This window comes from Sinocyclocheilus grahami, unplaced genomic scaffold (genome assembly GCF_001515645.1).
Source record: "Sinocyclocheilus grahami isolate Dianchi unplaced genomic scaffold, SAMN03320097.WGS_v1.1 scaffold628.1, whole genome shotgun sequence".
Classification (NCBI taxonomy): Eukaryota; Metazoa; Chordata; class Actinopteri; order Cypriniformes; family Cyprinidae; genus Sinocyclocheilus; species Sinocyclocheilus grahami.
This window is the reverse complement of record NW_015505807.1, coordinates 218,716-290,804: the sequence shown is the minus strand read 5'-3', so window position 1 is coordinate 290,804 and position 72,089 is coordinate 218,716. Positions and strand designations below refer to the sequence as shown.

The window sequence follows — 72,089 nt, the reverse complement described above, 5'->3', positions numbered from 1 at the left end:
ACAGACAAGCCTTATCAGGTGACAAGGGCCAAAGAGAGGCCAGATGTGCTTCCTGACACAATTCCTCCTGCGTTGACGCTTCATCCATCATTATTCAGGAATGGCAGTGCTGGTCAAGACACCATGTCGTTCAACCAGATGCGACTGAAGCCTTGTATTGTCATTTAATGTTTGTGATAGTTTCCAAAAAGAACATTACAAACATTAGATGACAATACAAGGCTATTTAATCTTTTTTAGGATACATTTCAACAATGGAAAAGTGTGAAAACCATTTCCAGCACTGAGTTAATCCTTGACTGATCTTGCACATCTGGTTAACTGGAAAAGATCAACCAAAGTTTTACACCTTTTCCTCAAAGCCAAAGTGTTGGTACCACATGCTAATGCTGAATTTGAGTTGGTAAAACGGAAATTAGAAATCCATGTTAGAGATGCATCAGAATTAAAATTCTGGTCGAAACAGATAAGCGGATAATTATTTTCATAATATGGCCGAAAACTGATAAAAGTTCAATTGATCAAATTTACTGATAAAATTTAAATTCTGAACTACTTTGTCTAAAATAATAAATTGTTAGAGATGCATCAGAATTAAAATTCTGGTCGAAACAGATAAGCGGATAATTATTTTCATAATATGGCCGAAAACTGATTAAAAGTTCAATTGATCAAATTTACTGATAAAATTTAAATTCTGAACTACTTTGTCTAAAATAATAAAAACTAAACTTTGTTCTATCAGTTTTAAATGCATGATTTTAGGCATCACAAAATGATATCCATTTTTCGTACTGTACGGTATAAAAAATAGATATTCATTTTGAGACTTTTATTAGTGCTTTAATTTTAAAGATGAACTTGTGGCCATTAGATGTCAACTGAAGTAATCTGAATGTAAAAATATGGAAATGAGCACAAACAATTAAAAATACATAAATCAATTAAATTTATTGATATAGATCTGATACATTGTTGGAATGTATTTAATTGGAACAAAGTCTGCAGTTTCCAATGAATCAAAACTGTTTGCATCAGTCAAACTCATCATTTCAATGCTCTAACTTTTCAATCTTTGGAAGTTTTCAAATTGCACATTTTATGAAAGTTCTGATATCTCTCATTAGTCCTCTGTGACAACAACCAAAATGACATTACAGCCTAAATAGAAAATTTCAGTTTAATGTGCAATTTTATTATAACTATTGTCACCTGGTGCATATTCTTTGCTTTTGAATATTAATTATATGAAAGTATTTTGCTGTCCTCAACAATACATGGATGCGTTTTAATCACTGTCACAGAAATAAATAATTTCCAATTAACAGCTCAGAGCAGAATCTCAGAATAGTCACAATATTTCTGACATGACATGAACACAGCACAAAACAACTGATGATTACGTCAATACTGAGAGTTATGGGCCCTGCCATGACTAGTTGTTAAATGTATAGAGGATTTACAAATGACAACCAGGGTAAGATACAAATCCCACCAAAAAGAGCAAACAATTGTACGACTGAGCAGATCAACCTGTAATCAATTTCAATAAAAGCGTTCGTAACTCAGAGCGAAGAAACAGTGCTTTCCCCTCTTCAGAGTCACAAAGCCACCTTGAATGAGTGAGTGACAAATGAACAATGATGGTCTTTAATGTTCTCAGGAAAGACCCCTGTCCTCGCCCCCTCCCCACTTCCTTGCAGAGCGCTCAACTGTATCCATCATGCTCCTCTTCCTGACCCCATGCAGGCAGCCTCTGCTGCATCAGGACTGCTGTGTGTGTGTGGTGGGTAACAGCAGTGTCATGCTGATAAAGCTGAGTGAGTTGCCCACGGTGATAGGGTTGACGATTTAAATCCTCTTGCTTCTTTTTTGTTGTTGTGACTTAACAAAGGCAGGTTCAAACTATTGTCTAGTGCTGACACAGACACAAACCCCTTACAAATCAACTGTGCTGGGAACAGTCAGACCGCTCTCAAATCAGACCTGAAACGACTACTCTAGGTGTGTTTTGTGATGAGATTCGAGTTACTGTAATCGATCATAAAGACACTGGTCAAAAGTTTCAGACAAAACACTAAATTTAAAACAGTTATTGTCAGCTGTAACGCAACAATATGTAATCTCCTTTATAAGTATTTACTGAACATTTGCATCAACCAAGCTTGTTTGAGCAGTCATTCACCATATTTGCTACTCAATGTATGTGCATTGATAAAGTTTATATATGAATAAAAGCCTAAAGTAAATATTTTCATCATATAAAGTGACCACTACTACTGCGAGTGCCGCAAGCCATTATAACTCAATTATCCAATAAAACTCAACTATCTGGCAGCAGCAGGTCTTCTAATGTCTAAATGTTCTAAAGTATTCTAATGTGGCATACATATAGTTTATCTGAGGAGAAGCGGCCATCAAGACCGTAGCATATTTTCCTCATCGGTAAATATTTGTCCTCTTTCTTATCATGAGCGGCAGGGCCACGAGTCTGGATGCTTCCGGAGGTCAGACGAGGTCCAGCCAAAACACAGCAGCTCCAAGAGTCCATTGGATTTGTAGTTACTGTATTCAACTCTCAGAGATAAAAAAATAGGATAAACACATAAATTTAACAACAACAACAAAAAAAATCACAAAATTCATAATTAAAGGTAACCCTTACCAAATCACACATTGTAAAGGATGCTAGAGTTTTCTGGGTGTTTGACAGGTGTTGCTATGTATGAGGTAGCTGTTTTTGAGTGGTTGTTAGAATGTATTGTGCATTTTTCAGCAACTGTTCATCTTTCTGTGGCTTGAATGAAGTCTGTTTGCTTCATATAGAGAGCTATAATAATCAGCCATGAGTTCACCGAGGTCCGGACCTTTTTTTTCATATTCAAAAATAAAGTTCTAAACTATCATTTAAAACTCCTTTTATGAGTGTCTGCATTTATACTTCAATTTAGACGGTTTGCCTAGATTGTTCAGTGTCCGTGGTGTGAAGATGATGAGGCTATAGCGACATGCTTATCTTATTTCCAAAACAAAAGATTTCAACTCATTTTGATTTATATGATTTTTGGAGGCCTGATTTTGTTTGTTGCCGTAGCAACACTGCATTGCCGGCACTTAAACTGACAATAATCAAAAAAGCCCATAGAGAGCACAGGCACGTTATTGCTGACAGGACGGCACATTTGCTAAGACAAACGCAATGATCATCATGATATTATCTGTAAGAAACAGTATCAATGCTATCAAAAACAGCAGCATAAATAAATAAAATGCAATAAATAAAAAGGGATTTTAAAGAGAAGATCATCTGTGTTTACTGTTCGTGGGAGTCTAAGGAAAGCTGTGGCACTGAACTCATTGGTAAGACTGAGCTCTGTTTCGTCCAGAATCCGTTTATGCAAGCAGCAGAGACAGTAGTCTTCAGAGATCAGGCAAGGATTCAGAGCCAGTGGTCTTTTCTCTTTTTCTCTCAGCTAGAATGTGGAGTCCAGCACTGGGTCATGGTCACCGTGACTTTGGCCAGCCCGCCCCGTTAGCTCTCACTCCCCACCCCTCACCCCATCTCCCCGGAGCCGCTATTGGTGACCTTGGGCTTAACCGGCTTTGTGCAGAGCACAGAAGAGTTTGAAGAATGCTAAAACATTTGGACAGAGTTCTAGGTCGAAACAAAACAGCTTGTGGAAAGAGAAACAGCTACAGAGTGTGATCTTTATGAGGTTCATCACCTTAGTGAAGGAATCTCTTGAAGCATTTCCAAGTCTGTCCAATTCATTCAGTACCTCCAAAGAATGTAAAAAAATGTTAAAAAAAAAAATATATATCTTCTGTAAATCATGGTTAAAATGTATGATAGTCATCTCTTTTTTTTTTTTTTGCTCAAAAATAAATAAATTAATTAATTGATTGAACAGGTCACCTTCTAATTTTATCGTTTTGATGCTTGAAAACCCCCTTTGGTATTTTATAATAAATTTTACCCCCTTTGGTAAAAATAATAAATACAAAAATTGTCTTTGTGCACGTGTTTGATAATAGAGGATATATAAATGCAGAGAGCAGGGTGGCTGATACAGCTACTTAGGATTATAGTAAATTTGTGCTTTTTAAGTCATAAAAATACTAACAAAATAATAATAATAACATAAAAAGCATTAAATCATGTTAGCAGCTGGTTTCCAGAAAGGGTACAGCTCGTGAAAAACACACTCTGTACTCTATTAAGACAAGTAAATCAAGTTACTCCTGCCTGCAATTTTTCATTAAAGTGAACAGCACGTACTTGAGCAGACAAGCCAAGATAAAGGGCAAGTCAGGTTACAGCTACAGGGAGAGAAGAATTACATACTTCCATAACACACAGGGTCATTTAACAAATTGAATAATAATATAACAAATATACATTTTTATAACAAATATGGGTTAAAGATGAGACGTCCCTTTTTGGTGTCTGCATCAAATTCAGTTTACAAAAGTGATTTTATATACACAGAAAGCATATTAAATGTCAATTGTCTACTATTGTTTCAAATAACTTTTGTGACAATAAAATATGGGTGAAGTAAAGTTCCATTGTCATTCAGTGTAACAGATATATTAATGTAAATATGAAACAACATACTTATTCTGATCTGTACTTATTAAAATATATAAAAGAAAAAGTGATCATACTAAATTGTATTATATTATAAATGATTAAAAACTTCTTGCTGACAAATGAATTCATTTTGGGGGGCTTACATCGAGTCTTTTAATGCCATCTAATGATTCTTGCTCTAGATTTTTTTGGTATATAAACTATTGTTCCACTGAACATTATTTTAGTGAGTGTCTTCTGTAAATCATGGTTAAAATGTATGATAGTCATCTTTTTTTTTTTGCTCAAAAATAAATAAATTAATTAATTGATTAAACAGGTCACCTTCTAATTTTATCGTTTTGATGCTTGAAAACCCCCTTTGGTATTTTACCCACATATAAAAATGTGATTTCTAGACCTGGAAGATCACATAAAATTAATACAACTTTATAACGTCATAGGCACTTTTATAAAAAATATACTTTTTTATAACAAATATACAAAGTGTGGTAACTAGACTTGGAAATGTAATGTGAATTAATAAAACCGGTAATGCTTTATTTTAGGGACCAATTCTCACCATTAACTTTTTGCTTATAAGCATGCATATTACTAGCATATTGGCTGTTTGTAAAGCACATATTAATGTCTTATTCTGCATGACCATATTCTACATCTCTTAATCCTACAACATACCTACACTTAACAACTACCTTACTAAATATTAATAAGCAGCAAATTAGGAGTTTATTGAGGCAAAAGTCATAGTTAGGTAATAGTGAGAACTGGTCCCCAAACTAAAGTGTGACCATAAAAAACTTATAACTCTACAGGCATTTTTACATTGAATATACATTTTTTCTAGTTGTGCAAACTCTAATATCTTATCAGGCAGAAATTGTGCATAAAAAACAAAAAAATAAAAATCCTTATTCAGTAAATCAGGTTCAACTGGAGACATCATGGGGCCTTTCAGTTATTGTTGTGGACAACAGAGTGGTGGAACTATGACGTAAAACCCAATAGGATTTTTCCATTGGCTTTTGGATTATCACCAAAAATAAACTCTGTGTTCAACCATAGTTCATGATACTTGTCCATCAAGATAATCTTATAAAATAGTATAATATGAATTTGGAAGCCTAAATATAAGTGAGAATCACTATAAGTCTGGGCATGTAGAGCGTTGCAGCGTATATGCTGATCTACTAATCAGCGTTGTCAGGGCTAGCATGAGGGACAAAGTCTAGAATTAATAATAATACAAATCTCAATAGCATCATAGTTATTTTCTCAACAGTATATTTTTTCAAGGTTGTTTTCTTTATAGGCTATATTTTCTCCTGATTTTTTTTAAATGTAGTTTTCTCTGTTTTTCAACTGGTTAAAGGTACAAAAGGTACCATCCCAGTGACAGCTTTTGTACCTTTTTTTCTGAGAGTGTACATTTCGAAATAAGGTGCATTAAAAGTGAATAAATCCTTGATTGATATGAATATTTTAATTAAAAACGTGTCTCCACATAGTATTCAATAAAAATCTAGTGCCTATAATCAATTAAATAACAAGAGAGTGAGCAAGGTTTTGGATATGGTAAGATAAAATTGATTTTTTTAATTGATTTATCCACAATCTTTCTGCTTTCTAACAGCTTCATGTGGCTGTAAACATTTAATTTTTGCGTTGCTTTAAGCACTATGCATCACCGGGACCATGTAAATGTGGTGTTTACATTGAATAATTGAAATATGAGTTTACCTTATGGCACGATCCCAGAATCTCTGCTGGGTTACATCCGTAGGAAAGTGATCAAACGTGCATCTTCCATCCGAAGACTTGTGGTTGCATTTCGGGGCAAAGCAAAAAACCATTGTCGAACAACAATATAAAACAGGGAAATTGGTTATTCTAAAATTAATTGTCCTAGAAATGACAAAATACCACAATTGGAAAAAAACGATAAATTGCTATTAAAACTATTCTGCGAGATGACATTTAATGTCTCCGCCAACGCCTGTAGTCCCATTTAGCAACTTGTTAGCAACCGTCTTTTTCATGAAACGCAACAGCTTAAAAAAAACACGAGTGGGGTGAAACTGGTGTGTTTTATAACATAGAATAAAACATGAAAGTATCTTGAGCTTGTGTTAACCACTGACCTTAGTTTAGGGGATTTAACCAAAATCCCATTCAAAAAACCCATTGACTTTGGGACGATGGAACCAGAAGTGCTTACAAAGTGACGTCATAGGTCCAACACTCTTTGGGGGGCTTTGGAGTCAAAAGGATTGAGAACCACTGCACTAACTGAAATGAGCAATAGTAACACAGATGCATATTTAATCATTTATCTAAAAGTTCCTGGCTCAAATGCTGAGCTCAACGTTGCTAATGAAGTGTTGAAGTGCAGCTATGTGGGACAGCGCTCACACACAGCCTCCTCGTCCTTCATTGTGACATGTCTTCCTTCAAGCCAAGCTGCCGGCAACCCCTAGGATTTGTTTCCAGACATGTTTCCTAGCAAATGACTGTGCAGATAAGCTGTGTGCGAGCATAAGCCTTTTGAAGGAGAGGTGGAGGAAGAGGTCCAGGACCCATCTGCTCCAGATAAGGGCCGTCCTGCTCGTCAGCGCCCAGGATAACCACGACAGGACGAGGAGACGCACATCCATCTGTGCCAAGTCCAAGCACACTATCACATCAACACAATCCTCTGTGCTCTTCCTTCCCTTTAAACTGTACAAACTCAGTATAATCACTAAAACAACTGGGGCTGGGATTCAAGCCTGAAATCGAATGTCTTCATAAACGCTGGAGCATAAAGTTTGCATATTCACAGACTGGTACTCAACATCACCGTCACAGCCACTATAGACATATATGTATATATACTGTATATATTAATATTAAATATTAATACTGGGAACCTTGTCCTGTAAATATCATTTAATATTTAATTATTTGTTATTTAAAAGGTTAGATTTAAACATAAAACTTTACATTTAGGTTTATACTTACATTTAGTTTTTTTTTTACATAATTTTTACTATAGTTTTAGTATATAGGTACTTAACATGGCATTTCAAACACGTGTCCAGCTAGTAAAACTATTTTAATGAAAATCTTTTCAATTCAAAGTTGAGACTACATGGCATTTGCGTTATTTAACATAAATAAATATCCAGGAAAAATAGTTATTAAAAAAGTGAAAAACTACAGATTTTACTAGATACTTTTCCTGAAACATATGAACATATGAAACATATTTTCCAAAAATAAAAAAATTCTCAATGTTGAATAAAAAAAGTCATAGGGATATTATATGTCCGTTATCTACATATTGTTGTTGCTGTTATTTAGTTTTTTTTTTACTATTAAAAGTTACATTTTTAGAATGAAGCATAAGATTTAGTAAAACAGTTTCTGTCCAAGGCTGCACATAATTTATTTTACTGTTGGTTCTGCTTTATCTCTTACAGTAAAATCTGCCATGTGGGAAAAAAACAGGGTGACAAAATGTAAAAAAAACAGCCTTCAGGTCCAAACAAAGATATATTAGCTGATGTGAAGGGCTTTGGAGGGGAGCAGCCCACCTCCCGAGAAATGATCAATGCACATGAAAGCAAGAGGTCAGCAACCTTTAACATCTCCATTCAGAGGGGGGAGGGGACGTCATCTTTTGTAAAATTAGCTACATTGATCCAATTGTGTGATATTGTCGAATCCAAGCCCAAACTGTGCGGCAGACACTTCTTTGAAATTTGTCTTAATGACACCAAAACTCTTCCGTTTGGATGCACATATACATATAAAAGATTAATAATCAAAGACTATCTTGATGTTTTTTTTTCTTCACTATCAGTGTGGTATTAATACGACTAATGAGAAAGAACATCATGACACTTTGGCTCTTTTAAAGTCAGTCAACATCCCAGCTCTCATTGCTTCTGTCATTTTTACGCACGGCAGGGAAGGACAATGCAAAGAAGAGTTCCATGCATTCTTGCCCTGTTGTTAAAGAAGGGGACAGGTTAAAGCAGAAGACAGCCAGGTCTCCGCTGAAACAGGACTGGGGTCACCGCAGATTCCCAGAGCCGTCAGGTGGGAGGAGGAGCATTGAATTCTCAGGTTAACTTCAGACTTCAAGACTGATTCTTAATTTAAAATAGAGCATGCAGTTTTGAGCAGAGGATGCTTCTCAGTCTCAGACTGAACACTGAGCTAGTTTATGACAGACAAAAAAAAAAAAAAAAGGTTTAAGACAAAATGTAATTACATCAGAAAAGTTTTGTGATTTATTGTCACAAAGTACTTTCAAAGCAATTAAAATAATAGCTTCAATTATGGCCTCTATCCTGCCCTTAATTAATATTTATAATTAGGCAATAAAACTAATAAATTCAGAACAGAATCGCGTGACAGACACAGTGATGATGCAGCACACAAGCAGCGGTTAAGAGGTCAATGGTAAACAAAATTCTTTGGTTAGCCACATTCTTCAAAATATCTTCTCTTGAGTTCTGTAGAAGAAAGAAAGTCATACAGGTTTGGAACGACATGAGGATGAGTAAATGATGACGGAACGTTCATATTTGTTTGAACTGTCCCTTTAATTCTGACTTGGAGCTTCGTACAGAAAAATCCTGATTTTGACTGGTCATTGCAGCATTCTGCAGTCAAATATTTTGTATAATGACATGTAATAATTGGGATGACGTGCAATCTGGGTCATACATATCGGGGTCCATAAAATCACCCTAAAAACTGGACATGGATTAGCCCTCACTTAACTTCCTTTTACTTTCATAATACATTTACACATCTAGTCATTTTTGCCTTGGCAAGTGGTGGGTTGTGTGTGAGGCTGAGGTGAATACTTTTTATAGAAACTGAATCATTCAGACTGAACAGTGTGTCCTGAAAGGTTTATATAAACACACAATTACTCAAATGGACTTCCAAACATTCTGCCTGCCAAGAATCACCACACACTGCACCACAGTAATGACATTTATAACCTCTCACTTTCACCAGAAATCTATTAGCAAGCTCTTGGTTACCAATAAACAGAATATCTGCAGCAGCTGACAGAATCATAATGAAAAACGGCATTTAATAAAAGCAGTTCAGAGAACCAATGGAGTATCTCAAATACTTTTATTAACTAACAGCCTAATTGCACTGATCAATTCCTTTATCCTGCTCACAGCTGAATGCTGAAGCTCCTCCTCTGACCTTCACCTGGTAACCATGGCTACAGGAAGAGGAAGCAACATTTATTTGTACTCCTTGAGATCTGCTATCTTTGACAATTATCTCGAGGCAAGATTTTATGTCCAACATTTATATTTCAAGACAAATGCAAAACTGGTCCCTGATCTGCTCAATCCAGCTCTACTAGCAAACTTTAAGAAGCCACTGGCCACTGTAGGGCTCAATGTAGTTATTATCATCTTGGATGAAATCCACGGAAACAGGCTGCTTAAGAAAGACCAAGATGTTTGTCTAGAGAAAGACCTGCTGCCTGAGTCGTGGTCAATCTATTCCAAGAGTATCAAATAATTTTAACAGCTAGATGAGCATCTTTTTATTTTGCCATCTGCACACGTCACTAGTGGCCAAAGGAGCCATCTGCATTTCTGCAACACAGCACATACACAGAGGACAACAACAGAATAAGGTCTTAAAGTGACCTCTTTTAAGTGCATTAATTACTAAAATACACTATACTGTTCAAAATGTTGGGGGCAAGATTTTTTTTATGTCTCTGAAAGTGTCTTATGCTCACCAAGGCTGCATGTATTTGATAAAAAATGCTGCAAGAAATATAATGAAAATGTATTCATTTAAAATAACTGTGAATGTATGTAAGTGTAATTTATTCCTGTGATCAAATCTGAATTTTCAGCATCATTACTCCAGTCTTCAGCGTCACATGATCCTTCAGAAATCATTATAATATGCTGATTTGCTGCTCAAGAAACATTTCCTAATATTATCAGAGTTGAAAACAGCTTAATATTTTTGTGGAAACCATGACACATTTATTTGATAGAGAAATCTTTTGTAATATTATAAATGTTTTTACTGTCACTGTTTTACTGTCAATTTATTGCATCATTGCTTATTGAAAGTACTAATAAAAAAAACGTTTGCCCCAAACTTTTGAACGGTAGTTTATATTGGAAAACATATGGGTATTGATAGACCGATATACAGTATTTGGCCTACAGTATTTGGGTTGCATTTCAGTATGGACTAAATAACTGCTTATTATATTTCAGTAACCGCTTTCAACAGAAATAAAAAAAATGCATAAACACCAAGCATTCAGCATCAACTGATTAACTGATCGAAAAGTGATACTTTAAATCAACACCAAGAAGAAATGAGAGAAACAGCATGTATAATTTTAATGGTCATTTAAGCAACTTAATTGTATGCTGATTTGGCTCTTCTTTGCTCAGTGATTGATCTTTGTGTTACACAGATCAATACTGGATTCTGAAAGCCGGCCCCTCTTGACTTTATTGATATCCAATGCAGTTTATATGAGATTTTCTTCCAAACCCCTTCTGTTATGACAGAAAGAAGTTTAGCACACACATGGCCATGTCAAAACACATTAGAGGAATGACACATGACCAAGGAAGGAAGAGAGGAAGGAAGGAAGGAAGAGAAAGAAAGGAGGATCACCAAAGAGGAGGACTTGCAAAACAGTTACCATGGTAACAGGACAGCTAAAAATAAGAAATCAATCAACAATGAAGTGTCTAAGACACATTGAGCTGTGTTATGTGTAGGAGATGTCAAGCAGCTTTCAGCAGAACCTTTGTGTCCTCCCTGCAGGTTTCTGGTCCACAGAGACAAAGGGTTTCATGTATAACAGTGGACAAGAGCTTAAGAGTGAATGACTCACTGGCAACCAACAAACAGCAAAAGAAAATCAATAGAGTGAATTTTCATTTCATGTTATTGATCATACGGTGAACAAATGATCCATTCATAGGTGTTTCATTTTTTAAAACATTGTTTTGACCTCATAAATTTTAATCAAAATGTCATAACTTGATCCTCTGGTGAAATGTCAAGCTTTCTGGTGACATAAGCAGGTCTTCTCCAACGATTTAATACACTTAATCCCTGCTTTAACCAACTGCAAACTCACATTCAGATCTGTCTCCGTCCAATCAACAATGGTAGCTAGAACCAAGTCTCCGCGCTACATTTTTGAAATAATCTGTTTCACTCAGGTGTCCGTTCCAAACCGTTTCATTGTGTTTTCAAACTATTTGAATCTATTTGGCTACAGTCCCATTTAAATTCCTTTCATAGTGAATGCATAGGCTATATACTGATATTGAGTGTCGTCAAAGGGTCTACAAATATCACAACTTGTTTTTCTAGCTAAATCGCTCAGCAATAGTTGGTAGTCCAACCCTTCAGATAGCAGCATCGGATCAGAACCTTGACTTCTGGAAAGTAGCGCTATTTTTGTAACACCAAAAAAGGGATGCCAGCAAGTCAAAACCTCTTTCAGAAGCAGAAAGAGATGTCTCCTTGCACGCTACGTGAAGACTGGCTGATGGCGGCAATGTAACAGAAGCTATTCTTATCTCCTTCAGATTAACTTCCAATTGTTTTGGGCAAACAAAGGCAGCATCTTAGGAAACCCCCCCCCTAAAGGTCCAGATGGTCACCGTCCAAGACCCCTGACCGAAAGGCTCCGCCAGGGGACACAACTGCACATGCCTCCAGCACCGAAATGCCACCCAGCAAACCTCGTCTTTTCAGCCAATCAAACAAGGATTCACACTTTTTCATAAGCTCTAAGCTCGTGCTGATAAAGTGGCAGCTTAGCCAGTTGGTCTGGCTTACTAATCACCCCAGAGTGGTAAATTAGAAGCAGGAGGAACTAGATTGAATTACCACTAAAGCCTGATTACATTGAGAGTGTATAACTTAATACCTGACCAATGCCATCTTGATTAAAACCTGACCTCACTTGAGCCTCAGTTCCTCACATGGTGTTTGTCTTTAACTGACCGAAACACCACAGAGAGGTCTGCTCAAATTACTGTAGCTTGCATGCTGGGGATTGTAAATGACTATTCTTTATAAAGCTGCTTGGAAATGAATTACACGAATTTGAAACAAATTGACCACTTTAACAGGTACAACCTGTGTCTTTTAAAATGATTTGACTGAATGTGGCCTAAGTATAAAACCTATAAAGCAATCTCGCTTAAAGTGAACATTTGCTTTCTTAATTGGTCTAGTCATCATGCTCGAACCTGTATGACTTTTTTCTTCTTCAGAACACAGAAGAAGAAAGAAGAAACCATACAGGTTTGGAATGACACGAGGTTGGCTGAAGGACAACTTTGCAGATTTTCAACCAGTTTTCTATTGTTACATTCTCCATGTTACCTGTACTATTTATTTGCCAGAAATAAAAAAGTCTGTCATATGATGCAAACAAATGAAACTGTATCATGGTTTCCACAAAAATATTTTTCCTGAAAGATCACGTGACACTGAAGATTGAAGCAATGATGGTGAAAATTCAGCTTTGCATCACAGAAATGAATTACTAAATTTAGCTATTTTGAATTGTAATAATATTTCACAATATGACTGTTTTTACTGTATTTTTTATCAAATAAATGCACCCTTGGTGAACATAAGAGACTTCTTTCAAAAACGTAATTATTCAAAACTTTTGACCAGAATATATTTACACTTATGTATGTATGTTTCTATATGTGTACATATATATTTTCCCCATACATTTGTCACGATAAGACCAGTAAATATACATTAAGAAAAAAAGGTCAATTTTTATATCATGCCGACTTTCACACACATTTCTGGTCTGATTAATATATAATTCAGTTCATGATTATCTACTAACAGCTAACTAGAGACAGTAACAGAAAGCCAAAAAAAAAGACTAGAAGTCAAATTCAAAACTGGATCCAATCCACTCAAATGATCCTGAATCTACTGATAAAGGATTTAATAGAAAGACCATCATCAGTGTTGTGTTGCAAAACCTCCCATTTTTTTCTGAAGTGTACTTTCAGCCTCATTACCAAATGCATGTTTGGGAGTCCAGCTTTCTCATTAGGCTCCGAAGTGTCTGTGACCTCTTAAGGCCACAGAGCAGAAATGTTCAGGGGGTGGGGAAGAATGAGGCCATGAGAACACAGGAATGTGACCAAAACATTGCCTTTAAACCTTCAGGTCGTGGGACCTAGAAGGACATCAGATGAATGTCCAGTTTAGATGGGAATGTGATCAAGATAGACTGGTTTATAGATGCTGCACCAGGAATGCAACCTAGGATTCCCTGAGGATCACTGAATGAATATATAATTCAGTTCATGATTATCTACTAACAGCTAACTAGAGACAGTAACAGAAAGCCAAAAAAAAGACTAGAAGTCAAATTCAAAACTGGATCCAATCCACTCAAATGATCCTGAATCTACTGATAAAGGATTTAATAGAAAGACCATCATCAGTGTTGTGTTGCAAAACCTTAAACGAAAGTAGCTGACATTTTATGAAATGCTGACTAGTCACAACAGCTAAAATACACCCCAAGAAGGGGGTTGTCATAGCAATGCAGTATAAGAAAAGTTTTGGGCTCCTCGAAGAACCTTTCTTCTTCTTCTTAAAAGTTTTTTTTTTCCTTACTGTGAAAAATATTTTAAAGGGGTCATATGATGCTTTTTTAAAGATCATTATTTTGTGTATTTGGTGTAACAGAATATGTTGAAATGCTTTAATGTTCAAAAAACACATTCTTTTTCAAATACTGTACATTATTGTAGGTCCTCTATGCCCCGTCTCTCTCAAACGCTTCATTTTCTACAAAGTCCCTCCTTCCGAAAAGCGCAGTCTGATCTGATTGGCCAGCTGACCCAGTGCATTGTGATTGGCCGAACACCGCAAGCACTCGTCGGAAATGTAACGCCCCTTACCATAATCGCCAGCTTCATCTTTCAAAATAAATGTAAAGACAGAGCCCGAAAGGGGAACAGAGTCGCGTGACAGACACAGTGATGAAGCTGGTATGTGTTAAGCCACGGTTAAGACAGCTGACTCCACTGTGATGTGACACCCCCCCCCTCCCACACACACACACAATGCGAAGAACTCCGCATTTGAACAGTCAACAGCAAATACTTAAACTAATAACAAAACAGTAGCTGATTCAGAAGCGCCAGATTGTCATAGCAAAGTCAGAATTACCTCTTCTCCTAGGTTCACGAAACGGTCGTCCATAAAATGCGTTGCTGTTCTGTTGTAAGTGATCTTAAAGATTCCTAAATGCATCTACTTCCGGAAGGCCAAATAAAGCGTCTCCCTGACATGCTGCTTCAACACTAACTGCAGTTACTGACACCCCGCCTTCTTTCTTTGCGTGATCATTTGGGCGGCATTATGCTAATATTCCCACATAGTGAGGTAGATATGTGGGGGCGTGTTAGAACGAGCCGTTTTAGGGGGGCGTGGCAGAGTCTTAACTTTGATAAAGAATATCTCTTTGGTTTTGAGACTTTAGTCTTTGCAACTTCAGGGATCTTATCTATGCACAATCAGCTTGTAACACTCCAAAGAGAAAGCAAAACTTGAAATCGCATCATATGACCCCTTTAAATATCTGAAGAACCGTTTTCCACTATAAAGACCCTGGATGTTAAAGGTTCTTCATGGAACCACTGATGCTAGCAAAGAAAACTTTTCAAGTTAGGCAGTCATAAAGTATGAAGTTTGACCTTAAAAAAGTCAGCTCTCTGTCAAAGTCTTCAGTTTACACTCTTTCAATGGTTTTAAAAAATAGGAAAAGTAATAAAATATAAATACTGTATATAAAATAAAAATCTAAATATATTCTTTAAACTTAAAACGATTTATATTTATATTAATAATAATTTTTCCCTAATTGAAAAGTCACCCATATATTAATGACAGCAGTGAACCACAACAAGCAGAGCCTCGGCACATATAAACGTATAGCTTACATATCAAATGTTCAGCAAATTCAAGTTTAGACTTGTTTATTTTCTACAACAACTTTATGACCCCCAGTGTGATTTAATTTGACACAAGACCCCTAAACACATGATCGTTTTATAAACTATGCGTTTCACCTTACGATTATTTCATTGAGAAAGCATACCATTTTAACAACATTAAAAGCTTTTGAGTAAAGTTTGCTTTAGGCTATATTAATCTTTATTCCATAAGCATCTGTAAATAGGTGTTTTGATGCTGATACAGTTAAAGCACATGATGTGCTGTCAAGCTTCAGTTCATTGCTAGTAAAGTAAATATATTGCGTAATTTAAGTTAGCCAAACTCAGATAGTAAAGTCAAGCGGTCTATAGACAGCAGTAAAAATGAATTGTTTGACCAAACTCAATTTGTTTGGCATCAAAGTAGGTATTACGCACGAGAAAATTAAATGCAACAGTTGTTGAATATGTGATAACTTACCGAATTCTGTGAGCAGGAAAGCGGTTCGTCCAGATGTGTGACCTCGTCTTTCTCTTCAGCAGATTTCACTTCTTTTTTCTCTCGCGCACTGACTGTGTGCCGCTGCCTGGAGCTCGAGATGACTTACTGACTGTATGTTCTATTTGAAAACATCCAGCTCCGATTATAAGGGTTATTATTCCAAGGATGGGCAACCGATATTCTCAATAACTGACACGTTTTAAAATCACAATAAACTTGAGAAATATTCAAACATTCTCAAAAAAAATTCAATTATTCTCTAACAAATGTTATTCTTAATTGTGCATTAAAGTACAATAAATAATAGTGCAACATTCATACATTTAGCTAATATCCAGTGTTGGGTATAATTAGTTACTGTAATTTAATTACTTTTCCCTTGCAAAAGTAAAGTAAGGGATTATTCTTATTTGTTCTGTAATTACAGTTACTTCTTATGTAATTGAAGGTATAGACTGTAGAACTTGTATACACAATCCAATAGTGGATTTAACATAAAAATGAACACTTTAGTGTCCAATTCTCACTTTTAACTAGTTGGTAATTAGCATGAATATTACTGGGATATTGGCTGTTTATTATTACTTTTTAAAAAAAGCACATATTAATGTCTTATTCTGCAAGACCTTATTCTAAATCCTTAATCTTACCAATACTTAAACTTAACAACTACTTCACTAAGTATTAATAAGCAGTATATTGAGGCAAATGTCATAGTTAATAGTTAGTTAATAGTAAGAATTGGACTCTAATCTAAAGTGTGACCAATAAAAATATTATTTATTTGAAAGAATTAAAAGAACCGTTTCATGTCTATCCTTGTATCATTAATGTTAAGGCTGATATAGGGTTTAGAAAGTAATTAGTAATAAGTAATGCTTTTGAGTAACTTACCCAACATTGGCTAATATCCAACGACTCCCGATTCCCATCTTGCTATAACACAATGTTTTAGTATGTGCACAGCACCAACACAGTACCACACAGTGAGATTTGTGAACTATACACTCTAAAAAACGCTGGGTTAAATACAACCCAGTGCTGGGTAAAATAGGGGCAACCCCAGCAAGTGGGTTGTTTTGACCCAGTGGTTGGGTTAAATGTTTAACACAACCTTCTGGGTAGTAGCCCAACCGCTGGGTCAAACCAACCCACTTGCTGGGTTTGTCCCTATTTTACCCAGCACTGGGTTGTATTTAACCCAGCATTTTTTAGAGTGTAGGCTTTACTTTTAGGAATGTGAAAAATAAATGTGATGCATTAAACAAAACAACAACAAAAAAATCATGAGAGTAGACAAATTCTCGTGGCTTTGCATTTTATTTCTCTACTAACAAACTGTAAATGTCTTTTATTTTGGATGGGGCTCTTTTTATAGCTTCTTCTAATTGCCTTTATAATTAAATGTTCATAAACCCTTAACCGAGACATAGGGTAAAAAACACTTTTTTATGTGAGTCTTGAATCATGTAAACAAGAGATACAAACATCTAATCATCGTGATATATGTGAACGTAATGATGCTAAAAACAAAAATAGCTTAATTTCTTAGGAGCCACTTGATAAAAGAAGGTAGGATCATTAATGCAGACGGTAATGTACCGCCCCCTGCTGGAGATTTAAATTATGGTTTATTAAATGTTTTCTTTCAAGTGACCGCAGAAATGCACGAACTACAGAAAGGTATTAGCCATTATTTATATGGTTTTAATATCTGCTCAGTAAATAAATATTTTTAAATTTACGGTTCATCCAGAAAATACATAATTAGTAATACACAAGTGTACCATGTATTTCAATATATATATTGATTTTTTTTTTTTTTTTACTTTTCGAACTGACATTATATACAACATAAAAGACTTTATAAGATAGTTTTTTCTCCTGTAACGTACGAAGAATCTCTCATCTACATTGTTAGATGACACAGTTTCACTGATGATCCGATATCAAACCCAAATCCAGGATAGAGAGGCTCAGTAAATTTGGTCTGGATTCTGTGGATGAGGGTCATTGTGTCAGAGACGCTGTAGAAGAACAAAGTTCCTGCACTGTGCTCCACATACACTCCTATTCTAGAGGATCTGGAGGACACAGGGAGTTCAGTCTTTATGTGATTTAGCATTAATAAAATCCTGAATTCCCTGCTGGAGCTTTCTTTGTGTTTCTCCCAAAAGACTCTGTAGGAAAACGAAAAGGCTGTAAAAAGAGAAAATTGTAATACTCATCAACTTTCACAACAGTGATGTTGGATAACGCATTAGTATTTGTTTAACATTACCATTACCATTTAGCATTAGCACATCAGTGTCTAATTTCAGGTCATACCTGTTTCTCTGTCCTTTCTGCTTCAGCAGTTAGAGTGTCGTGGTTTTTATGTTCGTCCATTAAACACGGATAACAAATGAATTGCTGGTCAGTACGACAGTATAGATTTCCAGCTGTTTGTTGTGTTTTGGGCAGATCATCTCATGGAGTCGTCTGGTGGGATCCATCAGATTGTTTAAAGGGATTCTCATGTTGTTCAAGATGACTTTGACAATAAGAGTTCAGACACTCCACACAGGACTTGACGGCTTTGTATTTCTTTCCAATACAGACGTCACACTCCACATCTCCAGGTTCGGCGTAACCGTGAGCAGGACGAGTAGTTTTTATATTGGTTGTCTTCAGTTTCTCCACCATCTCAGCAATTATGACATTCTTGCATAAAGCAGGTCTTGAAGTGAAGGTGTGTCTGCACTGAGGGCATTTGTAGACTCTCTTCTGTTTCCTGCAGTCTGTAATACAGCTCATACAGTAACTGCGTTCACGGGGAATGGTCACTGGATCCTTCAGTAGATCCAGACTCACCGAGCAGCTGAGCTGAAACACACGAGAAAAACTGAAACACACAAGTTTCAGTTTCCTCAGCTGTCAAACTGAAATGTTTCCTGATTCTGTTTCAGTGAAGTGTAAAAAAACAGGTATGTCTGCGAGGCTTGACTCATCTATGTATTAACACTTTAACAAGCCACTGAATTAACATTTACTTATACATTACATTTACAATATCCCATGCTGTGTAATTGAAATGGTGGTATGTGAGCATATATTGTTAATGCAGAAAATAAAGTATGCCAGGGCCTTAATGCTGCATTCGATTTGTACTCGGAAGTTGCAAATTCCGAGTTCCCAGTAGGAACTTTTAATTGGAACGCCCTCCCAAGTCAGAGTTCCGACTCGGAGTCTTAGAGGAATCGCAATAATTCCAACTTCAGAATCCAATATGTCTGTTCAGTGCATCAACAGAAGAGAAACAGTAGTAATATATTGTTTATTAGCACTTATTTTTGTCTGTGGCTCAATAAACTCAGTGGTGCCCACAGTACTATCCAACCTCTATTTGTGGATGGCGTTATCCGTGCAAAATACCACTTTTTATGTGTTTTAATCGACTGGTATTGCAAACAATGGATGCGTCCATCTTGGTTTTCTGACTTCTCTACTGGAACATGGTCCACTTGGGTGTGACGTCATTCCCAGCTCCGACATCCGAGGTAAATCAAAAGCAGCATAAGTCAGCCACAGTAGACGGATTCTGCATTCTATTTCCGATGAACTCCAAGTGCTTGCACTACCAACAACAGGACAAATAGATATGGAAAGTTTGCTTAGATGCATCTATTGTAGACATGGCGTTAAGATGCTGCAGACAATTTTTATTTTGCAATTTTCAGCTCATAAATTAAAAGTTAAGTGACGTCTGGCAACCCATAGTCGGAATTTGTGCTCTGTATTTAACCCATCCAAGTGCGTGCACACGCACCATGAACAGCCATATTGCTACGGCACCCAGGGAGCAGTTGGGGGGTTCAGTGCCTTGCTCAAGGGTCTCACCTCAGTCGTGGTATTCAGAATGGACTGTACATTCACTCCCCCCACCTACAATCCCTGTCGGACCTGAAAGTCGAACACACAACCTTCGAGTAACAAGGCCGATTCTCTAACCATTAGGCCACGACTGCCCCTATTGGTGTAAACTCTCTCCACTCGCCACAAGAGAAACCGCCCTGTTGAGAAACACAAGTTCAGGGGTTTTCAACCTTTTAGGACATGGGCCCCCCGTATGTTTATCTAATTTCACTCACGTTAAAGCACAATTTCTCGGCAATGTTAAAGGGTGCTTTAAATTCACATTAATATTATTAAATTCCAACCATCCATTTTACAAACCGCTTTATCCTCTGCAGGGTCACAGGAGACTGAAGCCTTGTGTTATGGATGGGGAAATCAAGCTTCATAAAGTTCTAAGGCTTTACCCTGACTGTTCCAGTAAAAGATTCAAAGCTTCGAGAGTGTTGACAACAGCACCATCTGGTGGTTAGTAAAAAATAACGCAGCCAAAAGCCTGTGGAAGAAACTCTATTGACAATGAAAGTGATGGGACTTGTAGCTAAGTATGGTGTACCATACTCAGAATTCGGGCTCTGGATTTCACTCATCCAAGTGCATGCACACACACAGCAGTGAGTAATGAACACACACACACATACACACACGGAACAATGGGCAGCCATTTTTTGCTGTGGCGCCCAGGGAGCCGTTGGGGGTTTGGTGCCTTCTTCAAGGGTCTCACCTCAGTCGTGGTATTTAGGATGGAAGAGAGCGCAATCCCTGCCAGTACCGATACTCAAGGGGTGCCTTCTTCAAGGGTCTCACCTCAGTCGTGGTATTTAGGATGGAAGAGAGCGCAATCGCTGCCAGTACCGATACTCAAGGCCTTTGGGTTTCAAGTCAGACTCTCTAACCATTAGGCCACGACTGCGCTTATTGGATAAAGCAGCCACCACACACTCCATAGTTTCAAGATGTGTGTGCACCTGGTATTGCCTACATTATGTGACCCACAAGTATAGTAATACATTTTGACCTTGTGGGGACATTTTTTTGGTCCCCCACAACCTTCAGTCGTTTTCTGGTCAGATGTTGTGGATGTAACCGGTCGCCGTGATTTTGCCAAGTAAGACATGTTCCTGGATCAACATCTTTTGTTGATCCTGGATCAACATTACTGTCCAAAAATACAGGCTTAACCCAATCCCTATCCCTAAACCTACCCATAATTTATTCCTAAAATCAGAGGGAAATGATAGCTGATTAACAAGGGTGTAAAAGCACCTAATCCAGATTGTAAGCCTAAAACTGACATTTCCTGAAAAGTTATCTCTCAATTCTGACTGGTTGATTGGAATGATGTTCCAGGATCCAGGAACATGTTGTGCGCGGTCAAATCACGCTCACCGATGTAACCACTGCTGTGGATATCTCCTGTATTTCCGTTTCCTTCTGAGTTCCCTTTATTCTTGTCATGTTGTGTTTTTATTTAATTTGAGTTCCATGGTTCCTAGTTTCTTGTTTGGCTATTTTATTTAATAAACCTCTTATATTTAGAGCCAGGAGCGCTGTAAAAGGAGGGAAGTTTTTGGGCAATTCCAAGGGCCCTGAACAGAGAGGGGGCCTGTGCAAACAACCCCCCCAGAACGTAATTTCTACCAAGAGGGGCCCGAGTCAATATGTTGTTCAGGGGGGCCAAAAACCACAGTGGTGCCCCTGTTCAGAGCCACTATCATCTGTCTGCCTTCCTTTTTCTTCCTGCCTTCTTGTTTGTTACAGTATCAAAAAGGATTGTGTACACTTTCAGAATAACCATTAATTTTGTGATTTTTACAAATAATAGGCCTATTACCACAGATTAATTTCTTTCAATCTGCAGTCTAATAAAAGTTAAACATAAAACTAAAATGGTTTATATTTGCACCTGATTCTTCATTGTAAACAAAATGCCTTCACTGTAAAAACGGTAAAAAAATAAATAAATGTTTCAACTTAATTGTTCATGCTGCCTTAAAGTTTAGAGTTTAGTAAGCTCAAATAGCCAAACTGTCACTTAGTACAACTGCACATTTAAAGTTAACTAAACCTAAAATGTTAAGCCAGTGTTTTATTTATTTATTTATTTATTTTGTACAGTTTATCTAAATAGTTTGCCTAACGCAAACAAAAAAAAAAGTAAAAAATGTTACAATTGAATAATATACAATATAGTTGCAGTTCTATATTGGTTCAATGGTAAGAAACTATGATAAATAAAAATCACAGAAATGTTAACATGGAAATTATTAATGTGTAATATAATGTTATGTAAAATTATGTTAACTCTAATTCATTCATTCATTACAATAATCCTAAAATTTGTTTTCTTTTAGGATGATGCCACGCACACTATTTTATTGGTAAAAGGCCAATTGGAGGGAAACAAGTTATTTCTCTCATTTTAAGTATGTATTTGGAGTTGCTAAACACACCAGAAAAACAAAATAACTACTGCACTTAAAGTGTGTGTGTGTGTGTGTGTGTGTGTGTCTGTCTGTCTGTCTGTCTGTCTGTGTGTGTGTGTGTGTGTGTGTGTGTGTGTGTGAGTGTGTGAGTGTGTGAGAGAGAGTAATATGTTCTTTTCCTGCTCCTTCCAACACTCAGTGAAGTACGTTTCCTCGCTTATTGTTGATAAAGGTCTACCCTAAAAAAAGTGCTTTTGCACAGCAGACTTCTCTGATTCATTGCACTAGAATCGGAAGTTCAGGCGGTTTTCACTGCATACTAATTTTTTCCATGCTTTGTTTTTTTTGTTTCCTGGAAACTGCGATTTTCCAGAAGAATGAAATGAAAAAAGCTTAAGGGCAAGTGTCCTTGAGTGTCGAGGCTGATGTGGAAGTACATTCTTATATAAAAGGGAACTGATACTATCTCAGTAACAAAAATTCGCAACAAAGACTCTGAGCTGATTCGAAACCATGGAGGACAACAGCTATGAGGACTATTATGATTCAGAAGGACTTGAGGAATTTGGGCTCTGCAAGAAGACACATGTAAAGGAATTCAGCCATGTGTTTCTACCTGTGTTCTATTCCATTACCTGTGCATTGAGCATTATTGCTAATTTTACCCTTCTGACATTGTTCATCAAATACAAAACTCTGAGGAAGGTATTGCCTCTGCACATGGTCATATCGGATATTCTTTTCACACTGAGCCTTCCCTTCTGGGCAGTGTATGCCAGCAGTGAGTGGATCTTTGGTGATCAAAGCTGTAAGGCAATCTCATTGGTTTACATGGTGAGCTTGTATAGCAGCAACCTGTTTGTTGCTAGTCAGAGCTTGCAGAGATTTTTGGACATTGCATGTGTTGTTTCTACCACCAGCATCTTCAACAGTCCAAAGAGGAATACTGTTATGTGCATTTTGGTGTGGCTTTTCTCAGTTTTGGCTGCAGCTGCTCATGTCAGCTTTGTTGAGACTCAAAAGTTCCATGAAGAGTACATTTGCACTTATCACTTCGACGATAAATTCGGTTGGAAGATCTACACAAGATTTCAGATGAACATACTTGGGTTTGTCGTACCGTTCCTAGTGCTCCTATTTTGTTCGATCAGACTACCATGTGTTGCTGAGGTGAGGAGCCCGTTCAAGGTGTTTAGACATGAAACTGGATTCACCGTCATGTTTTTTCTCCTCTGGTTCCCCTACAGTGTTGTCATTTTCCTGCATGCTTTGCAAGACCTCCACATTTTTTATGCCTGTACCATTAACATACACTTTGACTTTGCAATTCATGTGACAGAATGTATTGCTTTCATGCATGTTTTCATCAATCCTGTTTTGTTCATCTTTTTAAACAAAAAAGTCTGGAGACGACTCAGAAATGCCTGCAAAACTCCAAGGGAGTATCTGCTTGAGGAACCCAACAGTTCACCAGTCATGTCAAGTCAGGAGGGAGCTATAGAGTTGAAGGCGGTTCAGCGACATCAAGCTCATGACCTGAGCATTAGTGCTGAACGACCTAATAATTTCTTACCTGAGCCCATGTAAAAGCTTTGTTTCGTTTATCGCAGTTTAATAGTTATGCCAACAATGCTGTTTATACTTCACTACTAAGGTTTCTTCTACTATAGTATGTATTACTATTACAATATATATATATATATGACCCTGGAGCACAAAAGCAGTGTTAAGTTGCTGGGGTATATTTGTAGCAATAGCCACAAATACATTGTATGGGTCAAAATTATTGATTTTTCTTTTATGCCAAAAATCATTTGGATATTAAGTAAAGCTCATGTTCCATAAAGATATTTTGTAAATTTACTGTAAATATATCAAAACTTAATTTTGGTAACACTTTATTTCGATAGTCCACTTTAGACATTCTATTAACAGTAAGTAACTTTGCAACTACATGTCAACTAGCAGTTAGTAGAGTATTAGTAGACTGCCTGCTTAATATCTTCTAACACTTTCTTTGTCAACTTATTCTGCTAACCCTAAACCTACCCTAACAGTCTACTCTAAGAGTTATTTGACATGTAGTTGCAAATTAATGAGAATTAGTTGACATGTAGTTGACATGTAGTTACAAAGTTACTTATACTGTAGTTAGTAGAATGTCTAAAGTGGAATAAAGCGTAACCTTAATTTTTGATTAGTAATATGCATTGTTAAGGACTTCACTTGGACAATTTTAAAGGCGATTTTTCTCAATATTTTGATTTCTTTTTTGCACCCTCAGATTCCAAATTTTCAAATAGTTGTATCTTGGCAAAATATTGTCCTATCCTAACCAACCATACATCAATGGGAAGCTTATTTATTCAACTTTGGGGTTAAATTGGGATTTGTTATGTGGGGGGCTCTATGGTATCGAGCTCACACACACACACACACACACACACACACAGGTTTATCTTTGTGAAAAGTGGGGACAGGTGTAATGTCCTGAAAAGTCACCTTCTCCTTGTAATACCTATGTCATACCTTTGTCATTATACAAATTTATGTCCTCATTTGTCACAAAAACGCGTACACACGCACACACACACACACAGGTTTATCTTTGTGAAAAGTGGGGACAGGTGTAATGTCCTGAAAAGTCACCTTCTCCTTGTAATACCTATGTCATACCTTTGTCATTATACAAATTTATGTCCTCATTTGTCACAAAAACGCGTACACACGCACACACACATATATATATATGTGTGTGTGTAGTATATATATATATGTGTGTGTGTGTGTGTGTGTGTCTGTGTGTGTTTTGTTTTTTTGCAAATATGATTTATTCTTAAGCAATATTCTCATCAGTTCTCTAACAGCTGTGACATATAAATCTGCGTGTTTTTTATATTTTATCCAAGGGCATTTTTTTTACCTTTATAGAGGGCATTTTCCCGCTAATCTCATTAATACTTTCATTTCAAATTCTTACATTTGATCTATAAATTCAATTACAATAATGTGATTATCTATACGATATCAAATTAGATCATTTACACTAAAAAAATACAGCTGCATTAAATAATATTATGAGATTATTTATTTAAATATTTTTGAATATACAAACAAGAAATTATGGTGGAAATGATACTTTTCAACGAAATTAAAATGCCAGTAGGTGCCAGTAGTGAGTGTTTAATGAGTGAGTCATTGAGTCATTCATTCAAACGATTCGTTCAAACGGCAGATTCATCAGATGTATATGCATGGGCTAATGAAACTTTGACTCACTCTACTGATTTGTTCAAATCACCGAATCAATCAGCAATTAATCGTCTGGTTGCTGTGAGATGCGCTGTGTTTCCGCCTAAAATTTAAGTGACATAATATTATTGCATTTGCTTATTGAACTGTTTATAGAACTATTAAACAGTCTTAATGGTGAAAACGTTGTGTGATGTTGCCTAACTAACTGTATTTTAAATATAAAAATGTTTACCTCAGGATGCTGAGTTTCTTAGCGTTGCGCATTTTGATTTCTCTTGGAGAGGCTGCGTGAGCCTCGCCTCAGCAGCGCAACATTATACTGTCAACAGATGCATTATAGGCTACAGCTATATCTACTATTCGTCACTTACTCTAAATGTTATAAAATCAGAATAATACTTGCGTTTTGGTGTTTACATACATTACATGTATATATATTTAAATATCTACTATAAAATATACGATTTATATAATATATAAAGGCGGATATCAACATGTACACTGTACAGTTTATGTTAGCTTGGTTTTACATGCTAATACATGTTTTTAATCAAATTTGTTGAAGTTCTTTACACAAGCAATGGCTGATCTAGCAAATAGAAAACCAAAGTCAAATTCATGCACGTCTCTGATTTTCTTAGACCCTGTGAGGTGTCTGAAAAGAAGAAAAAAATGCTGTATATATCATCTTTTGCTGTCAAACTAAAATGCTTATGAATTGACATGAAGTTCCAAACGTAGGTTCGGGAGGAGCCTATAATCATTCACTCAGTTGCACCTTCCCAGTGTCAGTTCTTCCGGCATCCCTCCACCTCCCTATCTCCTCCTCTTTTTTGGTTAATCTCCCAATGGGGGGCGGGGGGGTTGAACTAGCCGAGCCTCGGGTTTGAGCCTCCATCGGGACAGCAAACCAAGTTTGTTTACCATTAACCATCAGGACTGGATGAGCAAGAACTGTTTTCAACAGTTCAGCGATTCTGAACCCAGTGGTCTTTCCCCAACATTCTTATCATAAAGATAACAGTAGCCTTGACCCTTCACATTTCAGATTAAAAATTACTCAATTTAGGAGCACAATTAAACAATGCTCAATGGATATTTTGATCTTTTTTTCTTTTATCTTCAAGAGCTTCAGTGAATTTTGGATAGATATGACATGTTTTGATATCAGAATCAAATTCAGAATCAGAAAGAGTTTTATTGCCAAGTGTGCTTGCACACACAAGGATTTTTTTATTTTTTTATATATATATAATGAAGCTTCAAGTGCATAAAAACACAGGTTAAGTGATATTGATTGTTTTGGAAAAACTAAATGAAATAAGCGATTTTTCTATATATAAAGGTTTTCTGGTCTTTCTATTGTTGAGTCACAAATTATTGTTACAGAAGATCCAGTTAGTCTAAATTTGATGAAAAAAGGATTAGATAAACTGCACTGTTCCATACAAAGAAACCTTTTTCTTAGTTTCATCAAAACAAATGATCCTTTATACCAGGGATGTCAAACTCAATTCCTGTAGGGCCGGAGCCCTGCAGAGTTTTTTTCCGACCCTGCTCTAACACACATACCATGTAGCTTTCAAATAACCTGAAGGACTTGTTGGTGTTTAATTAGGGTTGAATCTAAACTCTGCAGGGCTCCGGCCCTCCAGAAATTGAGTTTGACACCCTTGCTTTATACCTTAAGAAGGCTGCTTCATATGAGTAATATTTTGCTTATTGTATGTTACAGTTATTTTATGCACCTTTTTACCATTTTCTCCAATCTTTTCCGGGATTTATTTTAATAAACAATAGTTTACAATTTAGGCATTAAATTCCAAATGAAAAGTCCAAGCCATACCATTTTTTGACTCAACATTTTTTTCTTATCACTAAAAATGATAATGGAAGGTCAAATTCAGTCTTTGCATGTTTAATGGTCATGTCTCTCATAGCAAAAGACAAACAAACTAAAAAAACCTGCACCAATAATGCAAAGTTCAAGGCCTATTTAAATGATCGCTCTCTTGCTCAAACAGAGCGAGGTAATAGTTTATGACAGCAGTCCACCTATGAATATGTGTTACCCGTTTTTATCAGCTGTGTTGTATCAGGACTTAAAGTTAGGGCCTTCATCAACAGCTGAATGTCTAAGTCTGAAAGAGTATTTCTAGCATAGATGTACAGTGAATGGTGAATTTTTGAGGAGGTAAAATTTGTATAATTGTAATTGTTTAATAAATGTTTTAGTTTCAAAAGTGACAAAGGTTTAGACAAGATGTGTTGCAACACTCCCCTCTCACACATATAATCGATGAACCCTCTCACTTCCATAAATTCGTTCATTTTTACACTTTATACTGGATGGACTCACCAGACTTAGTGTCAGACTCCTTAACAGATTCTTCCAGTTCTAAGAAAAGGGTTTAAATTCCTAGAATTGTTTTGTCTGTGTGTGAGCCCTATAACCCAAGTTCCAGTGTATACTGCCTTAGTTTGCAGTCTGTAACTGCACAACATCACATTGCATGATTTATTTAAATACTCTCCTCCCATAAATTTTGCGTCTGTAAGAGAAACTCCTACAAATGTAAATGCAATAAGGTCAGCTGCATTGCATTGCTAATGTTTCACTGCGTGTCTTTAGTAAATCCTGACAGTAGTTTTTTAATGGCAAAAGAGTATTTGCGCTGGTGCTAGCTATTGGTAAATCTTTATTAGAAGATAAATAAAGCCGTTTCTCTGATGGTTCATTGGAGGACAGAATAGTGGTCAGGCAGGTAGAGGTCAAAGCTGTGCAATCAGTCCACACACAGCGTCAGTACATGAGACGAGATCAAGAGCAGGCATTGGTCATAACTGAAATTCAAGGGCAATCTCACTCGTAGTCAATGACAGGCACAGTTTAGAGCCTTTAGGCAGTGGTAGTAGTGTTTCTCCAGTGAACTAGGCAGAGAGATGGCATAAGCTCAGGACAAACAGATGACTATTGACTCTACTGACAGAGCGTCATACAGACGGACCAACTGATAGACAGAGGAGGAGTGTAAACAATAGCCCAAAACACTCTTAAAGTACAGTCACATTAGCGAAACTGCAGTGAAATTTTGCGAGCCAAAAAAGGTCCACTGTTTCTTGTCCAGTTCACACAGAAGTGACTTTCAAACCAAGCAGGTTTTTGTTGCTCAATGCTCTGAATTCACGTGACCAACTTGAAAATGAGCTAAACTTGATTGGGGAAGTTTAAAAAAAATAAATCAAGACGCAGAATTTAATCAACAAAACTTGCATACACAATTCCTCTTCCTCTGCTTGTAAACAGTGCAGCACTTCCGAGATGGACTGTATCATGAAAACACACTCGCATCAACACAACACACATGCGTCATGGTGCTCTCGAAAACGCATCAGAGATTGATGCAGAAGTGAAGAAATTGTTGAATAAAGTCGTTATTTTTGTTTTTCTGCACACAAAAAGAATTCCCGTCGCCTCATAAAATTAAGGTTGAACCACTGGAGCTGCATGGACTACTTCAATGATGTCTTTACTAACTTTCTGGGCCTTGAAAGTGGTAGTTATTTAGACTGTCAATGGGGGACAGGCAGTGTTGGGGAAAGTTACTTTTAAAAGTAATGCATTACAATATTGAGTTACTAAATAAGAAATTAACAAATGTTGTTACTTTTTATGGAAAGTAGTGCATTGCTTTACTTTTGCATTACTTTTGTGGCTTGCTTATATGTTTTTTTATAACAAAAAAACTTTATATGAAACGTTATAAAAGTTCTATTTTTTGGCAAGTGTAAGGGCCCTTTCACACCAAAAGTGAAATTAATAAGCCTAAGGGTGAGGGTAGAGCCTCTGCCGCTGCATCTTACTCCTAATTTCTCTCAACAGGGGGACAGTAGAGGTGTCAGTGAATAAATGGGAAAACAAAGTAACTTGCGTTACTTATTTGAAAAAGTAACTCATATTTTCTTGTAAATTTAAAATGCTTTACTTTTCTAGTTGAAAAAGGTAGTCTGATTATGTAACTTGTATTACTGTTGTAATGCGTTACTCCCATCACTGGGGACAGGAACCTCTCAGATTTCATTACAAATATCTTCATTTGTGTTCTGAAGATGAATGAAAGACTCACGGGTTTGGAACATGGAGTAATCAATGACAGCATTTTCATTTTTGGGTGAACTATGCCTTTAAGTATTTCCAAAGTAATGTGTGTTTATATTCAGATACCAAACTAGAGTTACGCTGTTTCTAGGAACTTAGAGTGGTTTATTCCGACAACATTATATTGTTTACTTGTTTTACATTTTATTAGAAAAACAAGCAGGATGAAGTTGGGCTGGAAAACATGACATACACTCTAAGGTCCTCCACCCATCATGAGCTATCGTGCAAGGGAGGTCTTACTAAATAAGGCATTAAGTTATGACCTGTTTTAGTGTTTTAAAATACACATACACCACCTAACTGGGCTCAGTCATAAAAACACACAACTTCTCTATATACTGTACAGATGATAGATAGCGTTACCTGTTGTTCCAACTTGAAAACTACACCATTTCAGCTTTTTTGTTTTGCCTGTCCCTGTTGGCCTGGACGAAGGAACACTATTTTCACTTCATCCTTGTGAAGACACAATTCCTTGTAATCCCAGCCAACCCATCAGCTGACCACAGCATCACTATACAACTGTGTTCTACAACATTAAACCAAACCATGCAGGACAACCAGGAGTCTGGGGTAGTGTTTGCTGACCAGTATTTGCATTTTTTTTTTGTCATTTTACAGAGGTTTTTAAGTCTTAAAACTGGCACTGTAATACTGAGAATAAGGTTGGCTCTTAATAAATTGCTTGTGGTGTTCCTCAATTTAAAGTCGCTTTGGATAAAGACCTTTCTAATGTGAATAGTATGCAAATTAAAAAAAAAATTTAAATCATGGGAGAGCTCATTCTGAATAGCTCACATCACTGACTTTTAGCTAATATATTACCTTCAATATTTGCCAAAATATAATTAAACTCAATATTTAGGGAAATTTAACCATTTAAATTTGACTAAACTGTACTGATTAATTCAACTTATTTGTTATTGCTCTGCTGTATGTAAAGTAAATGCAGCTATTGGAAGGCAATGAATCAAAGTAACCTTTATTGCACCATCAAGGTCATGTCTAACTATTGCAGTAAGATCACTCTTATCACAGTGATAAGAACAGCCTTGATCCTTTCCCTTCTACATCACTACATTATCTGCAGACTGTGATGAATAGGAGCTAGACATGCAAACTATTGTGAATTCAGCATAAGCTATTCTTAGTTTCCTTTCCATAGTATGTAAATAATTAGTATTAAACTATTAAATTAGTTCATAAATTTATAAATTTTTTGTAATTACAATTTGTGATTTAAATCCTGTTTTGGCCACACTTTAGTTTGGGGAGCAATTCTCACTATTAACTATGAATTTAGCCCCAATAAACTTTTAATTTGATGCTTATTAATAGTTAGTAAGGTAGTTGTTAAGTTTAGGTATGGGGTGGATTAAGGGACCTAAAATATGGTCATAAGACATTAATATGTGCTTTATAAGTACTAATAATGCTAGTAATATGCATGATAATTAGCAACTAGTTAATTGTGAGAAATGGCCCCTAAACTAGTGTTACCCCTATTTCTCCTTTTCACAGACCATTTGTTAATAAATATAGTTTTAGTTAAAAAAATTAATTGATTACATTTATAAATGATCAATTTGCTACCATGATTCCTTTTTTCCCCTCATTTAGAGAACCCCTGATCTTAAACATTATGGCAATCTAATATTACGTTTCATATTGTTCATAAATGACGTAAGCAAAATGTTTATTAAAAACTGATTATATAACCTATCTGAATAGTAACTGATGTTGTAAAATAGAGCACAGTATATAAGGACATAATTACAAAAATGGTAAGTACAGACAAAAACAATGCTGTAAAGAATCTTGAGAGTCCCTGACAGTCATTTCCTGTACTGCATGAAGTCATATCAGGCCTGCCCTGCAGGGGCGGGACATAAACACAGCTGCCAAGAAAGAGGAAATAAAAACAGAGCAGAGTGCAGCCAAGAGAACGCCGAAAGAGGAACATGGGCAACCTCCTCCAAATCCTGCTTGCTCTATTCATCTCTGTCATAGGTGCCCTCTACCTTCTGGGGTCATTTCGCCGCAGACGAGCTGGAGAACCCCCTCTAGACAGGGGCCCTATTCCCTGGTTTGGCCATGTGCTGGAATTCAGGAAGGACACGGCCAAATTCCTGCAGAGGATGAAGGAAAAACATGGAGATATTTTCACAGTGCAGCTGGGAGGCTTTTATTTCCATTTTATCACAGATCCACTCTCTTTTGGTTCTGTGGTCAAAGAGGCCAGAACAAAGCTGGACTTCAGTAAATTTGCAGAACAACTGGTTGCAAGAGTATTCGGCTATCATTCCATGGAAAGCGAACACAAGGTTCTCCAGGCATCAAGTACCAAACATCTCATGGGAGACGGTCTGGTTGTCATGACCCAGGCCATGATGTCCAATCTTCAGAATCTGATGCTCCACAGTGTTGGATCTGGAGATGACAAGCAATGGCAAGAAACCGGACTCTTTGCGTACAGCTACAATATTGTGTTTCGCGCTGGCTATCTGGCTCTGTTTGGTAACGAGTCGGTCAAATGTACAGGAACTTTGCAGAAAGCTAAGGAAATTGACCGGCAGCATTCGGACGAACTTTTCAAGGAATTCAGAAAATATGACCAGTTATTCCCGAATCTGGCTTATGGTGTCCTGGGACCTAGTGAGAAGATGGAGGCCGAGCGTTTGAAAAGGCTTTTCTGGAGCACGCTTTCAGTAGAGAAGATGAGATCCAGAGACAACATCAGTGGCTGGGTCAGTGACCAGCAACAGGTGAGAGACGAACAGGGCATGCAGGAGTTCATGCAGGATCGATTCATGTTTCTGCTTCTGTGGGCCTCTCAGGGAAACACGGGTCCTGCGGCGTTCTGGCTGCTCTTGTATCTGATGAAGCACCCTGATGCAATGAACGCCATTACGAAAGAAGTCGAGGAGATTCTCAGAGAAACGGGGCAGGAGGTAAAACGAGGCGGGCCGCTGATTGACCTGACTAGGGATATTCTCCTTAAAACTCCCATCCTAGACAGCGCAGTCGAGGAGACCCTCCGTCTGACAGCTGCCCCGGTCCTTACGAGAGCTGTTTTGCAGGATATGACCATCAACATGGCCAGCGGACAAGAGTACAAGATCCGTAAGGGCGACAGAGTGGCGGTTTTCCCCTACATAGCCGTTCAGGTGGACCCAGAAGTTTACCCAGATCCCTACACCTTCAAGTACGACCGTTTTCTCACGCCAGATGGAAGCAAAAAGACCGATTTCTACAAGGGTGGAAAGAAACTCAAGTACTACAACATGCCTTGGGGAGCAGGAACCACTATGTGTCCGGGAAGATTCTTCGCCACAAATGAGCTGAAGCAGTTTGTCTTTCTCATGTTGTCCTACTTTGACTTTGAGTTGAAAAATCCCAATGAAGAGATTCCAGGTATTGATATCAGACGATGGGGCTTTGGCTCCATGCAGCCAACTAAAGACGTCCAGTTTAGATACAGACTTAGATTTTAAAACGTTTCATGTTAATATTATTATATGATCACATTCACTAAAGCTTCAACAGTACTTATTATTAGGCAATATTCCTTAATGAAAGCTGGCTTTAAAACGGACTTGCTCACATTTCATGTGCATTATGTTGTTTATCTCACAATCTGAATGTCTCAAAATTTCAGTGAGCTTGCATTTACTCTGTGTTGCATAACCAAAGACTGTATCTATGCAAAGAACAGAAGTCATACAGCATACATAAGAACAAGATACTTATAAAAAAAACAGTAATTTTGTGCATAATAAATAGATATTTTATAAAAAAAAAATATATAAACACACTGTGCTGATTGCGTATGTGCTATTTAAGAGAAAAACAAGAGAAATGAGGTATATATATATATATATATATATATATATATATATATATATATATTATATATAAAATAAATATATTAAGCTTCTTGTCTTTTTGTTGTTCCTTATTGTGACTCTGAACTGGAAAAAGACTCCTATATTGTAGGGCCAACTTTATTGTCTTGACCTTTGCACCAAAGAACTCTATAACATATAGCTCTGACATAAAAGTTCAGTCTGGAAGCCCGGAAAAGAGTCGAATATAGTGGTAAAATAAAACATTGGTTCTGTCCACTTCATTTACTCCACAATATATCAGAGATATAAGTTTTCATATATTATTGTTAAATGAAATATAGGACAGATTGGGACTAGTTGTCACATGGACCCAATGTCAGAGCTACATCTTAGCTGATTTTAAGATTTTAAAGTTATAGATTTACTGTATTTCTCCAGCAGTGATTTTATTGGGTTCTAATATTTCAAAATGGTCTGCTTAAAAAACATATGTAGGCCAACCCACCCAGTTAGATGAATATGCATCTAACTGTTGCTTCTAAAGGTCATTAATCACCCTGGTATGCAAGGGAGGTAAAGTTTGCTATGCTTTTTAGAGTAAACGTTTTATGGATAGTTCACTCCGAAATGAAAATTCTAACATCATTTACTCAATCTCATGTTGTACTAAACATGTATAGCTTTCTTTTGCGGAACCCGATGAAAGTTAGTGGAGTTAGTGGAAATTGTTTATACCCCAATGTGTTTTATTGCATAATATTTAAAGTTTAATTAATTAAACCAGTTAAATTATATGCCAGAAAATGTTTGCAATGATATGAGGGTGAGTAAATGATGACAGAATTTTCATATTTGGGTGAACTATTAAACACTGTTTGATATCCAATCCTATTTAAATTAGAATATTTCTGTAAATTGCCCTCCAAACTAAAAAATATTGATTAATTCCCAGGCAAATAACAGTGATAAAGGGACAAAAGATTTGCAGCCAAGATTTTAAGGTATGTGTCTATACAGAACCTGACTTTATTTTACCTACCCGAGAAATCTATGGAGCAAAAAGTGTGAGAACTAGCCTTCTAACGTGTAATATTTTCTTTGCTTTCTGTCTTTTGTTACAAATTTTGTAAAGATTATTAAATTGACAAATCTGCCTTTCAAAAAACTCATTTGCAAGTGCAGTATATTGAGCATCAGTTTTATAAGGAAGACAGTTTAACATTAGTGTTTGTCACAATCCTCATTTATCAGCCCAGTCTCCAGCACTACATTTTCCAGAATCCCGTTTGGTTCCCTCCTATGCACACTCCGTCACCTGCACCTGTTTAATATTAATCAACTCATTAGCTCCCTATTTAAGCTCACTCCTCATTCGGTGCACTCCAAACGAGATATCGCCCTCCGAAGGGCACTTCGTTGTGAAAACAATCATGGCCGCCATATTGAAGGGTCGTTCCAAACCGAAGTGCTCAAAACTGGCCACTTCAAAGGGCCCTTCGGAATGAAGGATTTCGAAGGGTACAACTGATGGACACTTCGGGCTCCCATGATCCTTTGCGCAGATTCTTTGCATGATGACGGCGCCTCCATGTGGGCACGAGAGGATGACGCAGAAGGGCACTTCAAGAAACAGTTGTTTTGTCCCCTACACCCTTCAACCTTTCGAAGCTCTCACTCCGCAGGGTAAACCCTTTGAAAGGATTAGGGCACAGGGATGAGCCCTTCCGAACGGAACGCAGGGATTGTCTGGCTTTAGGATTATATTACCCATACTCTTGTTTCCTGATGTTGAGTCCTAGTGTTCCTTGATTGTTCCTGAGGATATTTACCTGTTGTATTTACCTGTTGTTCCTACGGCTGTGGTGTGCGCTCTCCACAGAGCACCCAAGACTGTGCACTACTACTTACCTGTTGACTCTGTGTTTGCCCTGCGTTTAAAATAAAGCTGTGCTGGATTCACTTTACCTACTTGCAAGTGTATATTTCCTGACAGCGTGTTCGTTCTTTCTGCCTTTTATGGGAGTGGAAGATATTCTAAGATCTTGTTTTATTTAGGAGACATTAAGCTTCAGTTAAACAGGAAGGAATGAGTGTTGGGTCAGTTTATGTAGGCAGGAAGTTCCCTGGTAATCAAAAACTGTTTATATAAATAAATAAATCCAGCATTAACCAGCATGGATTTCTTGTTAGACTCAGACCGATTATGAAAATTTGAGCAAGAGTCAGAGTCGTATGGCCATTGGCCAATCGTCAGTTCTGCCCTAACTTATGGCGCTTACGGCATGGTACGGCTCGGTATGGTTCACTTTTGGGGGGTTTTCCACTGGGTACAGTACCTGGTACCTGGTACTTTTTTTAGTACCACCTCGGTTGGGGTTCCAAGTGAACCGTACCGTTACCAAAACGTGACGTGTAAACTCTGCTGATCACGGATTGGCAGGAGAGAATCTTCACTACCTGTGTCACTGAACTTGCGACACAAACACAACAGAACCGCTAGATTTAAATCAGCACAGCCATCGAAGGATCGAACGCAACCGTTTTGAACGAGCGCACCTTTTTTTAACAACCAAAAAGTTTTGATGTCTGTTGCGGAAGAACAGACGTTCCTCTCGTTGATAGCAGAGGAGCGGATCCAGCGAGAGCTTGATGGGGCGACGCGGAATGAAAAAGTTTATTTCAGGAGTCGTGGTAGTAGAGGCGGCACAACTATAATGACATGTGAATAATCCCGCCCACTCTAACACGGTACTGAACTGCAGTGGAAACGCAAACCGTGCCGAGCCGAACCGTGCCGTGCCATACTGAGCCGTACCGAGCCGAGTCGTACCATGCAGTGGAAAAGCGCCATTACAGTCTGACCGCTGGCCTAGCGCTGCTGTCCTGAAACTGCTGGTATACCGGAATCCCATTTTAGGGACAAGCTAAACCAGCATCCCAAGTTGGCTCCAGTGTGCAAAACACACCTTATGCTGGTGAGCAGCAATGATCAGCTGTGATGTGAGACTTTCTAATGCCACTGAGAGACTGTTATATTTAGCATAGATGTCTTTTACTTTATATCTCCATTGCCTGGGCAAGAGTTTTATATTTTACCATCTAGAAAAAAATTAAACCCGTTTAGACTTGTTTAGATTTTTTAAAAGTGGAAATAAACCTGGGAATTCTCCTTTCATTTACTTCCTCCTTGTAATTCCAAACCTGTTCCTGTGCTGTTCTTTCATGAAACACAAACGCATAATTTGCAGAATTTCAAAGCTGATCTTTTCCATACAGTTAATACATACCATGAGCATACAGAGTCAAGCTCTACAAATGAAAAGTAAATAAATACCTAAATTATAAATAAGTAGTCCATATACTTGTTATTCCAAGTTTTCTGAACACAAATCAAAGGTGTGAGGAAAATCACCTTTATTATCAATAAGTTATTCTTCTCTGCTCTCACATCTGGTTCATGTTTCTACATTACTTGCCATGACAATCAGTTATTGCACATGCAAGTTTGATATTACCAAGACTTATTTTCCTTATGTTGCTCAGTAATTTCTATTCAAGAATATTGCTATTTCCTTGAATTATGACATGACTATATGATATTTCTTATCATAGTAAACAAGCAAAAAAGATTACAATTAGTAAGACATAACTTTACAATTCACATAATCAGTGTTAAAATCAGTCTCCCATTTAGGACTTCAATGGAAAAACATTAATTGAAAGAGTAAACGAATGTAACCGAGATGAGAGCTCTCTGACTGAATCACGCCGGAAACCACAATAAAAGAAACATACAAACAGAAGGGAGAACAATGGCTCTATTGGCCTGTGGTGTTGCTCCTGAGTGTCACTGCCTGTACTTGGTGGTGAATGGTTTTGAGGGAAAATGATCCATTGTGTCTCTTTACTTCTCACTGGTGTGATCGTGTCAAAGGTTGTGGGTTCATGATCAATCCCTGCTAATTCTACAAAGAATCAGTGACGAGATCTGCCATCGTTATGGGGAGGTATGTGAACTATTCAGTGGGTTTGGCATTTATCAGAATTTGGGTGGTTTATTCTGCATGCACTATGGAAAATACTCTTGAAAGAGTATTATTGTAATATCATTATTTCCGTTTGTAACATTATTTAATATTTGTAATGGTAGGAGGTTCTGTTTTTTTATGTTTCTTTGTAACCAGTGCCAAATAATCAGGATAATGTGTTTTATGCAAAAATCGAGATAATTCTGATATCAGGCTGCTACATCTCAGAGGATGTTTCTCATATCACAACCTCGCTTCCAAACAAAAAGTTTACAGGAGTTAAAAAATGGCTTAATTTAATATTTTACAATTTGCAAACTGCAAACTGCAATCTAACTGTGTTATCAAAAGGTGTAAGATGCGTCCATTGCAACAGTCTTTAACTGTGCAGGCGTTGGAAAAAAGTGCCTGATGCACTCTAAAAAATGCTGGGTTGTTTCAACCCAACGTTGGGTCAAATATGGACTAACCCAACTTTTGGGTTAAAATTGAATGTAAAAATTTAACCCAACAGTTGGGTTAGTCCATATTTGACCCAAAGTTGGGTTGAAACAACCCAGTATTTTTTAGAGTGTGCTATTATAATTAACTGAAAATCAAAACATAAAAAATGCTCATTACTCAGAATAAAATTAATGTTAACAGACAGCACAGTAAAATGTTCACATTGTTGACAACCTTATTATAAAAATAAGTGCATGTAATTTCATAAAGTTCATTTAAATGCCTATGGTTAACAATTTTGACCTAAAGTAACTCTGATTGTTCAGATCAAAGTTGAGTGTCTCTAGCGTGTGTAACAAGTGCTTTTTAAGAGCTCTTTGCTATGCTGTAGACAAATGTGATCTTTGAACAACAACAATGACCTCGTTCTGTGAACTGACTGAAAGAGTAATTTACTCGTGTAGGGCAGGTCAAACGGCACAAAGGTACCAAGGCATTGTTATTCTGTACCTTTTTGCCTATGTTAAAAATAATATCAAATACTACAATCTCACTAAAAGCACAGTTTAGTATATGATAGTGTTGTCATACTGGGATTATTCTTCACAACTAAGGAAGTGTTTACACAGCACCGCTTTCAACTAAAAACCTTTTATGCATTTTGGCTGTTAATTTACACTACGACAGTATTTTGTGGGCCTGTAAACAAACTTTTGAAAACGGATTTGAAAGTGCAAGTTTTTGAAAATTATACTGTTATCGTCTCTGTGTAAACTACAAAAACATGAATTTGTGAAAACGGTGATGTCATCCACATGCGTATTACATGCTCAGTCTATAGGCATGTGTGTGCATAGTGCTTCTTTACAAAGTGACATTACCAGCTACTGGCCGGGCATGCGTAATACAGTTTTTTTTTGCCGTTTTTGCATATCCATGTGAACAAGAATCATTTTGATAACATTGTCATACGTACACGAAACTTCAAAAACACAAAGGAAAAACTTTTCCATTTTTAGTACATTGTTGTCTTGTAAACGTACCCTAAAACTAAGTCCGAACTGTAACAGCAGCTGCTCCTTTCTGCTTCCTGTGTGGCCTGGATCCACTGACAGTGCCAGGCACAAACATGAGGGTAGTGGACTCCACTGTGAGCAGATTGCAAAACAGATCGATTCACTCAAACATTACATCAGCGTAGAAACATTCTCACTGTTTGGACGTCTAATGAGCACTTAGTAAACTAATATCATGGCAATGCAACAGAGCTCTTACTGTTGTTTATATTGGGGTTGGGACTGACTGGCCATCCCTATACTTTGGGTATTACAAACAGTTTTAGAATTTTTTTTTTTTGAAGGCTTATCGAGAGCAATGATTCCCAGGGTGTACATAAGCAGTGTTCACTTGTGTTTGATATTTCATTTTTTGTTGAGCTTCGTTTCATTAAGATGCCATTTCTTTGTTCAGGGTTTCTGCCCTCTGTTTTTCAATTCACCAACCTTAAAATACTCTGATTATGTGAGCTCTTCAGTGCTGTTATTTAAGCAGTTACCAGAGCAGTTTTACTGTTTTACTCTCAATCCTTCCCTTACCAGACGATAATGTTTCATTAACATTCAATGCTCTCCATTCCAGTGAAATCTCAAAATATAGTGCAGCCAATTATGCCACCATTACTGATATACTATACATATATAACTGACAAACATTCATGGTTATTGTTTTTAAAAGAAAAATCTCCCTCCTGCACTTTAGGCAAGAAATATTTCTATGCTCAGATAGACACACATAGTCCTACATTTGCCTCAACTGAATAAGAAGTAACTGAATTCTAGTTGGTTTGCTGTTAGACCCAGTATAATTTGTACTACTCAGTCTTTCAATAATAGCCTCTTACATTTATGGTGTCAGGATCACTAAACGGTCTTTGATGAAATGTGGCACTCAAACTGTTATGATGCATATGTGTGCAGAGCTGAACTCATGCACTACGCAATTGTCCACTAATTGTTTCCAGTCTATTAATCTTTGATCAAATCAGAACAGGGAAAGACATTTCTGTAGGCCTGGTTGTAGATTTTGGGGTCTCATGTCAATGGATTCAAATGGTTTTACAATTAGGGCTTTGCTTCAGTAGTGGTCAACAGTTGAGGATTTCATCCCTGTTGGCATCCCCACTTTACAATGAGGGTTACACGCAGATGCTATCTGACCCTGTTACCTTGGAAACAATTCCAGATTTTGACTTTAGGGTGGAATCTGTCGACACAAGTTGACTACGACAGATGCCTCGTAAGTAGGCTGGGGTGCTGTTTACAAAATTCATCCAGCCTACAGAGTTTGGAAGGGCGATCATCTCACATGGCACAAAAATTGCCCAAAAATAATGGCAGTTTTTCTAGTTTTGAACTATTTCCTTCAGGACATTCAAGAGTGTTAAGAAGTTGTCAGGACACCATCAAGGGGAAATGTGTTTCTGTCACTCAGGGCTGTGCATATCCTCGGTCAGTTGAATTTGGGAGCAGATTTTCACTTGAGCATGGGTTGAGGCCTGGAGAATAGAGGTTGCATCCTCAGTCCGCAAGGTTTGGCAGGGAAGAGGTGGATCTCCTTCACTTCGAGCAAGACAGCACAGTGCTCCCTTTGGTTCTCTCTTTCTCATCCTTTGCCTCCATGGCCTGCTTATTTGCTAATGGAGATCATTTTGAATGCATTTCTGTTGGTTCAGTGCTGGCATTCCTTAAAGAACGTTTTTTTGTGGGCACAGCCCCAGCTACACTGCTGGACATGTACCAATTGATGGCGTTTCTTTGGGGAGGTATTTAGCACCAGACGGCTGAGATCTTTCCATCTTGCTTATGTTTTTTCTTGGGACTTATCCATAGTCTTAGAAGGTTGAATGGGGGGTCCTTTTGAACATTTAGTCCTCCATAAAATGCGCTGCACACATCTGAATATTTGGGTTGAAGTGTTCTGGAACAGTGTTGTAAATACAACTTAACCACTGATTTCTAGTCGTGTCCATTTTTGGAAGGCAACGGTGTGGCCTGCGGATTCGACGAAGGAGCGTCCGGAGGAATTGCGGCAACCACATGTGACGACCCCGGGCTGGACTCCGCTTCGTCCACGGTGAAAGCGGATCTGGTGATCCACAGCGCAAAGTTGTTGTATTTCCTCAGCGAGCAGCACGGATCAGCTCCAGGCATGACAAAGCAGATATCGTCCTCTTTTGGAAGGCCAAACAAAGTAGTTTCGCTTTCACAATGAAACACACAGCGCCTTCACGACATGGCGGCGGAAACAACAAAACTACAGTGAGAATAAAAGTTACGCCTTCTTTCTTTGCGTGAACATTTGGGCGGCGTTATGCAAATCTTCCCACATAGTGATGTAGATATGTGGGGGCATGTTAGAACGAGCCGTTTTAGGTAGGCGTGGCTAACTCTTAACTTTTATAAAGAATATCTCTTTGGATTTGAGACTTTAGTCTTTGCAACTGTACAGATCTTCTTTATGCACCAAGAGCTTGTAACACTCCAAAGAGAAAGGAACAACTGAAATCGCATATGACCCCTTTAAACAAGATAAACTAGGAAATTAGGCTTTTGACCTTTTCAAGGGAAAACATGTGACAAGTTTAAACTTTATTTGGATTTACTCCTACATCTGCAAGAGAATGTTTTTATCAGCATTTCTTGTTTACATACAACATCCACCTACAAGTGAGTGAAGGTTTCCTGCACATAAATCTTTTTTTTTTCTTGTGTGCTTTTGGAAGAGGTCTTATTATTATTAAAATTTTAAGTCAAATACATTTTAACCCCATTATTAATTTAATCAGACTCTAATATATATATACTTTATATATATAAGAAAAACACACATTCTTATTTTCTTTTTTCTGTTTCTTTCTTCTTTTTTTTCACAATGAGTCTTTTTAAAGATTCCTTTAAAGCTCAGTTGAACTTAATAAACCATTAATTGGAATATATCCAGACAGTGTCCTGCAAGTCAACAAGTCAGTTCAAGCTTTCTGAATGTTGTCATTTGCAGCATGAAATGACTGCTATGTCAAATGCTCTTATGGTTTTCATTTAACTACTCAACCATGGGGATTTTGGGAACTGTTCAGGGTTTGTGAGGTTATTTGTTGACACACATTCTGTGTCTTCATTTAGCTAATTCAGTACAATTGGATAAATGTATTTTTTGGTTATGGATCTTTCTAAATTAACACAAATGGGAACCATTAACCTATTCACAGTATATGAAGAAAAGGCAAAGTCACTCTAAGCTCATGGTGCACAAGGGTCTTCCCTAAAAGTCACTCTAAATTTTACAGCCCTGCCATCTAGTGGTCTCAAATTAGTATAGTTGCAAATTCTGATACTATTTATAAATGTATGAGTATGTACAGAAAAATCATTGAAAAATAATTTATTTTTTTCTATTATTTATTTACAATGTTATGTGGCAAATATATGCTTCTATTTTGAATTCTAGTTAGTAGTTACAAATTCGATTCTCATCATGACAATTGAGTGAAAAGTTGAATAGAAAATGAGATTTGAGTGAATTTCTAGAGAAAGTCTCTCATTGCTGTGAGAGATGAAGTGGGGAGGCCTGGGGTGTGAGTTCACCCAGAACGCTGCAGCTCTGCTGGGCCTCTGAGGAAGAGATCTGGCTCTCTGTTGCTATTACAACCCTGGTGAACCCGGGAGTGAAGAAGAGTCCTTAGGCTTCGCCTCACCCCCCGCATGACATGGGCAGTTTTGACAAGATCATGTGAAAGAGACAAAACCTCAGGCTTGCTGAAGTTGAGTGTTAAAAACTATTCCATATGATGAGCGCAGTGTCTATATGATTGTGTTGGCATGCGTGCAACACCTGCTTTAAACAAAAAAGTGAAAAAAGGATGAACCCAAGCCATGTCTAGAGACCAAAATATTGAATACAAGCATGCTAAAAACACTCAGAACATCTTATAGCAATGGCTTGGCAACAAAATATAAGACAGTAAACCTGTAGCGGGGAGTTTTGCATGGGCAACCGCTCACATTTTCTTCAGAATATGTAAAAGTTTCATCTATTAAAGCTATTATTTAGTTTTGTGTTTACTATGCAATGCATGTACTTATCGGTGTCTGTAAAAATCAGATCTAGCTATGGCAAACAGGACAGCCGGTGTCTATTAATCTGCTGTTTATGAAATATTGTTTTTAACTTTAGCGGGACTAAAGGGAATGGAAAAAAGATTCTTATCCAGGAAAACCTCTCACATGTTTTTTTTCCCCCTGTCATTTGACATCTGCAGATGTTGAGCTTTGAAAAAAGCAAGATGCCTGGCTTTTTTCAAAAAACATTCCAGAACAACAAATTTCAGTAAGATATTCGCGATTTAAGTGTGTTTTACAGTTTACATGTTTTAAGAGGTCTTGTCTGAAATATGACCAACAGTTTATGGCCACACAAACCATTTCTATCCGGACACTTTATACTGTTCTACGCAAGGAAAGTGAAGCATTTTATGAATCACTGAACAGACAGAAAAATAATTTCCTTCAGCAGCTAAGCTTTGGAGGATAATTAGTGAATTGCTATAACCTGTGCTTTATACATCTCCAGGGTTTACATACATATTCTCAATATTCACATTTACCACTTGAAATGTCAGAAGTGCACACAAGCTCATTGGCAGTGTGACACCCTAAGTGCTCTGACAGAGTTCAGTTAGGCAGCAGTCTCAATGCTTGAACACTTTCTAAATGGATTCATTTTGCTCTAGGCCACATTCAATTTATGGGCTTTCTTTTGCTTGAAATATATAATTATATGTGAGGGTACCAGAGACGCACACAGAAGTTTTTATAATTATTTAGCTGATGCATATTAAGGTGCTGAAAAGTGAACTTTTAGACTAATTGTAAATGGTATATTAGTGTATACTATCCAATAGAGAAATAATGTGTATCTTTGTAATCTTTCATTAAAATGTAATAACTTGCTCTGTCTCTGAAACATCTTATTATTATTATATTATATTATATTATCCTATTATTAAGTTTTGTCCTCAAACAACCAGTTTAAGTGAGCCCACTGATCTTGGATTTGAGAATGCGTTTGTAACAGCATGCTGAGTCGGCTGCAGCTGTAGATATACATTATCTTGTCATTTGTGTGATGTTCCAGCGATGTCCATCTGCACTTGATTATAGCGCTAGCCGGATGAGAGACTTCAGACTTCAGAGGGAAGTTTCTCTGGCAATGTTGGCATGAACCTTTGGGCAGTTGTTCGAAGTCACCTCAGTAGATTCATGTTTTCATCAAACTCTGTGTAAGTGGCATTGACCCAAAGGCAGCCTTAAGCCTGGCTCAGTGAAGAGATGTAACCAAATGAGACTGCCACAACAAAAAACGCCTATAGGTTAGCCGCCACACTAGCTGATGGTTCCACCCAGTGTGTGTGTGTGTGTCTGTGACTGAGAGAGAGTCAGTATATGGAAGCGGTTCTTTGGAAGGACTTTGGAGATATATGCTTGTTGTTTAGATGAGGGTTTTCTGTCAGTGTTTCTCTGAGGGCACTTCTCAGTTGAACTTGATTTATTACATAAACCCTGACATCTGTGACCTAAGACCATCCCCATCAACTTAAGATTTTTGGAGAAACTAAAGTTGACATTAGAAAGAGCAAATACTGGTTGCTCACTTCACCAGTCAGTCCAACTGTATCGTTGTGATGCAGCAACCCCCAAAAAAAAAGCAACCAAACTAGCTTTAAGGACAGATTACAGATGATTTTGCCAAAGCACTATTGAAAGTAATTAACGTGATAATCTAAATTTTGTTATCGTTTACTCACTCCCATCTCATTCCAAACCTGCTTTATTTATTTATTCATTTATTTGTGGAGCATGAAATGACGTACCTGACAAATACAGTTCAATCATGACAACTCTCTGAACATTTTAGCATGGTGATGGATATGACAATGTTAATGTATTTGGTCTTGGCGGAACAGATCTGCTACGCTGCTGCTGAATTGCTGCTGCTGTTGGTTATTGCTGTAGTTGTAGATTATTGTTGCTGCTGCAAGCAAGTACAGGAACTTGCTACTGCCAATGCATATGGCGATACGGTGCCGTGAGTATTTAAGACATACTGCTGCTGCACAAATAGCATATAAAATCACCCCGTAGCAGATCTAAACAGGTGGAGCTGGGGAAGGTGGAGGGTTTCAGAGAACTCTGTAAAGCACGCTGCAGGAATCTCAAGTGAATGCTATCCAGTCATATAAATGCAAGGCAGTTAGCTCATTGGCTGCATATGCAGCATGAACCAATCAGCTTGTGCCAAGTCGTTTAACTCTCTGAATATCATCAGTTACGTTAACACCCCGTCAGAATGCGCCATCTAGAGTTTCATGACTGAACTATATATTTACTAATAATTTTTTCATTACATATATTACAAATGTAATCAATCATCAATTAAACCTACATTCGCCACCATTTATCGGAGACTGTGCCCATTTAGTCCTGCTGAACACCACCTTTTACAGTACATAAAGATCATGTCATGAATGTATACTTGACAGTCAAGAAGGCTGGATTTGCTCTTGGCCAGTTGTGTTATACTGATCTAGTTGCAGATGAAAATGATGTGCATACTGAGTCACTGATGGACCACTTTTATGATAGTGATGGTGCTTGTTTAGTCATTTTGAGCTCCAGTCTCCATTTCATTACATGGAATAGAGCAACTATTCACCTTTTGTGTTACATGAGAGAGAGAGAGAGAGAGAGAGAGAGAGAGAGAGAGAGAATTGTGAATGAGTAAGGCGCTCCCTCTAGACAACAGCCTTTCTTCTGTAGAGCTGTGATGAGCAGAACAAATTAAAACCCTTACATAACACAAGAATATATTAAGGGTTGTCTCTGTCTTTCTGCATTCGTGTTGGTCTGAACAATAATTAACATTGTTGGAATTACAGGTTTATACAGGTAAATACAATACAATACATTTCTGATGTGCTGTTAAGTACAATTATTATATATTCACATGATATATTTTTTTCCAAGTGTAGTCAGATACAGAATATATACAATTTTAGTTCTCTCCAAGGTTGGAAATAAACCGGGAATGGCACCAAAATGAACAAAAATGATACAACAAAAAAAGCCACACAATATTAACTAGAGCCCGACCAATATATCGTTTAGCCGATATTATCGGCCGATATGAGCCTGTCGCCGATATATCGATATCGGCCCTTTTTTTACTCCCAGGTATCGTATCGGCCCCAAAAAACCCATATCGGTCGTGCTCTAATATTAACCTAAAGTTGTGACTTAAGTCATTGACTGCTTTTTTTTATTTGTTCTATTAATCAACATTAAAATTCATTATTACAATATCAAGGACAATAACTGACAATAATGATTTTATTATTTAATATTTCATAATATTGCCGCCCTAGGCTGTACCACCTTTGGAGTGCGCTGATGTTGATAAAATGTTATTGATAACAGCCCACAGTATTCTGATTGGTTAAATAACTACTTGAATAAATATTTGACCTAAAAGACAACACAAATAAATTTGATAAAAATGCCTTTAAAAAGGTAAAATGCCCCTGAAAATCAACTACATGGTGAAAACATTGAAAGGATTCATTGTTTAGCTTGTTGGAGGTACTCCAGCTTGCAATGATCTGTCCAGGAATGCATGTTGAGCGAATCATCTAATCTCTTTTTCAAATCTCATCTGTGATATTAACTTCTGGAAAAAGAGAATGGGGTAATTATTATAACACAATATAAATAGTTTGTCTTTATTTGACTGCCTCCTCTAGTCATCCTTTGACACATATTTATATTTATGATCTGCATGTTTACTCTATGCTTTTGTTATAGGCAGTTATTACACATATACAGTCAGTGGCTTATACAGTATGTTTAAATGATAGAAGACAAATTTTTGGGCCAGTATGCCAAAGTCTTTGTGATTTCACATTTGATTCCATGAATGAGATTGAAGTAATAACGTTATGAATGATACTGAATGTAATGTAAAATGCAGTTTTAACAACGGGACTTATTTTTCATTGACTGATTATGATTTGAGTGGCAAAAAAGTGACTAATAGAAATGCACAACCGTAATTGAACTTGACATGAGCTTACCTAAATTGACCTGGATAAATGTTGTTATATGACGGTACTCTTTAACCCATGTGCACAACCTGATAACTGAAAACATACCGTCAATTACACTGAGCAAACTTGAGCAAAATTATTCATTTCATCTCAGACTCAAATCTGCTGAGGTTTTAGCAACTGCATTTAAAGATTGCACACTTTTTTTTTTACATGTTCCTTTGAAAGTATCCACTCAACCAAACACCTATTTTCCCTGAGGTGTCTCAGGCTATGAGGTTCCACGAATAGTGAGTACCATCTGTGTCCAGTTATCCTTGCTTTCCTCTAAGATACACAATGTGAGCCTGTGGCAGCCATTCCTGCCGGTTCAGATGGTATGGGAAATGGCAAATCCCACATTAGGGAATGGCATGTTGAAAACACGAACAGGGGCCAGTTCATATACTTCAGGGAGTATATGAAGTATATGCCCCACCACCACTTTACGCAACTCTAGTGAATGATATATGAGTTATTTTGAGATGTAACGCCATAATACCTATTTTTACCGTAATCTGTTTGTTAGTTTATTGTATTGCTGTTTCATTTCTTTGTGCAATATTTTCCAACAGCCCAAGCAACAGGAAAAAAATTTAAATGGTAAATAAGCTCCAAATTAGATTCCAAGTGATCAAGAAATTTAGTTTCTAGCCTCTTCCAGTTATTTTAGTAGTCCGAAAACAGTTCATTGCGGTATGCTAAGTTGTAGTGCAAACAGTTTTACCCCTTGCTGCACTTTAAGCTGGTCACACTCCAGACAAAAAGTGCATGCCACACCAAATAAAATAAGAACTTACACTCTAAAAAATGCTGGGTTGTTTCAACCCAAATTTGGGTCAAATATGGACTAACCCAACTTTTAGGTTAAAATTTTTATTTAAAAATTTAACCCAACAGCTGGGTTAGTCCATATTTGACCCAAATTTTGGTTGAAACAACCCAGCATTTTTTAGAGTGCATAAAATAAGAACAGCTTGGGCTGTTGAAAAAATAGGATTCTTGTAGAAAACAGAAAATAGAACAAGAAAACTGAATGTAAATCCAGAATATAGGGAATAACCAAAATATAAAACATATTAGGTTAAAAAATTCAAAAAGATTTCTGGTAACGTTTAGGGTTAGGGGTTGGTTAGTACAATATATCAATTAAATTTAAATAATTAAAATAGTAAATCATTAAAAAAAAATATATATATATATATACAAATATAGAATTGAATACTAAGTGCTATAAAATAGTATAAACTGCTAGTACATACATATATATATATAAAAAAAACACTTAGGGTCCTGGAAATGCATGCTTCTCTATTAATCTGGCTTGTTTTGCACCACTCACAGTTTTTATGGCTTTTAAAGCATTTCACGTTCAAAATTTTAAAAAACGAAATGTTTAATATGCATGATTTTTCAAATAGTATAAAACATTTTTTAAATGAAAAGTGTCATGAATCATGAATGAAAAATTTGCTATAATATTGCTTTGTTTTTCAAAGAGCTGAAGACTCTTATTTGTTGGATCATCTTCTGGATAATCTTTGTCAGACATACCCATGGGCTGAGCTTTGACTGAAATTTTGTGGCCGAGTTTTGTCCTTAGGAACAATTCATCTGTGACCTGAAATAAACTGGAGTTCGGAAATGACTTGATTTGTGTGTAGTGAGAGATTATGCTGCACCATTGCCTGACAGGCGATATCAAAGAACTGCACATCCTGATACCTTACCTGAGAAACAGAAAAATCACACAAAACAACTTAGCAAATTCATCCATAGGAAACAATTGGCACCTAATCCAAGAAGAGTTCTCAGGAATAAACAGAGCGAAGTGCATTGAAAATGAGTATAAAGGGTTTGTACAGTTTCTATTATTCACAGTGCTCCTTGATTGTTACGAAGAACGCTGTACCTCTTATTGTATTTAACTTATGATAGGCTATTTTAAGGCAATATTTTGCATATTGAAGCACAGTCCAATTATGTTCGTTCTCCAGCACCTCAAACACATCAGACATCAATCAGCCTTTAAAGGAAAGTAGAGGTGCACCCTGTAAACATCAACAGAATGTTGCCTTGTTAATGAAGCTGCATAATTCAGGTTGCAGAAAATAAGTCTTACAATATCCTGTATATGTATGCATGTAGAATTTTTATTTGGCTTACATTGCTAATTTTTTCTCCTATTTGCAGAACATAAGTAAAGAGTCTCTGTCACCAACATGAGTTGGAGCTTTCTCACTCGACTACTGGAGGAAATCCACAACCACTCCACGTTTGTGGGGAAAGTTTGGCTGACTGTATTAATTATTTTCCGGATCGTTTTGACCGCAGTGGGAGGTGAGTCAATCTACTCAGATGAGCAAACAAAGTTCACCTGCAACACTAAGCAGCCCGGCTGTGACAACGTATGCTACGATTCCTTTGCCCCGCTGTCACACGTCCGGTTCTGGGTGTTCCAGATCATCATGATATCCACCCCCTCCATCATGTATCTGGGTTACGCCATCCATAAGATCGCCCGTGCCTCAGAGGAGGAACGGTGCAAGAACCAGATTTATCAAAAGAGGAACCGCCACAGTCGGTGGAGAAATGGACACCACCTAGAGGAGGTCTTGGAGGAAGATGACGCCGAGCCAATGATCTATGAAGAAGACACGTTGGATGATCAGGAGGTCAAACCCGAGACAGACAATGGCAAAGATCCAGCGAAGCATGATGGCCGCCGTAGGATCATGCAAGAAGGCTTGATGAGGATGTATGTGCTTCAGCTTTTATCCCGTGCCATCTTTGAAGTGGGGTTCCTCACTGGTCAGTATCTCCTTTATGGCTTCCGTGTTAACCCTTCGTATGTCTGCAACAAGATCCCATGTCCGCATAGGGTAGACTGCTTCGTCTCACGACCCACCGAGAAGACCATCTTTTTACTCATCATGTATGTGGTGAGCTGTCTTTGTCTGCTGCTCAATGTTTGTGAGATGTTCCATTTGGGGATTGGTGCCTTCCGTGACACTCTTCGTAAACGTCGAAGCCATGGTCAACAACCTCCATACGGCTACCCTTACTCCAGGGACATTTCTAGTTCTCCGCCAGGATACAACCTGGTGGTTAAATCGGACAAACCGGGTCGCATTCCCAACAGCATCATCCTACAGGACCAGAACATGCCCAGAGTGGTTTCAGAACAGCATCGCACAAGTCCTGATGAGAATATTCCCTCTGACCTGGCTACTCTGCACCACCATTTACGAGTAGCTCAGGAACAACTTGACATGGCGTTTCAGACATATAACACAAAAAGTGCTAATATCTCCAGAGCTAGCAGCCCTGTGTCTGGTGGCACAATGACAGAACAGAACCGGGTCAATACAGCTCAGGAGAAACAGGGTGCACGACCGAAAGCCAGCACTGAGAGGGCAGGGACAATAGCAAAAAATGGAAAGACGTCGGTGTGGATTTAATGGTAAACACTTACTTGACTAGTCATGAACCATTATCCTCAGAAAACATATTGTCCCAGCCAATGAAAACTACAGTTAGTAAGGGCATGATTAAACATTATGTACCCAAGTTCTGTTGAACATTAAACAATACTGAAAAATAAATATATTATAGAAGGGTAGTATTCATTTCTGAAACTCTTTACATTGTGTTCTCCCTTTCTCAGAATAATAATTTATGTGCTTCTGTACATATGTTAAATATATTAAGTGTGACGTTTCTCTAAATTCAAATGCATGCAAGTGTATTGACCATATTGGAAGTCTGTCAAACTATTTATTCTTTAATGGATCATTGCTTTAATTTGACTAAGAACAACCCCTATGTATCCTCATACTGTAGCTGTAAGAGCTATATGTTCACCTCTTTATCTTCTCCTATTATTATTATTATTATTATTCTGTGGCTCTGTTCCAAGCCAAAGTGAGCTGCAGACCTATCCCTAAGTTTTAAAGTAAATGCATACTGGTGATTCAAAGGCTGTTACAGTCAGTAAGCAGCAGGATTATGCTGCATTATAAAATTCCTAATTTTGGCCAGATTCTGAGGCTTCACGTGTATACCTTATGGATAAAGCAACCCCAGAATGCATTGTGATGAAAATGTGATCAAAGCACTTTCACACAACGTGTATGTGCTAAATGTATTTTTGGCTTGCTAAATTCAATTGCAATCAATTGTGAGTTATTTGTGCTGATCAATGACATTTAATATTGTTACTACCTATGTAAAGTAGCTTCACTTTGTATAGGATGCTTAAAAGACAGTAGAATGTGGGACAGCTAAAGAGGTTTTGGAACAGAGTCTTTAAATCAAAAGGATATTTCACCCAAAAATGAAATTCTCTAATCATTTACTCACTTTCATGCCATCCCAGATATATATGACTGTCTTTCTTCTGTAGAGAAATAATCCATCTATGTGAGTACATATAGTGCAAGTGGATGGGTCCTTCAAAGTCGATGCTTTGAAGGAAAACCATGCAAAACTAACACAATGGTTATCCATACAACTCCAGTTGATGAATCAATGTCTACTGAAGATGAATGATAGAACATACTAATATTTTAAACTTTTCAAACCATCGCTTCCAGATGTCAGCCTGCTGTGAATGTCAGCATGTTGTGAATCATGATGTAAAATTGTAAAATTGCTTGTGAAGTGACAGTCCTCTGTGCTTCTCTGTCACTTCTTGTGTAAGTTTCACAACACACTTACGTCACACATCAAGTGTGAACTTATGGACCTGCATTTGACAGTTTTATTTATTTAAGTGTCAACTTTAAGGGACTCATACACTTGCATTATATGGACTCGCAGAGATGAACTATTTCTCTAAGAATCTCTGTTTGTGTTCCACAGAAGAAAGAAAGTCATATTTAGAACGGCATGAGGGGCAGTTTCTAGTGGAGTATCCCTTTAATTAGTCTAAAAAAATGATTCTGACTTTCCTGGTTTCTTCTTTATCAGAAAACATGGATGTGCATTTAATATTACTGTGCATTTATAGATTCTATATGCATTTATATTATGTGGCACTAAAATGATGGATTGAGACTGCAATGATAAGTTGTACCATTGTCTTACGAAGGTATTTTAAAGGAGCAGTTCACCCCAAATTGTATTGACTCTAAACTTTATTTCTCCTGTGGAACAAAATTTGATTACAGACAGTGATGAGAACTGATCCATATTACTTGTGTGTTATATTCCAAGTCTTCCAAAGCGGTACAACAGCTCTTAGTGTTTATATTGTGAATCATTATTCACTGAAAATATTTACATTTTTATTGAATGTCAAATTCACGAACAATTCACTCAAATGATTTGCCAGGTTCTTGTTCCTTGTTAAAGTGGGTGGTGTTGATTAAATTATGCATCAAATAAAAATACATAAGCCTGAACGTCAGCATGAAGCTGGTCAGGTAAGAACGTCTCAATCACTGCACACCTCACCAGGAATGAGGCATAGTCATTCTGGAAACACCATAACGGGTGTAACCATAACATTTCATGTGATTTAACTTATTTTCCATTGTTTCCAAGATCATTATGCAGACAATTTACCTCTGAGCTGTCTAGTGTAACCACTCATGAGTTGATAATACTATGTTTTGGTGAGTTGGTGGCAAATTCATATGAATTTTTACTTTTCTGATTCTTACAAAAACATACAACATTTTTTGCAAAAAAGTGAGCATGAAGGTCCACCACTAAGCCCACTCTGGCAATTATTTTGTAAGCATTCCTGAATCAGACTTTTGAGAAGTAAGCTTTGAAAGCTCTGTAATATTTATTGTTTTCACTATTCCAAAATGTGCCTTTACCAGTTACAATTGTACTGATGATGTTTCATGATGATTAAGAATAATAATAAATGTAGGGTTAATTTATCATTTGAGTTTTTTTTTCATCTGATCAAAGTAAATGTATTTTTTTATCTAGTATACAGTTCACTTAAACATTATTTCAGAGATGTGCATTATTATAATGCTCAAGCAAAATATTTAAATTAGCAAGAGGTGATAACACTGCAGAAAAGACAATATACAAGTAACATGTAAATTCATTAGTAGTACCTGTATTCAAAAACTTACATAAGGATTATTGGCAAAATGTAGAAAGAAATGTATAAGTACTCATATAGCCTGTATTAAATTTTTGGATTTATATAACTGTTATATAAATGTGTCATTTTACTGCTGTAAAAAAGAAAAGAAAAAAGAAATGATTTCATTTGAATTTATCTGAATCTTTAAAGCCCAAGATCGGTCTTCTAATAAACCCATTTATTAAGAAAATGAATAAAGAATTCCCTCAGCCCTATTGTCTCTATAGTTTGCCATGTGCTGATTTTGATAATGATGCAGTGCAATGACAAATATTTTTTAGTGATATGCAAAACTATTTTATTATTATTGATAAGAATAAGACGTTACCTCTCAAACATAATTTGATTGATTTGATGTTCAAATGTTTTATTTTTGTTCCTGTGGCTCAGTGGTAGAGCATTGTGTTAACAGCGTAAAAGGTCGTGGGTTCGATTCCCAGGGAACACACATACTGGTAAAAAATGTATAGCCTGAATGGACTGTAAGTCGCTTTGGATAAAAGCATCTGCTAAATGCATAAATTATTAAAATTTAATTTTGTTCTAAACTGCATTCAATATAAATTTGGAATAGACTATGTTTTGACGATAGTGGTCCTGACAGAAATGACATAGGCAGTAAAACTAGTTACTGTTAACCAGTAAACACTGAATTGCAATCTTGCAGAATTACGCCATCAAAACAAAAATTTTAGGCATGTTTATTTATTATTTTATATTATTTCTATGGCCATGTAGATTTAAGATTTAAGAAAATTTTACAATGTAAATATTGAAAGATTGTTTCACAAACAGAAACACAGCCAAATGTTTGAATGCAAACATCCCAGAAATATTTGTCCATTTATAGATTTAGAGTGATTATAGTATTTTCTCTCTCTCTCTCTCTCTCTCTCTCTCTCTCTGCTTTGCCACTGCATCACTCTTTATATTTCAGTCTGGTCTGGTCTTGGACTTACACTGATGCTCATTGCTTTGCTCTTAATGTACAATTATGTATAACATATTTAGACCTAAACAAAATTACATACTTTTTAGTATGATCTACAAAACTGAATAGCTTAATATGCAGTTGCACAGTAAAACTAGCAAGTGGGGGTGTTACGGTTTTGAGGGATAACAAAGTCCCATGGCTCTACCACTGGAGAAAGTATGATTACTATATTATATGCATATTGACTTTTGCTATGCACTTATTTACAGCAATTTATAATTCAATTATAAATAAATCTCTAATAAACTGAATAGCATGTTCTCCTCCATGGTTTGCTGTACTTCATGGGGATACTCCAATCACTCCCAAAAAGGAGTATGTCTTTCCCAACAGACACGGAGAGGAGAAAAATTATGGATCAAGTCATCAGGAGAAAAACAAACAAACAAATAAATAAACTTTAATTAAGTAGCACTAACACAAAGTTCCAACACACCATTGGGAAGTTCAGTTTTAGGTTTACTAAAAATAAGGAACAGGGAAAGGAGCTGAGACTCGTGGGCTGCATCCGAAATCGCATACTTCCCTACTACAAAAAGTGACAAAATTAGTATGGAACTTATAACCTTTTTGAAATAACCCAATAAAATCAGTTCCGATTTGAGATGCGTGCGCCGATATTTTCAGCTCCATTCATTTGCACGTTGTCTCAAGGACACGCCCACAATCGAGAAACGTTATGAATAATCATGTAAGCGCCGCCCACCAAATTTCAGGAACCGAATGTAACACCGGCGCGTGACGGCGTTATTTTAGCATCGCACAGCGTTTAGAAATAGGTGTTTCAAACAAACTGCGATAGAATACACACACATATTGACCCCTTTGGCTTTCACTACAAACGAGCCGATTGCAGTATTAGCTCATAAATATTAATAGAACACGTAACTGATTGGACGTACACGATCATATTATCAATATTCATGAGCTAAACCATAGTAGGATTCGTATTCAGACCACCAGCAAACGCACGCGCAATGCAGTATGGGAATGAAAAGGAAGGTGCCTGTTAAAATAACGCGAACTTGTGTTGTATTGAGGAACTTTGAGCTTTTATAGCTGCGCTTCGGGAAGCGACACAATGCAGAGAGTGATTTCGTTTAGCAGTGCTTTCAGAGCGACCGTGACAGGACTAGTCTCGTGTACGAGACACGAGAATGCGTGCAGGACGCCGATTAGAAAACACTCTCAAGTACACTTGAGCTGTTACAGCCTACCACACAGGACTCTCATCAGTGTGTCTGGACAAGACACGAGCTCATTCCTGCAAGGAGTAATAACCAATGACATGGCTCTTCTGGGAGAGCATGCACTGCGCGCGATGTATGCTCACATTCTCAATGTTCAAGGCAGGACACTCTATGACATCATCCTGTACAGGTAATATGCTGCATTGTTTTAATATTTCATTAGTTTGAATTGTAAAGTAGACACGGAATGTCATGTTAATGTGATTTTGGAGGTGCTGGAGTTTTGTAAATAAGGCGTGTGGGCGTGGCCTCGGCATTATCTCACTGTCCCACCCTGGACTACTACTGATATGTAGTTGTTTTTCTGCTCTGTTCTTCTACATGTCAGTAAAGCCAGCCTGGTTTGAGCAGTTCATAAGAGCAATGCTCACTAATGCAGTGAATGGGTGCCGTCAGAATCAGAGTCCAAGAAGCTGATAAAAACATCACAATAATCCACAGCACTCCAGTCCATCAATTCACATCTTAAAAAAGTGACATGTGGCCAAGTATGGTGACCCGTACTTGGAATTAACCCATCCTAAGTGCACACACACACACACACACACACACACACCCGGAGCAGCGGGCAGTTATTTATGCTGCGGCGCCCGGGGAGCAGTTGGGGGTTCGGTGCCTTGCTCAAGGGCACCTCAGTCGTGGTATTGAAGGTGGGAGAGAGCGCTGTACATTCACTCCCCCCCCCTACAATCCCTGCCGGTACGAGACTCGAACCCGCAACCTTTGGGTTACGAGTCCGACTCTCTAACCAGTTTGCTATTGTCCTCCAGTGAAAAGTCATCTCATCTGAATCAGGAGAGAAATATGCACAGATCAGTTTTTTGTTTTGAAGAAGCGTCAATATTTGACCATTTACTTTAGGGCTGCATGATAGTGGTTAATCTGATAATCACAATATTTAATCAGAATTCTTGGACTTTCGCGTAAGCACAAATCAAGAGAATACCAACTCGTCATCTAGTTTCAGGATTTGTTATGTCTAGCCGATCATATAAGTGAACACTCACTACATTATGAAAACAAGAAGCTTCTCCAAAAGCGAAACCTCCAAATATTGAGATTAGGGCTGCACGATTAATCGAATGCGATCGTCATGTGCATTTTGTTAGTAATGCCGGTTCTGTAATCAGCAGGAAATCATCATCACGTGCTTTCAGATGGAGCAGCATTTACTACACAGAGCCGTAGTTCACTGACAAGTTACGCAAAAAAAATCACTTATGAAATCAAAGAAATCGTTGGCGATAATGACAGCTGTTTGCATAGCTTCTCAGTGAACTACGGCTCTGTGAAGTAAATGCTGCTCCATCTGAAAACACGTGAAAATACCACATTTAATAACATATTTTTACTCCAAACTCACTTCATAACGTCAGTCGAGTGTTTGAAATAAATCCTTCTGTGAGATGATGTGGCTTCTTACACAGAATAAAGCACGCAACATATTTCATAGTATTTAAGCAGTGATAAAGGCATTGCATTATAAATATACTTTATTTTAATGAAAATTATAATAAGTACTCAGATAAACCGTATATTGTCGTAGTCGTGTGTTTATTAGTCACGTTGAATCAATGAAAGCAGTTGAATTTTCAGTTTATTCAGCATTTTCTTGGTTTCTTCTGCGAGGCATGTTTTGGAGTTTGAGCGCGAGAGCGCCCTCTGGCCTTTCAATGGAGATTTACTGCTGATCACAGAACCGTGCTTCACTGAAAGATACGCATGACAATCACAGCTTCTGTCGAATCTCGATTCCATTTCGATTTATCGCGCAACCCTAATTGAGATCCATATTTAGATTTAGATAAGTTCATCACTGAGAAGATTTGATTACAGATTTAGTCGCAGCAAACAGCACAAACGTCTGTGCAAAGGAACCCAGGCATTTTCATCAGAGTAGATTATCTCAGAAGAGATCGCTGAACTTTTTTAATATAAATTTTCATAAAGATTTAATAGGTAATGAAAAAAGCGTGGTAGTGTTTCTGTGTGAATTTCACAAACAATTACAAATAAAGAGCTAATAGGTATATTAAAGTAAACATGACATTTTGAAGTAGGAAAACAAAGTATTTTAAAGTATTTTCTTTCTCTTTTTTTATAGTGTGTATTTGTTTAGTCGTCATCTGACTGGAAAGACCTTACAGCCAGTTTGTCAGATTAATATTGATAAAAAAAAATGTATATTGATATAGGCTAATTTATACAGGAAACATGAAGCAATGACTAAAAAAAAAGCCAGTTCAAAAGGAACTGCAAAACACTTATTGACCCATCCATCTCCAGTGCTGATTTTTGGACAATAGTGCTAAACATAACATACATGCATTACTGGAACTTTGTTGTTGTTGTTGTTCTTCAGTTTAAAAGGAAACCCAGACGGATTGAATGGTGTGCTTCTGGAGTGTGACAGCACTGTACAGGACTCCATTATGCAGCTTCTGAAAGTTTACAAGATACGTCGTAAAGTGAACTTCAGCTTGTGTCCCAGTCTCTCACTATGGGCTCTGTTACCTCAAAATAAAACTGCAGTGCTGGGGAAGTCAAAGCCAGATGTTACTGCAGCAGATAGAGTATTAGTACTGGAACAAGACCCAAGAACTGAACTCATGGGCTGGAGAATGATCACTAGCTGTCGGAATAACCCACATGAGGTCGTCTCCGTTTGTCAAGAGAGCAACACTGAAGAATACCACAGACATCGCTATGAAATTGGTATTAAATTATTCCTATAATTACTTATAAACAAACCTACAAGCTTAAAGGGGTCATATGATGTTGCTAAAAAGAACATTATTTTATGTATTTGGTGTAATGAAATGTGTTTATGCGGTTTAAGGGTCAAAAAACACATTATTTTCCACATACTGTACATTATTGTTTCTCCTCTATGCCCCGCCTTTCTGAAACGCTTCGATTTTTACAAAGCTCATCGTTCTGAAAAGCGAGGTGTCCTCTGATTGGCCAGCTATCCAGTGCATTGTGATTGGCCGAATACCTCAAGCGTGTGATGGATGACTTATATCTGTCTTTTTACGTGTTGCATTGCATCGCGCTGCTTAAACATAAAACCATATCTGCATTTGTGATCGGAGAAATGACAAACAACAAGCGCTACTCTACACTGCTCAAAAATCGCGTTTGAATCGTCAGTGGCAAATTCTTTATATATAAAAAACGTACTTACAGTCTGTGAGTCAGAACAGCCGGCATTGTAGTCTACTCTCCCAGGATCAGGAAACAGTCCTCCATAAAATGTGCTGCACACATCTGAATATTTGGATTGAACTGTTCTGGAACAGTGTTGTAAATACAACTTAACCAATGATTTCTAGTCGTGTCCTCTTTTGGAAGGCCAAACAAAGTAGGGGGGCTAGAGTTAGCGGCGACCAGCTAAGCGCAAAGTTGATGTATTTCCTCAGCGACCAGCACGGATCAGCTCTAGGCATGAAGAAGCGGCTATCGTCCTCTTTTGGAAGACCAAACAAAGTAGTTTCGCTTTCACAACGAAACACACAGAGCACAAACACACAGCGCCTTCACGACATGGCGGCAGCAACAATACTACAGCTAGAATAAAAGTTACGCCTTCTTTCTTTGTGTGAACATTTGGGCGGCGTTATGCAAATCCTCCCACATAGTGATGTAGATATGTGGGGGCGTGTTAGACCGAACTGTTTTAGGTAGGCGTGGCTAACTCTTAACTTTTATAAAGAATATCTCTTTGGATTTGAGACTTTAGTCTTTGCAACTTTACAGATCGTCTTTACGCACCAAGAGCTTGTAACACTCCAAAGAGAAAGGAAAATCAAATAGGGGAGACCGACAAGACAACAATTACAGCTTCATGTTCAGACAGTTTCATTTAGCTCCCGTCGAGTTAAAAACACAAATAAATGCACAGACATTTGCACTCTGCATCGAAAAAATGTATATGAACGCCCTGTTGCACTTCTGAGAACTTTTAAGGCTTATTCTGCGGCGTTTATACAAGCCTTTTGACCGGTTGTGTCACAGAGCTGTAAAAACAGTTATGCTCACCAAGTGAATGAATCGCGTTTGTGCCGAACTCTTATTACAAAGCAAAAACAAACACTCTTTTTCGATCCATGAACGTTTCTCTCAGTTAATGTGCGCGATGTCATCTCACAGTCTGAAACGTCTAGCAAATCAACACATGCTGTTGTGAATAATTAAGCGAAGCATCTTCTCATAGGATAAGAACACGCAGTCTCATGAATAATTGAATAGACATCGACGCATCATCGATGTACTATAGTCCATTGCCACGTCACAAATTGTGTGTAGATTTTAAACCCGGAAGATGAAAATAGCGCAAAAAAGCTTAAAATGAACCACTTTTCTCCAACAGTTAAAATTATTGGATGCTAACATTGTCTTCTATGATGTGCAACACAAACACCTCTGCTAAAGTCTCAGAAAAAGTAGTCTGGAGTTTCATGACCCTTTAAGCAATAGCCATAATCAAAGTGTATGTGGATATTGTTTGGTAATAATAATAGTATTTTGTCCTTTTAAATGCTTAAAATGTAAAAGTACTAAAATGGTATTGAAGAGTCAGCACGTCCTTTGTGATATCTCATCATTTCTTATAATCAATCCTGTACTTTATTTAAATTCTCTAGGACTACCTGAAGGAGTGAAAGACCTTCCGCCAGGTGAGGCCCTTCCACTGGAGTCTAATCTTGTCTACATGCAGGGAATTAGCTTCAGCAAGGGATGCTACATCGGACAGGAACTGACTGCCAGAACTCACCACACTGGTGTGATAAGGAAGCGTGTAATGCCTGTTACCATGTCTGCTCCGGCTGAGACCCTGGACCAAGGTGCCGCTCTTGAGACTGAGGGGGGCAAACCAGCAGGGAAACACAGGGCAGGAATCGACAAGCTGGGACTGAGCCTCGTACGCTTGGCTCATGCCAGAGAGCCACTAAAACTTAAATCCTCTGACGGCGTGACAGTGACTTTACAGGCTACTGTACCTGACTGGTGGCCAAAAAACAGTAAAGATAAATGAATTGGCAACACTAGAAAGCTCAAAGGCCCACCTGAATGCTGTAATTGTAATGCAGATTATATTTATTTAGCTAACTTCAAAATTTTAAACTATAACTTTTACACAGAAGTCTGTTGATAATGTATTAGTTGACACCTTGAAATAAAATGTTTAAAAAATGTTTCATTGTTGTTAATCTTATAATGCAAATCACTTCATGGATATACTAAACTGTTTTTATTAAAAAAGCTGTTTAAAGTACTAAAGTACCTTGGTTTTGTTTAAAATAGATGGGTGCCAAATTTCCCGTGGTACCCATCAATTATATTAAATTTGCTTAAAGCAAACCAAGAAGGGTGAGACATTAGCGTTACATTAGTTAATTATGAGCTCTGTCATATTTCACACTTTAATATTATTGAAATACACTACTGAAATTTAAAACATGAATAAGAAACCATCTACTGAAAAGTTGTTTTATCATCTTTGATGTTGACACACTACTTCCAGTGCTACAACTTTAATAGAGAAGTCCAAGTTTACGTGCTCATGATAAACTAATGGTTGTCATCAGTGTTGAGGGGTAATGCATTACAAGTAATGTGAGTTACGTAATCAGATGATCAGATCAGATTTTATACAATAGTTCGAACAGCCTCTCTGATCTCCTGAAGCAGTTCCTCAGGTTTGAAGCTCAGAGCTGAAGGGTCTAGTCTCTTAAAGTCTTCATTGCTAAGCATGTTCTCAAATATATGCAATACTCTCTGAAGGTCAAAGGCCAGATGCTGAGGGCCTAAAGCAAACAGACTTTTGGCAAGGAGGTCTTGGCAATTATCTGCATTTCTGGGACATGAATTCAAAAAGGACATTCAATTACTTGCAACAGTCTTAAGGAAAGAGGCAAACTCCCCATAATCGATTCCTGTACGTGATTTCATGATCACCTGAAATAGAATATAAATAAATATATTTATATGTCACAGAAATATAAAAGTTATGTTTACAGGGTAGTACTACAGCACATTGCGAGTGTTTATTAACACAATTTGTTGGTGCATTAGTTGGACCTGGAAACGGTGATGCTTGATGTCAAAAATAAAGCCAAAAATAGAGTTACCTGACAATGCTGATGCCAGGTATCCACAGTATCACGCCATTCCTCAATTTCTCTCTAGACAGAAGAAAGTTGTTCTTGCAGAAACTGCCACATGATATCCAAATTACAGCCATTCAGCCAGTTATGATTGATAGAAATGGTGTCCTCCTATTATTAAGAGATGCATTACCGAAAGTGAGTTAGCAAGTTGGTGAAGGAAGGTTTTTCTCATAGGGAACTCATGGGAACTACGGGTTGGAGAAATTGTTCTAGTTTTCTCCAGTACCAAAAGAGTTTGATACTACAGACTTTCATAAAAATGTCAGAACGAGAACGTCATATTTTCATTTTTGGTCACAAATGTGCATGCAAATTTTGAAAATGCAAGACAACCTATGAAATTTAAGACTTGAGGTTTACTTGAAATTGAAAGTCATCTGAATCGTCCAAGGAAAATTCACTGTTTCTTTATCTAGTTGAGATACACAGCCAAAAAAAAACTGCCAAAGATTGTTTTTGGTTATTAGTTTTTTGGATCTCAATTGCTATTGCAGCACTGAAAATAAGTGCTATATATAATATAATTCTTTGCTCACCAAATTCATGCAGAAGTCTTTGGAAGTTAGGTTTTCCATCAGCCGTGTATGCCGTGACCCAGTTTTTTCTGCAATTCCAGTCTTCTGTGAATTTTTTGGAAAGCATGCAGGGTTGATTCGGGATCAAGTAGTTCTTGCAGAATTTGGGGTAGGGCATTTCTCTCTCTATGTACTCAATGAAATGAGAGGAGCAGTGCTGTTGATGGATCTGCCTGGGCATTTTGACCAAACTGCAGCAGTTATGAAAGGTTTCCCTATCCATGGCATGTCAGAATGGAGCAGACTTGTTTATTATTCACTAACATGAAGTTTCCGCACGTTATTCCATGCATGATATGTCAAAATATTAAAAACAAAACCTTAATTAAAACTTAATATTGTTGACTTAATAGTAACATATAGTGAACAGCTACAACACATTTTAAAGGGGTCATATGATGCTTTTTTAAAGATCATTATTTTGTGTATTTGGTGTAAGAGCCGTTTTAGGGGGGCGTGGCAGAGTCTTAACTTTGATAAAGAATATCTCTTTGGTTTTGAGACTTTAGGCGTTGCAACTTCAGGGATCTTATCAATGCACAATCAGCTTGTAACACTCCAAAGAGAAAGGAAATCTTGAAATCGCATCATATGACCCCTTTAACAGCCTCATTATTCTCTTATGATGACAGGTTTGCGTAGTTATTTTAAAGCTGTAGCAGCGCAACTAATGTATCGACGGTTCAACGTCACGTTTACGTGTTATTAAAATATCTATATGAGGCGATTATCGTTTTTCTATATGTTTATAAATCGAAAATAATTGTGTTTTTGCACAGGGTTTGGAACATGTCTACGTAACCCAGTTGCCCACCGGAAAAGAAACGTGTGCACACCAACTCAATGATTTGCTCATCTTCGTGCGGAATGAGCACATTAACACAATAAAGCAAGTTAATTAAATCTCAATAAATCGCCTGTAAATAAATAAAAGTCGGTGTCCTTAACTAGACATATATAATGTGCCACCGCCACATCAGCGGAACCTTTAATAAGTTATTGTTGCACATCGGAGTGTAAACATGAGCGCACTAAAACAATCACCGCAGCGTTCAGTCTTTGGGTTCAGTCTTGTTTACATCGCGGCGGGGAAACAGAGTCTGCTGTTTTTACTTTCTTATGCATTAAACTTTAACGGGAAACACTGAGGGGGAAGAGTAAACGTCTCTCAACTGACTACGATGCGAAATTATTATTTTAATGCGTGAAATCCGTCACACCCTGCTGTAGCTGTCACTTGAAAGTCAACATCATCCTAAAAGAAAGGTATGACATTAAATGATCTCCGTGGTGTTTGTTTTCATCTAATGTCATCCACACCAGCATCTATTGTTACTGCGCATACAGAACCACGTGAAAAATACATGTAAAAGGCCTTTAAATAATGATTTAAATCAGAAATTGGATTAATCAACCATAGATTGTGATTCCGGAAGATTCATGAACTGCATGCATCTTCAATAAAAACGAAAAAAAAAATGAAGCATGATTTCAAGTTTGATCTAGATTGTGTGTGTGTGTGTGTGTGTGTGTGTGTGTTTATATTTATTATACTAATATACAAATCAACATAATCTTAAATCCACTGGCTCCCTTAGAATTTTTCTGTGCCTTCTGTTTTTGTGTTCCTCTTAAGAAAGACAGTTGTCCAGGTTTGTAGCAACTTGAGGTTGAGAAAATGACTGCTTGCTAATTTTCTGTTTACACCACTCACTTGGCAGGTGGGCTCCCTAAGTCAAGGCAGCTGTGCCAAATCATCACAAAAAGATGAGCCAGGAGTCATCCATCCATAGCTGGCCCGGCTCTTATTACATCAACAGTGAGAAACGCTGGGTCAGCGGCATTCTCTCCTTATCCCGCACCACCCTACGCTTCGACTCTGAGCAGAATCAGGAGAATCTGATTGGCCTGAGGCTCTCACATATCATGGAGATCAAGATGGAGACCTCCGGCTTCATTTTTAGTGCTCTTACTGTGTTGGAGCAGGGAAACATCAAGCACTGGTTTGGGTCTCTCAAGCCTTGTCGTACTGCCGTTTACCACGTGCTAGAGCACTTCTGGAGGGAACGGCTGCTGTCACCTACAGAGCCCCGTGGAGCTGAGGCTCCTCTCACTAAGGGCCAGGAGCTGATCAGCCTGATATCTGGAGCCCAGCGGAGGCTGGAGGATACTGGAAAAGTCCTGGACCACCAGGGAGAGCAGTTTGACAACATGATTCAGGGCCTGGACAATATCGAATCAGACCTGAGCGTGGCAGATAAGTAGGTTTTGCTCAGATTCAGAAACTGTGATACATAACGTGTACTAGAGACATGAGTGTCTTAGCATATTGTGCTTTTAATAACTTCAACTTTTAATGTCAAGCATGTCCCACTCGATACGTTCTAATTCATCCATGTTTCATTGCTCTGATGTGTTTTTCTTCAAAAAGTCCTGCCAGCTGAAAGCTGTGCAGATATTTTTACATATGGACTTAAACAGGAACGGTTTGTCATTGCTTCATAACATTATGAAGGAAAATAGCAAATGTCCAATGGAAAACAGGTCCAATAATCTCAGAGCTTCTCGATACTATGGCCTTTCATGATTTAGTCATTTCAAAGTTTAGTTTGTTGCATTATTCATTTGTAATCAATCAAGTGTCTGCTAAATTAATACATGCTAATTTTATTCATTGGGAAGTCAAGAACACCCACTGTCACCATACACCATTGATTTACTTAATGATGACTTCATTTAATTATACCATTTTTTTTCTCTTTTGTGCAGACTACTATCTGAACTTGAGTGTCCGTCTTGGTGGCCTTTTGGCAAACTGCCACGGAAGAGCCACCAGGAGGCCAAGTCTGAGGCAGCTGCCAAAGCGGCCTGTACTAAAGCTTCAGGCAAAGGCCAAAAAGTCATAACCAGCATTCCAGCTATTCTCTCCCACGTTGGAAGCTCTGGAAACCTGAAACCAGGTAGCCTGATAGTGTTGGTCTCCTCTCTCGAGGTACGAGATGCAAACGGACAGCTTCTCCATTGCTTTGAGAAGGAAGAGGTGGATGATGTCTATGTGCACAGCCCCTACGAGATCAGTGTTCGGCAGCGCTTCATCGGAAAACCTGACATCTGTTTTCGAATTCTCTCTGCCAGGATGACTGATGCTTTATCTGTACTGGAGATGCAGTATAAGAAGAAAGTTGTGATCACGCGTGACTATGCAGCATTTCAGGCAACTTCGGCAACCACACCAGGAAGCCCAGAAGGTGGAGGAAACATTTGGAGTGCAGGTACACTTGTTTTGACAGTCTTGTTTCATTTTTAGAACTTCAATGCCAGCCTTTATTTTAATCGAAACAAAAGTAAATTATATAACACTGTGACGGGACATAACTTGAGACACTTAAAATAATAGTCCTATGTCAGGCACCGCAAAATGTATACTTTTATTAGTCAAGCATACATTGATCAAACTGGTCAAATATTACAGTTAATTACAATTTTAATTCTAATCAATTTATTCTTCAAACTTTCGAAACAGACTCACTCCCAAAACTTTGCACTATGTACGTAGCAGGATGAAAAACAAGAAAAACAATTATGAATGGGTTATGAATGGAAAGAGAGCAAAGTATCATTCAATATGTTACAAATTAAGTCTAAAGTCTTAGTCGTATCAGGCGTTTAATCCCCAGTAAATGCCTGTAAATGTCAATCCCAATGCATCTTTTTCACTATCTACATAGATGTTAATATAACCAACAATTAAGACTTTAACTGCAGCCAGCACTAACTCAGATAGAAAATCTGAAAATTCTGTGTGGTGTACGTGGTGCCCCGGTGGCCTGTTTACTAGAGCCCGACTGATATGGGTTTTTTGGGGCCGATACCGATATTTGGGAGCAAAAAAATGCCGATATCGATATATATCGGCGACAGGCTCATATCGGCCGATAATATCGGCTAAACTATATATCGGTCGGGCTCTACTGTGTACAGTCAGAAGTCTGTACAGATGTCAAAAGGGATTTATCGTTTATACTAGATACCATTATATAAAACACCATCACTTCAAATACATTGTACTTGAAACCAGACCTCTGAGTAATACTGAAAATTTTACTGTAAATTAGGGCTGTCAATTGATTCAAATTTTTTATCTAATTAATTACAATTTGTGGTGATGAATTAATCTAATTAATCGCATATTGATCACATCAAATCTGGCTAAGAAATGACCTACTAAAGAGCATTTAAAGACATTATTGTGTTACACGAGAAAAGCATGAAATAGACATCACAAAAAGTAGCTGTAGAGAGTGGCTTTTTTTTGGGTTTTTGTACATTTTCGGCTGAACTATCCCTTTAATTCGTTTTTTTTGGACTTTTTTCAGATTTGTATTAATATGCAAATATGAAATTATTTTTAATGAAATGATACTTTAAACAAGAAACTAAAACCACCAGTAGGTGGCAGTAAATGCCTTAATAATTAATTAATTAATTCAAATGTGGATTGATTCAGAAATTGTGTGTTGCTTGGAGATGCACAACAGTTCTGCTGTTGCTTTAATAGGTAACATTTGCGTTGGCAAAACTGAGCAAATATTGTGTCTAAAATATAACATTATGTTCTTATTTATTGAACTGTTGTATAAAATCAATATCACATTATTAGCACTCGTGCTATTTGGGACAAAAATAGCACTTGTGTGATATTGCACTCATTGCTCTTGTGATATTGCTTAACTATATCATATAATATAAATATAAGACAAAAACTCATGTAGGGGCTTTTATGCACCAATCTCTTAAATTTTAGGGGCATGTAACTGCATTCTATAGACCACTTATACACTGCAGCTAAATTTAGTTGTCGATTCACCTTATGTGCTTAATCCGTTCTCTAAACACACAGTTTAATCCATGACATTTTAAGGTTGTGAATTTTCACATTTAAATCTTTGACAGTGGATAGATGTAACACTGAGAGTCATAAAGTATTTCTACCACATGGTGGCAGTCATGCTCCAACATCTACTGCAGGTCATTAAAAGACCTGAGAGTTCCCATTGTAGGCTGCTTAGTTACAGTTTACTAACATTTTCTTCTAAACTTAACGACACATCTCGAGGAAATATAAGACCTCATTCTGTGTGGCTTCAGGTCATGGACAGGATACGGGGGTGCCAGTGGAGGTGCCTGCTGGTGAACTGACACAACTGCAGCTTCATGTGCTTCAGCCCACTGTAACTGAAGCAGAGGCACAGGAGCTAAAACAGGTTTGAGATAACTTTGGTTTCAATTTTACACAAACGCACATCGTTTTCAACAGTAGACACATATTTTAGAAGCATATGGCCTCATGGGGGCAGAAATGTTGAGATCACATGATTAATTAAATACTGCTCTATCGATCTTGGTAACCCTTTATTATTAGACACTTTTGTTCATGGAATTGATGAATCAGGCTTTAAACATTTCTTCAATGGCCTTGATAACTGTAACTTTGGGTTTAGCTGCATCCACACATCTAGGTGTCAATATACAGTTAAGGTAATCTTGTTCAAAAGTTTACGCCTCCCAGCTCTCAATGTTGTGTGATTCGAACCCACGGCTTTTGGGTTACAAGTCTAACTGTCTAACCCAGTGATGGGCAAACTTGGCCCTTCCAGGCCACTTTCCTGCAGAGATTTGATCCAGCCCTGATATGACTCACCTGCCTGTAGCCTTCTAGTAGTCTTGAAGACAATGATTAGCTGGTTCAGGTGTGTTTGATTAGGGTTGGAGCTAACCTCTGAAGGAAAGTGACCTGGAAGGGCCAAGTTTGCCCACCCCTGGTCTAACCATTAGGCCCCCAGACTGCCACATCCTCAGCATCATTATAATCACTTTTGCTTTAGTAACAGTTTCATATTGAATCTAAATAAGCTGCTTTACTGAGCTCAACAGCTCTGGCCCAAGCTGTGAAATAAACAAAATGATATTGGCTATTTAAGAAAGGGGCGGGGCTGCTCAATATGTCCCATATGTCTTCCTGTTTCAGTTGAAATTATGTCAACACATAAAATAACGCTGCGCGTCCCATTATTGCTAGGCAGCTGCTAGAGATTTACTCTGCTGTTCATTGGGTGTTCATAAGGTGGGCTGGATGTTAGAGCATTACTAAGTGGTTGCAGAAAGGCCCAGAAGAGCCTATCCTTTGATATTCTGGTCCCTCAGTGGCTCAGTTTCCTCCAAGTCTAGGGGATTTTGATTTTCAGGCCATTTTGATTGTACCAGTACACCACTTTTCAGCAACCTGCGCAATTTTAGGAATAATTTATGTCTGTAGTACTAACGGGTTGGGACAAGTTACATTTAACAGGCTTAGGGGGCAGTCGTGGCCTAATGGATAGAGAGTCAGACTTGTAACCAAAAGGTCGCGGGATCAAATCTCAGGTCCGGCAGGAAATGTAGGTGGGGGGAGTGAATAACCAGCACTCTTCAATACCACAACTGAGGAGAGACCCTTGAGCAAGGCACCGAACACTCAACTGCTCCCCGGGCTGCCCACTGTTCCGGGTGTGTTTGTTCACTACTCACTGCTAGAGGTTGACCGATGTATCGGTTTTGCCGATTAATCAGCACCGATAGCTGATTGCTGGAACTATAGGTTATCGGCAAAAATCCATACCGATAGTTTTCTGGGTTGCGTCCATTGCTGGAGCGGCTGAGAAGGGTCTGCTCTCATTACACAGTGCGAGAGCACCCTCTAGTGGTTGAAATCACTGACAGCACGTGCGTTCAGAGTTTCTCTCTCCGCCAAGCGATCTGTGCTGTTTTTCAGTTCATCTGAATGGATGCGCAGCGCACCTGTATTTAACGTACCGTAAACTCTAGTGTGAAGTGCACGACTCGTCGTCGCTTTGTTTCACACACACGCAGAGAGAGAAGGAGAAAGAAAATTGACGTGCTACCTATGCGCGCTACATGTAAACGATATTCTTTGTTGTATTTTGCTGTCAAAATAACGGAGTTCCTTTGGAATTCGAACGCTTTTACTTTCCGTACCCACTATATATATATATATCAGTCTGGCAAGTAAACAAAACAATGTACTAGCCAATGGCGATTCAATTGCCAAAGTGTTCGTAGAGGGCTGTGTATATAATTTTAATGCTATAGCCTTTGTGTATATATTTAAAGATGTGCATCTTTAAGCACGACAGTTGAAATTAAGTGGCAACACTTTAAAATAAGAGTCCATTTGTAGCATTAAGTTTAATGAAAGCTGTGTAAGTATTGTTCCTTGTTAGAGGGTGTTAATTTCAACATTTACTATTACTATTATTATTATTTTTACTACTACTACTAGTATGGTTCAGTACTGTTTTTGTTAATAAAGCACTATTTTAGTTTTTGTTAAGTATCAATTTTAAAACAATCGGTTAATTAATCGGTATCGGCCAGTGTGGTCCAACCTAGCTATTGGTATTGGCAAAATCCACTATCGGTCGACCTCTACTCACTGCTGTGTGTGTGCACTTGGATTGGTTAAATGCAGAGCACAAATTCCAAGTATGGGACGCCATACTTGGTCACATCCTTTCCTTTCCTTTTCCTTTTTGTTCAAATCAGAATTTAAAGGGGTCATATGATGCTGCTAAAAAAGAACATTATTTTGTGTATTTGATGTAATGAAATGTGTTTATGCGGTTTAAGGTTAAAAAAACACATTATTTTCCACATACTGTACATTATTGTTTCTCCTCTATGCCCCGCCTTTCACAATGAAACACAGTGTCACACACGGCAGGCTTGAGTGAGCAGAGGCGGTGGGCTTTAGAACGGCGTGGCCGGCGGCAACCAAATGTGACGACCCCGGGCTGGACTCCGCTTCGTCCATGGTGAAAGCCGATCATGTGATCCACAGCGCGAAGTTGATGTATTTCCTCAGCGAGCAGCACGGATCAGCTCCAGGCATGACGAAGCGGATATCATCCTCTTTTGGAAGACCAAACAAAGTAGTTTCGCTTTCACAACGAAATACAACGTCTTCACGACATGGCGGCGGCAACAATACTACAGCGAGAATAAAAGTTACTCCTTCTTTCCTTGCGTGAACATTTGGTCGGCGTTATGCAAATCTTCCCACATAGTGATGTAGACATGTGGGGGCGTGTTAGAACGAGCCGTTTTAGGTAGGCGTGGTTGACTTAACTTTTATAAAGAATATCTCTTTGGATTTGAGACTTTAGTCTTTGCAACTTTACAGATCTTCTTTATGCACCAAGAGCTTGTAACACTCCAAAGAGAAAGAAAAAAAGTAATCGCATCATATGACCCCTTTAAAAAAAAAATCGACACAAAAACTGAGTGAACATACTTAAACTAGTGTGACGTGTCTGTGGCTTGTATTTTTTATGAGACAGGAGTGGGCAGTTGACTCTAGGCATTCCCCGCCGCACAAAGATATAAGGTCTCAGTGCCATCATCGTCAGACGGCCACAGTGCCAGCTGTAAAACCCTCTCAGTGCCCAGCCAAGGTGCTGCATGCTACACAGCAACCAGACGTAAACATTGACGCAAAAACAGTCAACCGTTTTTCTTTGAGTGCATTATAATGGGGATGTGCGGAATGGTACTCTTCATGTTGAACCATTTCAAAACACCAATATTATTGCTATGACCAGAGATAATTGATGGTTGGTCAACCATCACAGATATCACTTTTCAGGATGGTTTTGGGGTTGAGAAACACTAAAAACAAACATGTTAAAATGCCCTGAGGAGATGGAAAATAAGTTTTAAAGGAATGAGGCAGGGCCGCTTGTCATATAGAAGACTGTAATGCATAGACTCAGCACAGACTGTTTATAATAATGCAAAATATGGACTGCAACCTGTCACTTTCCACAATAGGATTTAAGGAGAACATAAAAAATATTAAAAGTTAGATTTAGTTTAGATTTACTGTGGCCATATCAAGAGACATTTATTTTATGTTAGCAACATAGCATTTTAACTTTTTATTGTAACTTTTTTATATTTATTTTTTTATTATTATTCTATGCACACAGACCTATTATTCATGATGATATATTAATAGTGCCTTCCTGTTGTATAAAGATAGATATTGTATTCTTTTGCATTTACCCCATATCCTCCATCACTGAAATTTTTAACCTTATGAAAAGAAAAAAAAGTTTTGTGACACCTTTAAATGAGTCTGAATAATCAAGAATACACTATTTATATTTTAAAAGATTTGTCTTGTTCCTTTGGTGTTAGCTAGCCAAATTGTAGATGGATTTTTACAGTTGATTTAATCGTATTAGATTTAAAGGGATAGTTCACCCAAAAATAAAAATTCTGTCATTAATTACTCACCCTCATGTCGTTCCACAGCCCTAAGACCTTCGTTCATCTTCAGAACACAAATTAAGATATTTTTGATCAAATCCGATGGCTCAGAGAGGCCTTCATTGACAGCAACGCCACCCAAACTTTCAAGATCTATAAAGGTACTAAAGATGTCGTTAAAACAGTCGACGTGACTACAGTGGTTCTACAATAATTTTATGAAGCGACGAGTATACTTTTTGTGCGCAAAAACAAAACAAAAATAATAACTTTATTCAGCAATCTCTTCTTTTCCCTGTC

General features: G+C 37.7%; 4 protein-coding genes, 1 long non-coding RNA gene and 1 pseudogene across 6 annotated transcripts in view; 4 read left to right on the top strand and 2 right to left on the bottom strand.

The window, feature by feature from the left end:
* Nucleotides 1-18,427: 18,427 nt before the first annotated feature.
* Nucleotides 18,428-40,827, bottom strand: LOC107558000 (E3 ubiquitin/ISG15 ligase TRIM25-like; annotated as a pseudogene).
* On the top strand, nucleotides 31,787-33,700 carry LOC107558014 (5-beta-cholestane-3-alpha,7-alpha-diol 12-alpha-hydroxylase-like). Its single transcript, XM_016241614.1, has one exon. It carries the CDS (start codon nucleotides 31,804-31,806, stop codon nucleotides 33,334-33,336), a length of 1,533 nt encoding a protein of 510 aa, XP_016097100.1. The 5' UTR covers nucleotides 31,787-31,803; the 3' UTR covers nucleotides 33,337-33,700.
* On the top strand, nucleotides 37,646-50,967 carry LOC107558016 (gap junction gamma-1 protein-like). Its single transcript, XM_016241617.1, has 2 exons — nucleotides 37,646-37,697; nucleotides 49,552-50,967. The coding sequence occupies exon 2, from the start codon at nucleotides 49,581-49,583 to the stop codon at nucleotides 50,817-50,819; it is 1,239 nt and encodes a 412-aa protein (XP_016097103.1). The 5' UTR covers nucleotides 37,646-37,697; nucleotides 49,552-49,580; the 3' UTR covers nucleotides 50,820-50,967.
* A 4,224-nt stretch (nucleotides 50,968-55,191) lies between these two features.
* LOC107558017 (putative transferase CAF17 homolog, mitochondrial) lies at nucleotides 55,192-60,912 on the top strand. Its single transcript, XM_016241619.1, has 3 exons — nucleotides 55,192-55,844; nucleotides 58,077-58,429; nucleotides 60,361-60,912. Exons 1-3 carry the CDS (start codon nucleotides 55,546-55,548, stop codon nucleotides 60,750-60,752), a joined length of 1,044 nt encoding a protein of 347 aa, XP_016097105.1. The 5' UTR covers nucleotides 55,192-55,545; the 3' UTR covers nucleotides 60,753-60,912.
* Nucleotides 60,913-63,486: 2,574 nt separating this feature from the next.
* The window catches only part of LOC107558015 (synaptosomal-associated protein 47), a 10,936-nt gene continuing 2,333 nt past the window's right edge, over nucleotides 63,487-72,089 (top strand). For both annotated transcript variants that reach the window (XM_016241616.1, XM_016241615.1), the window contains exons 1-4: nucleotides 63,487-63,728; nucleotides 64,184-64,723; nucleotides 65,232-65,734; nucleotides 67,611-67,726. In XM_016241616.1, the coding sequence (XP_016097102.1) occupies nucleotides 64,230-64,723; nucleotides 65,232-65,734; nucleotides 67,611-67,726 (1,113 nt within the window). In that variant the 5' untranslated portion in view covers nucleotides 63,487-63,728; nucleotides 64,184-64,229. The remainder of the gene's footprint in view (nucleotides 63,729-64,183; nucleotides 64,724-65,231; nucleotides 65,735-67,610; nucleotides 67,727-72,089) is intronic.
* On the bottom strand, nucleotides 64,398-69,164 carry LOC107558018 (uncharacterized). The gene is made up of 3 exons (XR_001605450.1): nucleotides 69,030-69,164; nucleotides 64,775-64,782; nucleotides 64,398-64,408 (listed from the first exon to the last, which is right to left on the bottom strand). It is a non-coding gene; the product is annotated as an uncharacterized lncRNA (long non-coding RNA).

Bases quoted from the DNA above. Each gene is read 5' to 3' on its own strand.
- LOC107558014 (XM_016241614.1), top strand. From the start codon at position 31,804: ATGGGCAACCTCCTCCAAATCCTGCTTGCTCTATTCATCTCTGTCATA.
- LOC107558016 (XM_016241617.1), top strand. From the start codon at position 49,581: ATGAGTTGGAGCTTTCTCACTCGACTACTGGAGGAAATCCACAACCAC.
- LOC107558017 (XM_016241619.1), top strand. From the start codon at position 55,546: ATGCAGAGAGTGATTTCGTTTAGCAGTGCTTTCAGAGCGACCGTGACA. The intron at 55,845-58,076 runs GTAATATGCTGC...GTTGTTCTTCAG, and splicing joins TATGACATCATCCTGTACAG to TTTAAAAGGAAACCCAGACG. The intron at 58,430-60,360 runs GTATTAAATTAT...TAAATTCTCTAG, and splicing joins CAGACATCGCTATGAAATTG to GACTACCTGAAGGAGTGAAA.